Consider the following 72,089-nt stretch of genomic DNA (forward strand, 5'->3'; position numbering starts at 1 on the left):
TGCTGGGGTGAAACAACCAAAGACAGGTTGGAGAAATCTTCTACTGGAGGGGATGGGCAAGGAAGGCCCAGTATGTCCAGTCTTGTGAGGTGTGCCAAACAGTGGCAAAGCCTCAAATCTGGTCCGGGCCCTCTCCAGCCACCCCCCATCATTGAGGTCCCATTTCAGCAAGTAGCGTGGATATTCTGGGTCTTTCCGACAAAGACACCCAGGGAAAGCAGTACGTATGATTTCATGGACTTGGCTACCCGATGGCCAAGACAATGGCTCTAGTAACACACAGCTAAAGCAGTTACCAGGCCCTAACAGACATTTCGCCAGGTAGTGGGCCTTCTGATACTGGTCAGTCAGTGAAAGGATGCTATGCATTGTGTATGCCTGGAAAAGCTACGCCATACATTTGGAATGGCGGTTCCAGCTACAAATTGACCATGCTGCGCTAAAGTGGCTTCATACAGCCAAAAGAAACAACCAAAAATCTTCTTCGTGGAGTCTAGCTCTCCAAGGGTTGATTGTCAAATCACACATTTCAGGAGTTCCAAAAACACTGGTTAAACCTTGCTGAAGATGTTGAAGTCTGTACTGTGCATGCTTTATTTCTATGTGCAGTGTTGTATTCCTCTGTTGTTTTAGAGTTCTAGGTAGAACTCACCTAGAGTTCTAGTGAAACTTTCTACTGTCGGTGATTTGGGGGGGGGTCATAATAGATAGTAAGGTAGGGTTAAGTTTCTTTACCTGGAAAGGGTAACCAAACACCTGACCAGAGGACCAATCAGAGATTGGATTGTTTAAAGTCAGGGGCGGGAATTTGTATACTCGGGTCTTTTTGTTTTCTCGGGTGAGGAAACAAGGTTTCCTCCTAACTCCTTCTTATTTCAAATATTATACTAAACATCTGTGAGGACAAAGGAAAAGGGAAGCAATGCGGCTCATGAGGACTTGTGTGTACGAATGATGTGGATGGTGTGTCTTGTTGTTTCTCAGCTGTGATTAACAGCTTTCTCTAACTGCATCTATCTCACAGTTTCTCCTACACATCTGTGAAGTACAAAGAACCCCAAAGCAATTCGGCTTATGAGGCTTTGGGTTGTATTTACATGTATGTGGATTGTTGGACGTGTTTAATCGGCTATCTTTTTAAATCAGACTGTTTCTTCCTATTTCTTATAAGCAAGACTGTATTGAGTTCTTAATGCAAGATTATGTTTTATATTCTTCTTTTTTTCTATAAAGTTTTCTTTTAACCTTGTGAAAGTTTCTTTTTCTAATAGGCAGAGAAAGTGAAACCTCTGTATCAGTACCTGTCTCCCTCACGGGAAGGCAGGCACGGGAAAGGCAAAGCCAAGCTGTTGGTAATTTCTGCATCTCAATTGTCCTGAGGGCAGAGACGTTATCTCTTGGGAAGCAGAGAAACCGGTTTCTTGTACTGCAGGCCAGACAAGAGCAAGCCTGGGCAGGAGGGGGGAAGGGGTTTCTCTCCTGCTTTAGCATCAAGGATTTGGAATCTGGGTGTCCCACCCAGAGGAGGGTTGGGACACCAAGAGAGGAAAGGGGGGATCAGGCCCCTACAATTCCTGATCTGGTGGCAGCTCTATCAAGATCTAAGATGGAGATTAAAGCTTAGAGAACTTATGCTTCGTCACTTCATATTCTGAACGTCTATGTTCAAATTGAGGATTAATACTATGACAGCAACCCCTGAAAACATAACAGTCCCCTGCATCACTTGCAGCAGATATTATTTTTGAGTCACAGGATATTATGTTGATGCTCAGACATGACAGCGATTCTACTTTATAGGGATGTTGTAAGGATAAATACATCCAAGATTATGACGCACTAAGGTACGATCGCAATGGGGGCCATATAAGACTCTATATGCCTGCGTGCTTACACATTATTGCACCACATATCAGTTTTCCTACTACCAGCATAGGAATGACTTAATATAAGTGTGTTACTTCCTGTGCACCTCATTTATCTTCGGTATATTCCATATACTTCACTGTTTACCCATAGCGTGCCAATCAAAAATAAATTATTAGGATAAAATCAGATTTATTTCTCTCTATAATGCGAGTCCCCTACAGATATTTACCAATATAGACTGGGACTTTAATCTCTTCCAAAAGCAAATCTCTTGTGATGTCAGTTAGCTGTTTCCCTGTTAAAAAAGACAATCTGAGCATCTGGGTTCACTTTTCCTTTTAAAATTCAGTTGTTCAACAGAAACACCACCAAGAGCAGATTCATTTGAAGAAGAGAGAGAACAGATTTTAACCAGAGGAACCATGATCTTTGAAGATGACATTTGTATACCATATACTCATGTTTAACAAGGATAAAGGACAGACAATAAGGAAAGCTAAAGTGCAAATGTAGCGAGGATTATTATAATAAAGAGCTAGAACAACAGCATTAACCACTAGGTTTAAAAGAGCTACCCCTCTGCCACCACCATTAGAAAAGACAGCATGGGCTCAGATACCTCTGGTTGGATTCAACATATCAGTGAGCAATTATGTGTTAGAACAGAGCTTAAGAATGGTTCTAAATTAATCAATTGCTGACATAATTGATACAAATTAATCAATATATCAAAAGAAAATGGAGACAACTTTTGATGTTTAGTACCATCAATTCTTGAGCTATGAACTTACAAACACATGCTTTGCAAAGCCCAAATTGTCTTCATTAATTCTACCCAAGGAGCTCGTTGTTAGGCTACTAAAGAGTAAATTAAGGTGTAACTTAGACTGATCAAGTATATATATTCAAGCCAGCACTTTCACTCAAGTGGAATGCATTTTCACAGAAAATTTGAAAAACAAATGGAGTGGTAGCTATGGAAACTCTGACTAAACTCTCAAAAAAGCAGCTGTCTCTACATTCCACCTGAGCCACCACCACACAAAGTGTCTAAATGTCACTTTCTGCAGCACAAGTCTCAGGCATAGGAGTTCCTGAAATATCTTGGAGTGGTTCTGGATCATAGCTTCACATACCACCATCATTTGACAAGACCACTACCAAAATAAAGATGAGGAATAATATCACCCAAACACAAACTGAGAACAGTTGGGGAACAGACACTCACATCTTTCAGACAGCCATCTTGGCCCTCATCTTCTCAGCAACAGAATATCGTGTGCCAGTATGGGGAAGTAGTATACAAATGAAAATTTGTCAGGGTATAGTTGAATACTTCTATGAAAATTGTCATGGGAGTTTTGAAGTCAATACTGACTGCTTATTTTCCTATCCTCAGGCATCTGATCACCACCCCTCTGAAGACTGTTGGCATCCTTTCATCTGCGAGAGACAGTGGGAATTGCAGCCTATGATGTAGATGGTTTTCAATGTCTCATGTGACTGAGTAGTCCAATCTGAGACTTGCATGATCTTTGGCAGTTATTGCAAATAGTACATTGGTTGGGAGCTGCTTGTTTCCTATAGGGTTTTTTTCTCTTCAAGCTGTAGAAGGTGGCTTCTGTCATGGACTTTGATACCTGATGGAGACGATGGCGCCACTTGTTCTGAAGAGAAGAAGCAATAATATGAGAATATGACTCTATGATAAAAAACCCAGACTCGTCCATTTCTGAATATCTCTGACCCCACCTCCAAACAGCATTAGAACCTCAAACAGGTGTGGAGATTAACTACTACATACATGGAAAAATGAAGGATGGCCCAATATGTGAATATGGAGAGGACATCCAAATCAAGGAACATTTAGTGAACTGCTGCTTCTAATTGCACTAATCTTGATACACATGCTGGAATTAGTATGCTTAAAGCCATACTAAAAGACACTAATGCTTGCATAGATGGAGAGCAGTGTTTCTGACAACTAGGAAATAGCTACAACACCCTTAAATCAACAGAAAGCTATTAAAGTTGTACACAATATAGCAGAAGAGCTACTTCAGAGTTCTGCCTTAAAAGACCCTAACAGTAAACCATACCCACAACCCTGTGGGAGAGAAGTCAATCAATTACAAATCTCTGTGTTCCATAAAGGATTGTCAGGCTTATTCAAAGTCATCCTACTTTCCCTGAAACCAAGTGGTAAGTCTTTCAGTTGCAGTAATATGCCCAATGTCCTGGATCCCATATCCCTCTTTGGGAATCATTTCCAAAAATAAGTCTCTGTGTAGCATGCTGGCAAGTATCCGATGACTTGTCAAGCCTTTTTGATTTGAGAAAAGCAATCTATATGGCCAATAAACCCCTGCAAAAAAGCTCCTAGATCTGAAGGGAATGAACAGTTCAAAAAGTCTTGTAATTTTTGAAAATTTAAGTTCTCAAAAAAACCTCACAATTGTGCATGACCCATCCTGCCAGTTCTTTGCTGCTTTGAAAAGCTGAGACTTACTCCAATACAGAGAGTTGACTAAAAAGTCATATAAGTACATCTATAAAGCAAATCTCTTCTGCAATAACATATTGACACCAACCATGTCTTTTCCCAATTAAGTTTCCAATCTCACTTTGTAACAGAGGTATCCATTTCTACATTTCATTTAACTCTTACAATCTAATCTGCACTTTTGTCATTGAGGGAACCCTCCAAAAAACAATGGAATTAATTTATCCCAAAAATAAATATATGGTGGACTTTGCATGACATAATTTGTCCTGGTCTGTTGAGGCAAAATACACAGGACCATAGTAATCATTTTATGCTGTGGGTTAAACTGTCACTGCACTTTTTCAGGTATACAAGAAATAAGGAGGACTAATGTCCCTGCCCCCCACATTCAGATTGTGACACTGGTGACAGATGGGAGAGCAGGTGCTACTTCCCTGTTGTAAGTAAGCATGGAGAGGTGATGGTGGAGAAAAGCAGGAAGTGGAAAGAGCAATGATTCTGTTTTGCCCCCACCCCTACATGCAAGTGAAAGTATCCAAACAGGCATGGGAGGGAGGGAAAGGAGTAGACTGCGCCATTAAATGAGTAAAGTAATTTACTCCCCAGCATCCCCTCATTATCCAGAGTTAATTGGGAGCAAGGGAGGTATCATTCTCTGTTCTTCTGCATGATGCCCTGCACCTAGAGTAGATTATAAACTGACCATCTAGTCCTGTGTGACCTTGGACAAGTCATTTTGGCCTGATTTTCAGTGGTGCTAAGCTCCATAGTTCCTACAGACCTCAACACCACATTACCTCCATATGTCCATCTGCAAAAAGAGAGTAGTAAGGATTACCAACCCGTATAAGTTGCTTTAAATGAAAATCGCACCATAACTGTTAAGCAGCATTATACTTATGACTAAAGCAAGCAGAATTTGGCTCAAATTAGCATGTAGGAAGTTGTCAGAGATCAGAAGCAAATCACAAGATCACTGCACAAATTCAGCTGTCTTGGCCAGAGAGTAGGGCGCTGTGCAAGAGGTCAGACTATGATCAGGATGGTCCCTTCTGACAAAGTCTATGAGACCTACTTCAGAGGGGAATGGAGGCAGGATGTAGGCCTGCATCTACTTTTTCCTGCACATCAGGACCCCAGATCCTCTTTTCCAACACAGATACAGAGTAGTACAGCAGTGGTCAACCACTGCTACTCCAGTTTATGATCTGAGACAATGGCCATCTCATGGCCAATTTTGCCCTTTCCATCAGCCCATGTAATTTGCATTTTTCAGGCCAACCTTGAGCTTTAAGCAGTACACAGGACTGTGTGGGACTTACACACCAGAGATTTACCCTGAAGTATGTAAGAAAGATGAGACTCTTGTCAAACAAGAGGAGTTGCTGAATTGTCATTGCAAGCACTTGGAGCACCAAGAGACCTCTAAATTCCTAGCACAACTGCTGCTCACCTTCATATTAACTAATTAAATTCTGCACACTTCCATGGATGAATTTAACCTTTTTATTGATTTTCTTCCATTTCTTAATATGCATCTGCATAATATTTCCAGACTTAACTTTACAATTTAAATAGATTTATTACATTTAATTGAAATTATTTAAATTTGTTCTACCTCTTGCCTTTGCTTCCTACTTCAAATATAAAAGCCTGGTATCTGAACATTTACTTTACATTACAATAATTACAGACTATGCCATTGTAAAATAAATTGTTTCTGATTCTGACCCAATGTGTAACTTAGTGGTGTCTTCATTGTTGCCATGTTTATGTGGGTGGGAACAAATACTTCTATTTCAGCTGGCTGAAAATACTTACAGCCTTCAATTTAATGTAACAACAACCTCCAGAAATAGTGCTAAGTATTCAGCTTGGAAAGGTTTTATTGCTATTTCCTAAAGCTTTATTACAAGGTATGGTATTTTGATTTTTCTGCAAAACAATTCCTTGTTCACAGTTGGGTAAAAATTATTTTCTAATCTTTTTATCTCCAGAAGTACCAAAGCTGATTGGGATTTAAAGCTTAGCTTTTTAGATGATTGTTTTAATAGTATTTTCCTTTTATTACAGCTTTACTATGGGATTTGGGATGTGCCAAACCATCACAAAAAAAAATAGTATGGAAGTTGAAAGTGGGAGGCAGCACCTTGAGACAAATGTGATGGTATATTTTGCATTAAACCAACAAGCAATATATTTCTATACCTGTTACAAGTGGATAAGAGGCATTCACTAATGCCTTATCACTCTTGAACAATAAATGAACCCAGGGAAGCAGAGCTTAACTACTCTAGGTGCTTGTGCATTAGACTTTCTGCTTTGGCTAGTCTTTTTCTCTCCTAACTTTTTCTTTACTTTCATTGTTGGGAACATTTGGATGGCTATGATTTGAAACTTCTTGTTTAAGTAATTTTAATTAACAAATTATCCGACCATGTTTCTAATTCATTTGGTTAATTTGCATAAGAGCTGAGGAATATATTCAAGGCTTATAAATTCATATTAACCCATACAGATTTTAAGGACAGAAATTAGTGTTTAATAAAGCTTGTTCTGTGATACTGCTAATACATTTTAACTGACTCTAACATGGAATGTTAAAACTTGTAAAGCAATCAATGAAGTTACAACAAATCAAAGTTCAATTGCACAATAATAAACTTATTCCAATTCTGTCATTGTGTGGTGGTAATTTTGGTGCCAGTATGGAGTTATGCATCCTTAATAAAGGGCCTTGTTAATTTGCCTGACAAGCTGTAGACCAATTAGAGGTTATGGGACAGTTGGTGCCAACTCAGCCAAATTTAGAAATGCAACAGTTAACTGCTGAAATGTCAATTCAATTATAATTTGCATTACCAAGACAAATGAGAATTCAGAACAAATACAAATCACAATACACACTCTTCCCATATTAACCTCAAGTAAATATGAAGAACGATATGAACTTTACTGTCTAGGGCTAGCTCCCAGCCTGCTCCTTCCACCCAAAGCCCCGCCCCTTCCATGCCCCCCATCCCAGCCAAAAGCCTCCCCACAGCAACCAGCCTCCCCACCAGCCCCAGAGTGGTTGATGTTGCTCCAGCACGACAGGGGGGGGGCTGACACAGCCCCAGACTCCCCAGCCCTGGAAGGCAGGAAGCACAGCAGAAGTGGGGGGGAAAAGGGGGTGTACTGGGGGCAGAGCATGGGCAAGGTCATGCCTGGCTGTTTGGGGAGGCAAGCCTCTCCCTGCCTATGGTACTTGCTGCCCAGGGTGTGCTGTAACCTCATTATCTAATATTGTACAAACATGTTCCTTTGAACAATGCAGCATTTCTTCTCTGCAAAGCTCATTTTGAACATTTCTAGAGGTTATGTAAAGTTGTCATAAACAGATAGCTAAGGGTTAATGTTTCTTTTACCTGTAAAGGGTTAACAAAGGGAACCAAACACCTGACAAGAGGACCAATCAGGAAACCGGAGTTTTTCAAGTAAAGGAGGAATTTGGCGGTGTTTCTTGGTCTTGGGTCTTTGTCTGTTCTGTGCTCTCTCAGCTATGAGAGGATCTATTTCCAGCTCCTTCTAATTTCTGTTCAGATTGTAAGTACAAAGTTAGCAAAAGTATAGTCTTTTAAATTGTTTTGCTGTATTTGCATCTGTGTATCTGGCTGGTGGAGTCTTTATTGTGTATTTGGCTATAAGTACTTAAATTGTATTGTTTTTGGATAAGGCGTGTTTATTCCCTTTTCTATTGTTTATTCATTTTCTATAAGTTGAAAACCCTGTATCTTACCATCTAGATTAAGAGAACTGTTATTCTATTCTTTCTTTCTTTTTATTAAAAAGTTTTATTTTTTAAGACCTGTTGATTTTTTTTCTAGTTGAGCCACCAGGAATTGGTGAGAGAAAGGAAAGACAGGGGGAGGGGAAAAGCTGCTCTTCTGTGTTTAACTCTCCTAGTGTCCCAGGGCGGGAAGAAGCTAGGGGGGAAGAGAGATAGAATCTTTTCTGTTTCCTTGTCTTGGGTTTGTCTCTTTGGGAAGAAGAGAGAGACATACTTCTGGTATTGTGGATGTAAAGAGTTGCATCAGTAACTCTCAGGTTAGCCCAGAGAGGAAATTCTGGGTGGAGAGAGGTGGGGGGAATGGTTTTTTCCCTTTGTTGTAGACTCAGGAGCATCTGAGTCTTGGGGGTTCCCCAGGGAAGGTTTTGGGGAGACCAGAGTAAGCCAAACACTGGAAATTGGCTGGTGGCAGCCGATATCAGATCTAAGCTGGTAAAAGCTTAGAGGGTTCATGCTAGCTTCTCAGGTTATGAACGCTAAGGTTCAAATCTGAGTAGGAAAGCTATGACAAAAGGTCTCCCCATTCCTTGATGCTTTTAATAAAACTAGTTTGAAACAGTCCATTTAGAGCCATATAAAGTTGACTTGAGTAAATCTGCCTACAATAGTCTTGACTTCGTTACACATAAACAAGATGAGCCCCTGTATAAATATTTATTTGTAACCTTTAGTAGTAAGAGTTTATTTTCCTTATTTATTCTGATTTGATTTATATGTTGGAATCACTTAATCATGTAAAAGCAGCAGAGAATCCTATGGCACCTTATAGACTAACAGACGTTTTGGAGCGTGAGCTTTCGTGGGTGAATACCCACTTCGTCAGACGCAGTAGTGGAAATTTCCAGGGGCAGGTATATATAATGCTAGCAAGCAAGCTAGAGATAACGAGGTTAGTTCAAATCAGGGAGGGTGAGGCCCTGTTCTAGCAGTAGAGGTGTGAAAACCACAGGGAGGAGAAACTGTTCTGTAATTGGCAAGCCTTTCACAGTCCTTTATTTAGTCCAGAGCTGATGGGTGTCAATGTGATGTGATGGTCACATTAACACCACCCTATATCGAAAACCTACCGACCGCTACGCCTACCTCATGACTCCAGCTTCCATCCTAGGGCCACATCACACGACTCCATTGTCTACAGCCAAGCACTGAGGTACAACCGCATCTGCTCTAACTCCTCAGACGAGACCAACACCTACAAAATCTCCACCAAGCATTTTCAAAACTATAATACCCGTCACGAGGAAATTAGGAAACAGATCAACAGAGCCAGACGTGTACCCAGAAGCCTCCTACTGCAAGACCAAACCCAAGAAGAAACCAACAGGACTTCACTGGCCATCACATACAGCCCCATGGCTAAACCCTCCAATGCATCCATCAGGGATCTACACCCATCCTGGACATGATCCCAACACTTTCACTGGGTCTTGGTAGCAGGCCGATCCTTGCCCAACAGACAGGCCTGCCAACCTGAAACGTATTCTCACGCAAACACTGCACGCGTTACCCATAGTGAACTCTAGCTCAGGAACGCAATCATGCACAAACCTCGATGCACACTCTGCCACATGAAATCTCTTACACCAAGCCGGACAAACCACAAACAGGATGCGACTAACCAGATACCATACCATCACTGGTTTCATTCACGCTGCACGTCCACCAACATGTAATATACGCCTATCTATATGCCAGTCAATGCCCCTCTGCTATGTACATCGGCCAAACTGGACAGTCACTACCGGAAATAGGTAAATGGACACAAATGCAGATATCAGAGGGCTAATATACAAAAACCTGTAGAGAGCCATTCTAACCTCTCCTGGCCACACTATAGCAGACCTTAAGGTGGCCATCCTGCAACAAAAAACTTTAGGACCAGACTTCAAGAGAAACTGCTAGGCTTCAGTTCATCTGCAAATTGACACCATCAGCTCTGGACTAAACAAAGACTGTGAATGCTTGCCAATTACAGAACCAGTTTCTCCTCTCTTGGTTTCACACCTCTACTGCTAGAACAGGGCCTCAACCCTCCCTGATTGAACTACCCTCGTTATCTCTAGCTGCTTTGCTAGCATATATATACCTGCCCGCTGGAAAATTTCCACTACCGTGCGTCATGACGAGAGTGGGTATTCACCACGGATAAGCTCACGCTCCAAAACGTCTGTTAGTCTATAAGGTGCCACAGGATTCTCTGCTGCTTTTACAGATCCAGACTAACACGGCTACCCCTCTGATACTTGTCACTTAATCATGTAATTCTAATCAAGCAATTGAGCTGCACGGGCAGCTATTAAGCACCCTAAAACTTTTAGGTTGGGTTTGCTGGGAAGATATTAATTTCAAATTCATTTTTTAGCAAATAAATATTTTGCCTGTTCTTTGGTATAGCATGAAAATTTGTGATCCCTTTCTTTAGTAGTGCTTAGGTACATTAACAAACATTCATTTACTATTGTTTAACTTACTTGCTACTTAAAATTGACAGTCAAAGCTCATTTCTGGTTATGGCCTCATAAGAATTTCCTCATAAGCTGACCCTTGTCTTTCAAGGGACTCTATTACTATCACCTTACTTTTCTATGGAGTTACACTAAAACATGTGATCAATTCCTTTCTTTCCTATCAAAATTATATTTGCCTTCTCTCAGTAGGCTACTATTACATTTATAAAATTGTGCTTTATATTTTTATCTTTTTAGTATTAACATTTCAATGATCATTTAAACCAGTTCATGAAAAAGGGAAATTCCTTTTTCATGAATGCACCAGGAATCTTTAGTTTGACAAGCTATTTCTCAGGGAAAGTTTAGAAACCCACTATGAAGAAAACTAGCAAAAACTGACTTCCTGTAGGTTTGCTCTGCGCAAGTCTGGGCCTATATAACAAACCTTGTTTTATGAATTATGAATGTGACCCCCAGAGCTAAAAGGCTTAAAAAATGAAACCCCCAAATATCTCTCTGCTCTCCCATAAGAGAAAACAACAAGCTATCTCTGGCAGGCTTAGTTTACATACATTATTATTCTGCCCCAATGCATTTCTACAGCATTCTATCATCTTAGGAGTTTGTGTTCTGTTTTTGGAAATATTACATAGTGCATGTAAATACATTTAGGGAAGAGGGAGAAACTGTGAAAGGCATAGCCTGGGCAAAGTGGGTCATCCTGAGATGACCCATATCAGACTCTGGTTGGGTAGAAATTCAAATTCAACAAGCAGATAATCTGAGGCTCTAAGAGACCAGAGGCTCCAGGAAGGGGTCTTGCTTTGCTCTAGGCTTCTTACAGAGAGGTTTTGAACATTATAGAAAGCTGACTTTGCAGTACTGGACCACAGGTTAGAGCAGAACCAGGTATTGCAAGATTGTCTGAACCAGAGGAGAACCACCCCAATATCCACTTGACTTTTTGCATTTGACAGCGAGGGTTTAGGTGTACAGTGACTGTATTGTGGATAGGAGGTCCAGGCCTCAGTAAGCCCAGCAATTAATATTTGGAGCGTGGAGTCGGCCGTAGCCCCAATGCACTGTTTGAGTTTTGCTCATCTTTATTTTTTGTGTAAAAATAGGTATTGTGTTTTACCAGATAAAACTGTTTATGGTTTCATAGTCCCAAGGACACCTGTGTGCTTGCAAGTAGGGAAGAAGATACCAGTAAAGAGGACCAAGCAATGTACATTTTAAGTTCCTAAAGCGTAGGAGCTGATAAGATTTTGGGAGCTGGAGATACATGTTCTGTTTTAGAAAGGATCTCAAATCATGTTGGAGCTGGCCCTGGTTGCTCCCAGTGGCACAAGCCAGAAGCGTTATATTAGCCAAAAATACATGACTAATACTGTCAGTCACCTAAGTCCTGTCCCATGACCCATTTGTGGGAATTTCCAGTGTTTGTGTTTTTCCTAATGGCATTTTTTAATGGAAAATAGCAACATTCTTTGTGCAATTGTTTCCAACATAACTTTTGTATTCAAGTTAATTCTAAGACTAGGACAAATTCCTTAATTTTAAGAAATCCAGCATTACCTTGGAATTAAATAGAGGATTTTAAAATTTGCCAGCAATTTCAGCTAAAGTTATCTCTATATTTACAGCATTCACTATACTTGTTTATAAGTACTGGAAATTCTAATGTCATATTTAATGTATGTAAAGCAACTGGAAAGCTTTTAACTACAAAGTCTGTACGTACATAATGGCATAAGTCAATATGCATGCAAGCCACAATTTATTGCATTTTATGAATGGTATTGGAAAAAATATATAAATACCCGCAGTGAAAAGAGATAGATAATAATGTAAATTGGAGAAACTATGTGTTTGTACTGCAGTAGTTCTTCGGAGTCTGTCACTGTGATAGGTGCCGTACAAACACTGAATAAAGACTGTCCAAAAAGCTTAGTTTGGACCTCAGTTCTTCATGGAGAAAAGGTACTATTGGACCCTCACTGAATTCTGTGGTACTCTGGGCAAACAAAAGGGTCTGCCTTCATGGTTCTCAGTGAAGGATCAGAATCTTAGTGAGTCTAAAATTCTATGAATCTTGTAAGTTTCAACTTCCAGAGGTTGTAACTTTGGAACAGTAACAATCAGAACCAACAATTTACCATGCTGTATTTTGCATAGTTTTCACACCATTTTGATTCCTTAAAGTTGACTTAAGGATGTACATAAATAGGGATACAATTGCACAGGCACAAGTGCAGTTGGGTGTTACTGCTGAAAATTCAATCCTCAAAACTAAGTGCTGGTTTTGTATAACTCACTGAAATTTGTGTTTTGGCTTTATAACTTTAGGATAATAATAATTATTAACAAAGGGTAATCAATTGTTCACCCAGTACTGAATTTGAACAAGCACTGATTGTATTTAATCACCAAAATTATGAAGTGAAATCCAGGCAGTGTACCCAGTAGCCTTTTGATTAAGCCTGACTGTACATCCAAGTGCTTGATTTTGTTGTTACTCCAGAGTAATTTCCTTGACATCAGTGAAGTTACTCCTGATTTACACTATTAAGAGTAGAACCAAGCCCACAATGTGACGTAAAGCTAATAACATAGAGAAGAGTGTTGTAAATGATCTAACTACAACAAATACGACTTTTTATTCTACTTAACTCCCATCTCAGTCCACATTTGTAAGGTCAAAACATTACAAAAACCTAAAACAGACTGTGGCAATCTGAAACGAACCTCCTGTTAAGTGGGGACTACATTGAGGCATCATTCTGCGTAAAACTTAGAGTGGGTAATTGTATGTCCTGCTTCACAAAACAGGAAACCCTTCACTTTCAAAATTCATTCACCTTTTCTCTCTCAGTTTTTGTTACATGTGTGTAACATTAAAACTTTCTTAGGTGTCATCAGCTGGTTAAATTGTCTGACAGATCTCCACACTCCTCTTGAATCATAATGTTATAAAAAATGCCTTTAGGGCCCCTCATAAACTTCACCTAAAAATAAATCAATTACAATTGAGATTTTGATTGAGATTGCCTTTTCCAATAAAGTTTTTTAAAGCTGGAAAATATTTAGTGTTGGGTCCATCTGTAAAAAGTGAACTGATGAGACAGGATGCCCAAAGATCTGTGTTAAAGGGGTTGAGCGTGACAGTTCTCATGAAATGCATAGAGCATGTAAACTTTAAGGCATAATACAGTCTGGTGAGTAGAGCTCTCAGGAGACCTGGATTCTATTCCCAGTTTTGCCACTGAACTGCTGTGGCCTTGGAAAAGCCTCTTCCCCACACAGCTGTCTGGATTATTTAAACTGTATGCTTTCCAGGGCCAGGACTGTTTCTTACTATACATTTGTACAGCAGCTAGCATGAGACCCAGCTCATGAGTAGGGTCATTAAGTATTACTGTAATACAAATGATAAACAACAGTGGTATAGCTCTGCCACTAAACTTTACATCTCAGATATTTGCTGCAGGACATGATATTGTGCATTAGTTTATAGGAAGCTGAATTTGCCATGTGTTAAACTAGATCATGAGATTTGTGGGACTGATGCCTGTGGGACTGATTTGTGGGACTGATGCCTTATTCAGAAAATACGCACAATTTGTTAAAAGTGATTTACTGTGTGGAAACAAACACCTTGTACCAATTTCCCTCTTTGATGGTGTGGTCTATTGCAAATATTCCTGGACTTAACCACCAGACAAAATTATTTGTGTGGCTTTTTGCAGCACTGAAGCTTTATAAAGATCCATATTCTGCAACTATATCATCTTCATGTAGTTATCAGGTCACACAAGGCAGCTAGGATCGAGCTAGAGCATTATTGGAAAGTGAGACGTCAAGAGAAAACTTAAGAGCACTAGGAAATGGTGCTGATTGGCAGATAGTGCTGTTCTTCCATCTGAGTTTGTATTGAGTCACAGAACCAGCAGAATGCTGTGGGTCACAGGGGAACAGGGGATTATGTTTTTCAAACGGGATTTAAAACAAAGCTCCTCATTACTCAAAGACATTTAAGTTCACAGCTCTTTGAAGGAAGGAGGGAATCTGGCAAAATTCTAAGTTGTTCCTACCTGAATTCCTTCTCTTTTTTTAAAATCTGGATATGGTATTCTTTACTTCTTGCATTAAACCTGCTGCCTGGTGTTCTGTTAGGTCATTCCAGAGGAAGCTAGTCTTTGGAAGTATCTTTATATAGTTTATGCTTATCCACTTTGATACTGCACATGGTAGGAAACTGAATCCAGCAGATCTGCAGTGAATGATATGGAAGAGAGGGAAGCAGTGGATCTGTAGCACTCCCACCCCCACCCCTTTACCAAATCCTACAGGAAATCCTTCAGGAATCCACAGGTTTGAAGACTCAAGCCCAGGTCAGGAGAGGTTGGGCTGCATGACACCATCTCACTTCCGTCCTGTAGGGACTGTTAAGCATAGATTACTGCTAATATTGCTTATGCTTCCATGGGAGTAAGGCATGCTGTGAGGTGCTTTGTGGAAGCACTGTGACTTTGGATTGGATCTCTTCCATGGCATACTAGAATCCTCACAGGTCCTGGCACACCCCATAGGTTTAGAAAGCCCATTCCTATTCTGCAGGGACAAAGCCTACTTCTTTTGACAGAGTGATCAAGAGAGTTCTACAAGATGAAACTCATGAAGTCTCCTCCCTAGAAGTCAATCCTACATAGGAGGAAGCACTTGGCTCAGAGCTGGCAAACCTTGTGGTAAATTTTATCACACACATTGGTATTTTTCTTGATGATCTCTCCTATGAATGCAAGATCATTTAATACTTCTCTCCTTGATACATGTGTAACCCAAGTCATATCTTACTTGCTAAAGATCACTTGTGGTCAGTTAAATTGAGGGAAAGAGTTCTTACATATACTTTAAACCAAGGTTGCCAAGATTTAAATGTTGTTCTGCTATTAAAGTGGCATAAACTCCAGGAAGCTGCAATTCATTATGAGTGAAGGGAAACTAGCTTTCTTGTAATTAACAAACAATAATGCAAGTTGTATTTTTCATAACTATTGGTTGTGGGAAACAATTCAATAAAAGTGAGCACTCTAGTACTTTGATTCAGTGCCTATTAGTCTTTATAGTATTCTTATGCTATTGAATGAAAGAAGGCAATGCTACGGTCACACCATCTGGAGTGGCTTGTGACCATGGGTGCCTACCTTAGGACAGACTGTCAAAAACAGGGCTATGAAACTAGTGATATGTTCTATCGTTAGATTTGACCAACCCACTACCATGTGAACTCCTGGATCACTATATCTGTTTTACCTTGGAGTCATAGGCAGTTCCCTTAGGCTCTCCTGTCTATCTTGCCACCCAGGCAAGCTGGACTTAGTAATTAATGGTCACTTACACCAAAAATCACACCATATTCAGATTGCTTCTAGTCCCAAGAGATCAATAAGTTACTTACCACCGATCAGTTGGTACCCTAGATTATGCACCAAAGACAGCCTGTAGCCAATTCTGTAATAGACTATCTAAAGATGTATTAACTGAGGCTATGTCTATACTACTGCGGTAAGTCGACCTACTCTATGCGACTCCAGCTACTTAAATAAGATAGCTGGAGTCGATATACCTTAGGTTAAGTTACCACGGGGTCTACATCACGGGGTGGGGGGGGCAGCAGGAGAAAATCTCCTATCTACTTACCTTACACTCTTCTCATTGGAGGTGAAGTACAGGGGTCAATTCCAAAGCAATCTACAGTCGATTTGGTGGGTCTTTACTAGACCCGCTAAATTGACCACTGGTGGATCGATCTCAGGGCGTCAATCCCAGCTGTAGTGTAGACCTGCCCTAAGAAAGAGAAATGAGTTATTTACAGGTCAAAGCAAGTGAATATATACATGGGTTGTCATCTATGGTTCCTAAAGGTGACAGAGATGCAATAATCTGTCTGTTCAAAGTATCTTTCAGGATGGAGACAGCTTGACCCTGGGACTCTGCTTTAGTTCAGGGTCTCTGACCCTGTGAGAGTTCAAACAGAAAAGAGTTGAAAAATGTTCTTGTGACCCTATTTCATCTTTTACATTGGACCTTCCAGTCCATGAGAAGAATTCCCTTGCACATAGTATTTCCAAGATGTGATAGGGCCATTCACCAATCCTTTGTATTGTGATGTTTCTTAATGGCCCATTTAATCTTGATAGGCCTCATTAATGGGTGGGGACATGGGGACGATTCCTATACCTAGGTTCAAAAGTTCTGAGCAAACAAGTTATAAAGCAAAAAACTCTTATATTTCCTTATAATATGGAATACAGACAAGTGAGATTAAGGCAGGCATCAACTTACAAGCATTCCATACAGTCTAAACACTAAATACATTCTAATAAGACTAATACCCATTTTAAATAAAACTAACATACAGGTGAGCTGCTTTGGTTTCCAGCTATGAATTTGTCAGTTCTTAACTAATGCCTGTGGCCTTGGCCAGAGATGGCACTTGATTTACCAGCATCACAACAACTTTAAGAGCCAAATAAAACAAAATTAATCTTGCATTGTTTACAGATCCGTCATTTAGGGCTAAATTTCTTTGGATCACATCCTCAACAAGCATAAATTAGCACAGGTCCTGTGACTTTAAGCGAACTATCCCAACTGATATTAGCTACACATTTGGCTCTTTATCTTCACCTGTCTGTGTAAAATACAGCATGAATGAGAGTTCCTTGATGTTGCTTTGTATTTCAGTAATCACAAAGATATGATCCCAAGTAATGGTCCTTTTTCAAAGCTGATTTATCACAATTAAAAAAGGTATTGGAGTGTAAGAAGTCTCCAAAAGGGAAGTTTTCTTTCCCCAGTAATTCAAGGGGATTGTGTGTGGGGTTGAAATCAACATAGGAAAGATCTGGCAAATGCATTTCCCAGACAGAATAACAGTTTGAGCAATGGTGAAGATAAGCATCAAAGACAGAGAGAGGCTAAATCTGGCAAGTAGGTCTCCTTCTATCCATCAGCAAGAAGGGATCATCATAGAGATAAAGTCAGTGATTTTTTTAAAAGGTGTGTGTCAGTTTGCAAAAGGATCAATGCAGAGTCAGATTCCTGGGCTTTAAGCAGCATGAAGTGATAATTCTTGAGAAAGAAAAATGTAACATCTGTACAATCCTTAATAGAGCAAGGGAAGGAGAAGGAGAATCTGTTGAGAGGGTACATCAGGAAGCCAGTGTTTTTAGAACAGACACTCAGAAGTGAATGTAAGTGAGCCTAGGAAAATTCTGGAGGGAGCTGAAGGGAGTATGACTGATAACTTATTCTGACCCCCTCAATGTGCATTTTACATCAGCTGGGACTCTCCTTCAAGACTTCCTTCGACTCAACCATTTGCGAACATGCAACCTACACTGCGACCACTTACGTATCATTTCTGAAGTCCAACGGAATCTAAAATAGTTTAGCTCACAAGCCTAGGGCCTAGAAGATAGGATTATAGTAATAGAAGCGGCTAACAGAATGATAATTCAATATGTAAATTAAATTAGACCACACACTATTTTCACCTTCAAGCAAATCTGCTGATAAGTTACACCTAATTAAGACTCCTTTACATTCATTTTCCATTCAGTAACTGAGTGTTTGTTAAGTACATTAATGAAGCATATTGGAATTCGAGTTGGTGTGTTTATGTATCACATTATTTCTGAAATTGGCCCAAGTCAGAAGTGACATCAATTAATGACAAGGGAAAATGGGGCTTTCCACTTACAGGAGCTTTATGGACAGTGGGCTCTCTTAGCGGACATCAATCTTCAAGAGGTGACATGTTTCTCCCCGGCCTATCTTTTTTTTTCCCCAGAGGCTAAGAAGTAGACTTCAGTCCATAGTAGGGATCCATGTAGACAAAAGGGCAGGGGGAAATGGAGGGAACTACATGAAAGTAGGGGTGCATGTTGATTAAGATATGGAGAGAGAATAAGTAGCACAAGGCAGAGAATGAAGCCTCAAGAGAAGTGGAGGGTGGGTGCTTTAGGGATAGTAGGTAAATTAAGACAGGAAGGTCAGATAGGACCATTGTGATCATCTTTTCTGACCTCCTGCATATTGCAGTCCACAGAACCTCACCCACCCCCTCTGCTAATAGACCCCTAGTCTCTGGCTTTGTTACTGAAGTCCTCAAATCATGGTTCAAAGACTTCAAGTTACAGAGAATTCACCATTTGCACTAGTCTAAACCTGTAAGTGACCTGTGCCCCATGCTGCAGAGCAAGGCAACCCCCACCCCCAGAGTCTCTGCCAGTTCCTTCCTGACCCCAGATATGATGATCAGTTAGACCCTGAGCATGTGGGCATGACTCACCAGGCAGATACCTGGGAAAGAATTTTCTGTAGTAACTTAAGTGGCAATGTAGAAAAGTCGCTGTCAGGTATGTCAGTCAGGGATGTGACCCCCTCCCCAAATGTAGTAACTTGCATCAACTTAAAGTGGTGTCTACACCTCATTATGCTGGAAGGAGATGCTCTCCCACTGACATAGCTTCCAGTTCTCATTGGAGGTCGAGTAGTTGGGAGAGCATTCTCCCATTGATACAGTGCAACTTCACCAGACGCATTACATCACACTGCTGCCAAGAGCAAATTGAACAGCTCAAGAATGCCCCAAAAGAAAATCAAGCTAGATTGTCAGTCAATCTTCCGTGGTTCTAGAATACATTCTCTTAATGTTCCATATGATTTCAATTTTATGCATACATGTTCGGTAACTACCTTGAACAGTAATGGATACTGTCCAGCATGATATATTAGCAAGGAAGTGTGTTTAAGGTACCAGGCTGGTACCAGAGACATGGATTTAGTTCCCATTTCTGCCAGACTTTCAGCATGACCTTCATGTTTCTCTCTGCCTTAGTTCTGTAAAATATTTCACTTCTACCCTTCTATTGTCCACCGGGATTGTAAGCAAACTCTTTGGGACCCCAATAGGTCCCTGGTCTCAGGAGGGACTTCTAAACATTATTTTATTATAATTAACAGTATTAGCACAGCAGTGAATTGGTGCAATGTTTTCATGAAACTTTCAGCCGGGTCAGTTATGCATCTACAAGTGGTAGGGTTAAAGTTTGAGGAAGTGTCTGACCTTGTGTGAACCATATTGAACCTCCACAGTTTGAGCTTCACCCATTATTGCTCTTAGGCAAGAGACTTTGTAATGGACTTAGAAAATGATAGTCCCATTGTATTAGGATTGGGTCCTGACTAAAGTCTCCCAATAGTTCTTTCACCATGTGAGTAATTCTGTCCCCAAAACAAGTGTTACTCCTGCCAACACCCCTTTATTTTCCCACCTAAATCCTGTTGAGTTTGCATTTTGTTCAGTGAATTTTTGTAGTGCCAGAAATGATGCTTCATATATGTGGCTGCTAATTGCACATGTAGAGCAGAAAGTTGAACTAGCAATAAGAAGAGATCTTGACCTGAACTCCTTCTTTTCATCAATGTATCTTATAACAGTATATTAATCTAAGAATCGATAGAAAGGGACACTGCAACGTTTTCAAAAGCTGAATGCAACAAAGTGGCATTATTGCATCATCTTATTCAAACTTGCTGCATTAATACATGGGAATTTTACTGTTCTCTTGTTTAAATAGGCCACTGTGTGGAACTGCTCTGTAATAATTTATGAATACAATTTGTTGACCTTGTTACTGGGATGTTAACGTATGACGATATTGGTTTAGCTTAAGAGGGAGCTGTCAGGAAAAATGTGCAGGAAGTGAAAGAACGGCTCAAGATGAATTAATCCTCAGCCAACACTTGAGGTTTGTTAAGGGAGTGTTAGCTTTGAAATTTACCTCTTCCACAGCTAACCTGCAAATCTAATTTTGTCCAGCAGTGCAAAAGCCTGGGAACACAAAGAACAAAAGGAAACTTGGCAGCTGATAAAGTATCTCTCAGAAGGTGTGTGGGGATTGTTCTTGGGAGAACCAGACTAAAGTGCTGGGTGAGGAATTTAGACCTGACTAGGTTACCATCAGCGCACAGCAAGACTTAGCCAAGAATGAGATGCATATAGGCTATTGCTTTTAAATCCTCTCTAAATGCTTTGTTCCTATTTTTAAAATAAAACACCACGTTTGTTGTAAGAAGGCTGTGTTGTCCTATTCATATAGCACTGGATCATAGACTCCTGAAGGGAAGAACTGCAGGTACCAGAACTCAGACTGGGTGGGTAAGAATGGATGATACGTAGGCTACTGTAATACAGGGCTCAGTCTAAAAGTGAGAGAATTGCAGATTTCCACTGGCGGAGAGATAAAGGCGGGGAAGAGTTCCAGCTAGCCCAGTAAGCATGAAAGCGCCTTTCCTGTGGACACATACATAAAGTGTTTGAGTGTTCTCAGTTTCGCATACATAAATACTGAAACAAGAAAAGCATGAATCATCCATCTTTGATAAAAGGACATCAAAGGTGTTTCAAAGCAACATTGGTTTGTCATATTGATATTATAGGACAGCAAGTTTTTGTGTAAGGTCTTTTGCATAAAGGAGACTTAAGCTAGAAGAGCCATCCCTGTATTTCTCCATTAGTCCTTATCTATGTTTATTTCAGTTTGTTGGTGATGGGAGGTAATGGGTTTCAAACAGGCAGTAGATTTCCAAGCCCTAGCCCTATGAGCCTTTCATCATATCATTACAATGGTATTGGGTGAAACATGGGTCACAAGGGAAAAATCTTGATAAAAGAGTCACTCTGTTTCATTTCTTCCTTGCTGTATTATTGAGTTATCATCCTTTGAGCTGCTCACTATTTATGATATGCACAAAATACATAATTAATTGTCCAATTCAACAATACTAGCCCTGTGGCCTTTGACACACTTTCATTTATCTAAATTGAGTTGTTCTTTCTTTGGATTTATGGTGTTGCTTAAGAAATTAATTTGGTCAAATCCCCCCAGATGCTGAAGGGAGCAAGTCACTCTTTCATTTTCACTGAAGCCATTGTTAGTGAATTTAAAATTTTCTTTTTAAAAAAGAATTAATTTACATACATTAGCAGTTAGCAAATTCTAAAACTAGGAAGCCAGGAAAAATTCATGGTAATGTATTTCTACATTTCACAGCCTTTTTAACAAGTGCATCATGCCCACTACCTAACCCCCAATTTGTTATTCCTCCTATCCTGCAAAGGACCTTATCAACATGTTTTCCAGTCCTTTTCACTCCAACAGTGTTTCCAGCCTTGTCTGCTCCTTTGTCAGCCTCTCAATCACTGTACCTTTTACCATACAGCCCTACATGTATAGTGCAACCTCCCAGAACTCAACTGCAAGGCCCCTCCTTTCCATATTAGAGTCCCTCAGAGATGCCTACACTTTAGCTGGGGGGGGGTGTAATTCCCAGTTTGATGAGTTATACACTCACTACCTCTGAATGAGCTATTGTCCTAAACATAATATAGCTGGAATGGTACAAAGAGCTAGCTGTCCCAGGTACGTACCTGTCCGGGATGCTAGGCATGTACTCAGGCAGCTAGGCTCTCCTGCCGTTTGCCCCACTGTAGTTACACACTATATTAAGTACATGTGGGGAATGTCTCCTGAAGCTGGGAATCACACTCCTAGCTCAAAGTGTAGACATACTCCAGACCCACTTGTTATGCAAGTCAACTTAATTCACTATCTGCACATAAGTACCTGTTATTCCCCTTCCTCCTATCTCTGCCTACTTGTTTGTCTGTCCTTGGATAGCAAGCTCCTCAGAGCCAGGATCAGCCCTCTTGGGTATTTGGAAAGCACTTAGTACATCATAGGTGTTACTGTAAACAAAATAGTAAGTAATAATAACTGATATATTAGAGGGGTTGATTTGACAAAGTCAAAGTCGGATTTTAAGCTTTGGAAGGCAGCATAAAAGGAAAGGTGGATGAAAAGGTTTTGGGTACTTAGTACTGAAAACTATTGCCCACACCATGGAAGTCTCACTAAGCTGAATGGCATTAGAGTTTGTAGTACCAGACATCATACTGTGAAGAGTACAGAGCAGAGAGATAGGTTTAATATATGGAACACAATACATAGAAGGATGTACTTTCCACTGATCGTTCCTAGAGTGCTTGCTATCAATGGAAAGTACATCCTATGTGTTGTAACGGTTGAAATATTATGTCATGTGAGGAACAGAAAATAGTATGAGATTATCTAAATTTGATTTTTGGTATTTATTCTATAAATAGCCAACATGAAGCAGTTCTTACAAATTTTGTGGCAGTAATGAAAAATGCTGCAAATATCACATTGTTAACAGCTATGTTTGCGCAAGGTAGGAGAGGGATCAGGGAGGTTCCTTTATAAAGAACTAGGGGAGCTTTGGCAGTTCAGAAGACTGGATCTCTTTTTGTACATGGGGAGGACGGGCCAGGTAAGTTTATTTTTTGGGGGACAGGATGGATCAAAAAGCCAAGAACGCAGGAAGGCACATGAGACTACAAAACAATAGAAAACAGAGGTGTACAGAGACCAGTTACAGCTGTGGCAATAGTTCAAATGTTTCTGCTTATATTCAGTTCAATGATTCCCCTTTAACTGTGTTCATGATCCGTCTGATAATTGCTTTCTTGTATATTCTCATGAAACCAACCCCACTCAGAATTTGAATTTCATATGTCAAATGGTTCCAAATGCTTTAGAGACCATGAACTATGTGTTGAAATAGTAAATTTTGACTAATAATAAATTTTAAAAAATTATATGCCGCTTTCAGACAGACAATAGAAAGCAGTTACATTTGCTCCAACTGATTCTCCTGGATCTAATGAATGCCAAAGTTTCTTAACATCTGGTACTTTGTATCAGAACCCAAGTGTCGCGGACAAGTAAAGGTCATATTTGCCAGTAAAGGTGTTTAGAAAGTAGCAAATCTTAAGGGAAAGCGTGTGGTTACAGCTGATAGTGGGATTATAGTTAGCCAATCCAATCCAAAGGAAAAAGGAGCTTGTACCGACTGTGAGATGTCAACTTTTACTCTATTAGGCTGGGAGAGTGGCAAAGAGGTATTTCATGTGCAAATGATATGCTTGTTTTTTTTCCTAAGTGGCCAATTGATATTTGGACTACAGAGACATCTACATGTGTTTTTTGTCTTGGGCAGCTACTGAAAGCTGAACAGAGCAGGTAGTTGAAAGAGATGCAACAGAAAAGCTAGAGAGAGTTCCTGAGGAGAAGGAGCACTGACTACTGCTGTGCTCACTGCAGGAAGGGTTGTAGTGTGCTGACTATCTGCTAAAGGTACATTTCGCCCTGCTGTAAATCCGACCATCAGCCTTGATACAGCCAATGCAAACTTGTATTCCCCACAGGTAGTATAATATTAACTGAAGCATACCGTACTGCCCTATTAAACGGTTCTTTGTTGTTTTGTTCTATGATTTATATATTTAAATGGCAGTCAAAGCAGAATCCTAATATAAGAATCTGTACATATCCTTACGAGGCAGGACACAGAGTAGCACCAGTGAGGGCTCATTTCTGCTCCCACTGAAGCTAATGACAAACTAGATTCAGGAGAAACAATAAGATATATCCCCAAAACTTCCATATCACTACGAGTGTACCATCTACTTATCTCCCAAGGGCCTAGTAATGAGATACATGGAAGTTACCCACTGGTGAGTGTGACAACATTGGGGGAGTAATTCAACCTGTTCTGACACACTCTTCCTCTCTAGGAGCTGCTCTTGCTCTCTAGGATTCACAGTGCTTTCTCTTTGAGCATTGGCTCTTCCTCTTCATGATTTGGCCATCCATTAAGGCCACTATACAGTTCTCTCCTTCGGGGAAGAAAAGTCTCCCTGAACCAGCTGTCTGGGTGTCATTCCAGGCATTTTTCTTATCCAAAATTGTGCCACTTTCCTAGTGGCTATCAGGAGAATCCAGGTGTCCACTACTCTGGATTCCAGCCCAGGGACCCTACAATCAGCAGCCAAGGTCTGCACAGTCTCAATGATGGCTCCTGTTCCCCTGGGCTTATTCCTACTCTGCCCTCTTCTGGCTGTCTTCTCCACCACCTCTCTGGGGAGCCCCTTTCTCTCAGGGTCAGAATCCCAGGGCTTCTGCTCCTTCTCTGGGTTTCTTCCTTCTCCTCAGTAAGCCCAGAGAAGGGCTGAAGCCCCCTTCTGCTCTCCCTTTCTGGCTTTATACAAGCCCTGCCTACTCCTGCCCACATGGACTCCATCTTCAAGGCGTGTGTCATAGGTCTCACCCCCACTCTGAACTTTAGGGTACAGATGTGGGGACCTGCATAGACACTTCTAAGGTTAATTAACAGCTTAGATCTGGTCTCGCTGCCACCATCCAGATTTCTGAGTACCTGGAACACTCTCTTTCCCCCCAAAACCTTCCCCTCCCTGGGTAGCCTTGAGAGACTCCTCCACCAATTCCCCGATGAGTCCAGATCCAATTCCCTTGGATCTCAAAAACATGGAAGAATTACTCCTCCCTCCTCCCTTTTTTCTCCCCACCAATCCCTGGTGAGTCCAGATCCAATGCCCTTGGATCTAAAAAACAGGGAAAAAATAAATCAGGTTCTTAAAAAGAAGGCTTTTAATTAAAGAAAAGAAAAATAAAAGAGAGAGAGAGAAAAAAAAACAACCTGGAAACAGCATACCAGCTAATCTCACAGACAATAGATAGAAAAGACAGGATGTTCCCCTGGGCAAAACCTTAATACACACAAGAATACCTAATTTGATAATTCCTCTAATTGCACCAGGACAAGTTACAAAAGAAAATAAACATAAACCCTTTTATTCCTTTCTAAAACTTACTACTCTGATAAGAGGCTGGTTTCTTGATCTTTTTCACTCTGGTTGAAACTGAAACTGACTAAACAAAGGAAACTTTCCTCCTTCCTTTTGAAACATCTTGTTCTCCCATTGGTTCCTCTGGTCAGGTGTCAGCTAGGCCAGGTGAACTTCTTAACCCTTTACAGGTAAAAGAGGCTTTAACCCTTAACTATCTGTTTATGACAGCGTGCTTATTAGTCAAGCCTACATTTCCCTCCAGTGCAGCCTGTTAGGTTAGTTAGCCCCTTATTAGACATCTTCACCTCACACCACCCCAAACAGATTAATGCCCCATCACAGACCTGTTCTAATATTTCAGCCCTGGTTACTGTTAAACAGGTACCGTTAAAAAAATAAATAAATCAGCCTGCCTGAGAAATGGTTTCTCCTTTCTCCCACCTACTACCAATTTTATCCTTAAATTACATTTGCCTGAAGCCCAGGACAGACAAGATTCTCTCATTTCCTACATTGTACAGGAAGTGTTTGCTTCCAAAACATAAATCTGATGTTATATTCTTTCCAAGTATCACTTTCTGAGCAAGCTGACGCTTTGTGATTCTAACCTTACTTACGTGACATCATCAGAGTGGTAGCCTTGATGTATAACTGTAACAAACAATAGTAGTTCAGAATGGTGTTAATATTATGTTGCTTTCAAAAGAGAGAATTGTGTGCAAAAAAGGAGTCCAAGAAATGGTTCTTTCACTATATTCAGTAGAGGGGTCAAGAGCTCTTCAACAGAAACCTAAATGGATAATTCATTCCAAATTCTGTTTCCATTTAAGTTGATGATACTTTTGACAATAAACTCAGTGGGTAAAGAGGTACTTAGCAGGAAAGTAGTTAATTTTGCAAGACATTATGCACATTCTTCCAAAATGCTCAAGAACTTTAGGTTTTAGCTGGCAAATTTTGCAATTGATCCAATCAAAAAGAGCTCTCATCAGAGCCAATGGACCTTTCTTCCACTAAAGACAACAGAATTTTGGTCATCGACTTCAGTAGGAGCAGAGTTCTCATTACCTTAGAGGTTTGAACACTAAAGGTCTGATCCAAAGCCTACTGAAACATATGGGATTTTTTTCACTAACTTTAATGGACTTTGGATCAGGTCCTGTGGGAGGGAAGTGATTTTTCCGCAATGTATTTTATTAAAGAGTGGCACAGCTAGAATACACTATGACCTTGCACTTCAGCCAGGCTGATAGAGGACTTTAGGATCCTCAAACTCATTTTTATTACATCCTTAATATAGAAGTGGCTATCTGAAAGTAATTGCCAAATTTGTCTTGTTGATGCAAATACAAATGACAAGGACTGACTCATGCCACCTGCCATAGAAATGGTGAAATGTTCAAATTTTAAGTTTCATTTGCGTTATTCAGAAGCCTTTCAATATATTCACATTTCCACATTTGAATAGATCTCTGTTTACCAAAGCAATGAAATAAACATTTGGTTTAAAAATGCAGTTCTCACTTGATTTATTGTATTCATTAAGTTTTGTCTGCCTCAACAACAAAGCCAGCACACATCATTATTGTTTTTTCTCTGTTGGTAGAATTCAACCACTGTCAATTAATCTGAAATTGAATAGGTTTACTCAAATTGGTCTGTAAACCTGTGTAACCTTCCTATGTAATTCAGGAAGTTGTCTACCTGGCTATGCAGAAAAGGCAGATTTTTATGAATTATATTGTTTAAAGTACTAAACCCACTTTAGATTAAAAAGGCAAACAATGAGAAGTTCTTTGTCTTATTTAACAGTATCCTTAATGTTCACTGACGGTGAATACATGCTTTATCTGTAATGTTCTATAATGCCTAAAATATGGTAAACACAACCCAGAACATCATATTGACTGCTTTTCACATTTTACCCCGCTTGCACATTTATGTTTGGGTACCCCTCTTTTTTTAGAAGAAAACAGACAAAGTTGAAGGCTCTTTGAGGCCTGTTTTGCTGTTTTCTTGTATTTTTACTAACTGTTTCATTTTAAACTGTGAAAGTTAGCCACCCCCAAAATAATAAAAATATAAATACCTTAAGCAGTCCATTCCCAACTTTGTGTCAAATTAACAGTCCATGAAATTAGCGTGGATGCATCTGATTTTAAAGCAGAAGGCCCAAAGAAGCTTGACTTGATGTCCAGAATAGTGAGATTTTCAGCAAGTAATTAATATGTTGGTGGAATCAGACTGGCTCTAGCTGTTGGGTGAGAGTATGCAGACATGTAAGTTTGCCTTCCAATGGGTGGACTACATTGAGTATCTGATACTCTGATTGATGAAGTTACTCCTTTAGCTTATAAAGCACAGAGCTTTTGTTTGGTATTGAACGTCTCAGGGCCTGACATATGCTATTTGGCCATGGATTCATTATAACAGGAGGAACCTAAGGACTAGCCATATTCATTCTGTGGAAACTGACAAGAGTACTCAAGGAATGGACCTAAAAAGTCTCAGAGATAAACTACTCAAGAGACCTGAAAAGCTAGCTGTGTGCAGCAGAATATCAAAGTCCCGGGGAACAGACAAAAAGAATAGCAGAGAAACTGAGCAGACAACTGTGCACTGGAGAAAACTCTGTTGCAGAGGAGAAAATGTGAAGACTGCAAGGACTGTTCTAAATCAGAATATATTGCTGGCCAGGCCAGCAGCTAATATGCAGAAAAGAACCAAAACAAAACAGGGACTTGTGAGAGGAGAAAAGGTAGGAGAAAAATAGTTCTAAAGTATCCTTTCCATCCCAGAACTAATTTTTTCCTATAGAAGAGTGGCCAGTGGGAACGGAGAGAGACAGCCATTTTTTATTCTGTATATCCTTATATATGGAGAAACAAATATTCTTTCCTATAACAAAGTTAAACTTCTGGGAAACTGAGCTAGCAAAAAAAATGAAGCAGCGGGGGACCAAATAATACTGGGGAAAAAAAAGTAGACCCTAGTAAGTTTAACCTTCAGAAATCTCTATCTGGTCTAGACCAGGATAGACTTTCAGCTAAAAAGTAAGTTACTTTTCATGGTGTGGAAGCAGAATTAAAAGCAGAGTAAATGTTTTAGTCAATTTAAGGGTAGAATGAAATGTAGGCCTAATCCTAATCCTAACAATGCCAGAGTTGTAAGAGGTGTTGTTTCTCGCTTTTCTCGCCTCGCTTCTCTGCCTCGCTTTTAGTTAATAAGGATGGAATGCTGATTTAAGCAGAAACCTTGAGATAAGATAGTGTCTGAAGGGAGTTTGTATAAACAAAGGATAACTGTTAGACGTTGATGTATGTTATGGGAAGATATAAATATTTGTCTTATACTGCTTGTGGGGGTGGGGGAAGATCTGTCTAAGGTCGGGAGTAGGGGGCTGTCTGACTGCAGTCTTCCCTTGCAATTGCTCATAATAAACTGTCTCTGACTTGTTGCTAACAAACACAGAATGAGGACTTGTTTTCTTCCACAATGTTGAAATATACTATAGAAAAACCAAGTAAAGAGGATCTGGATTTTTGTTTCTATAAGTCATTCTGCCTATCCACTATATGTAGAACATATTATTAGGTTTGGTTTTGGTGAGGGAAAGGGCTCCATTTTGGATGAGTTTGAAGAGCATAGTACTTGAAGTTTGTGTTGCTAAACGTTCTGGAGAAATTCAGCTACAAATTGGCAAATAAAAGCTGGCCTCAGATAATTAAATAAAAGCAAATGAGAACACTGGAAAATTTTATAGGGTAGAAATCTGACCTTCATTAATTGTATGCTGGTGACAAACCGAAAGGTGAAAAAAATATTTGAACCAGATCTTTGTTCTAATGCCATTCGGTCATTAAAGAAAGGTTGCCCCCTGAATATTTAACAAATAAGAATAGATAAAGAATATTAAAGATGCACTACACCCTTCTTCTCTGGCAAACAAGAGTCTCAAAGCTCACAAGATGGCTTCCATTTGTTCGAGAGGTTCATTTTTTTATTGCAAGCATGAATGCACACATTAGACTACAGGAAAAAAAATCCTCAAAAACAATGTTACGACCTAGCAGAGAATTCAAAACTTCACAAGCACAAAGAAATTCAACATTTAGAACAAGTCTTGTGAATCAGAACCACATATCCACAGGGTGATGGATAATTCTCAAAGAGTTCAGAGCAGGGACTCAGATTCAGTATCGAAAAGTTCTGAAGAGGTATGAATTATCCAGGCCTGTAGAATCTTCCAAAAAAAAACAACAACTACTGTCTGGCAATGGCATAAAAAAAGGTTTTATTTCAAGTTTATGCAAGTGAGGGTTTGGCGGAGAGCTTTGACAGGGATTGCCTTCAATTAAGCCTAATGTGGGCATGAGAAGGAGGAATAATATGGGAAGTAAGGCCCTAACTCTTATGGGCCACAACAATTAAGTATGTGCTTTAAGACATAGATTCTCAAAAGGTATTTAGACTCCTAACTTTCATTAAAAAAAATACCTGAGAGGATTTGGGCCAAAGAGCTTTTTCTGAATTGGGGCCATAGTGACTATTTGCGAGCTACATGGCAAACTGCATTTTCTAACAGTTGATGCTTGTAGTGGTGTAGGGAGGATTTTTGCTTATAGGGAAATAGCAGGATCTTATTTTCCATGGTTGGCAGTGCCAAGGTTACATTTGTGGTGATTTTCATTCATGTATAAGCATCTATGAAGTGGATATTCACCCACGAAAGCTCATGCTCCAATTTGTCTGTTAGTCTATAAGGTGCCACAGGACTCTTTGCTGCCTCACCAAATAAAACCACTCTGCTATTTGATGGTGCTAAGTGCACTGATCACAGTGGCCCAGGTTCTTTAATAAAAAAAAGTTATTGGTTTTGGAGTCCTGAGTTTTAGGTCCCCAGCCTGAGACATGTAGGATCCTAATTTTTCAGATGTGTTAAATACCCAACTTTAGTTGGAGTTGAGAGAGTTGGGTATTCAGCACCTCAGGAAGTTGGGCACTCAAAATGAGTAGCTACTTTTGAAATAGACAAAGAACAAAAATTTCAAAATTTCAGTGGAATATTGAGACACCTGATTAAAGCATAAATTATAAAATAGCTTTAATAATTCCATATACATAAATTAAAACAGCTTGATATTGCCTTTGAGACATACAAACAAGTCTTCATTGGAGACCATTGTCCAGATGCCAACATACTAGTAAGTATCTAGTGAAGGTCATTGGCTAGTGACAGATGGAGATTTGGAAGATTTGAAATGTCATCTCAAGGAGGGCTGATCAAAAGATGTAATAAATAAGGGGCAGGAGGGTAGCTCCCTTTTATGGACACCCAGCTAGCCATTAGCTATAAAATCCCTCTTAGTAGCTGTTCTTGAATTGCTCTACCTGTAAAGGGTTAAAAAGTCTCACTGCTATGCATAGGTAAAAGGAAGTGAGTGGGCACCTGGCCAAAAGAGCCAATGGGAAAGCTAAAACTTTAAAAAATTGAAACAGACTCCCTTTTTGTCTGTCTGTTGTGGTTCTCCAGGGGAGAGGGGACAGGGCAACAGCTATGCTGTAAGAAGTTTTGGGCCACGTATGACAAATCCTTGGTATCATATCTAAAAACTACTAATTTGAAACCCCAGATATGTAAGTAGATCAGGAAATGTCTAGAAAGACGTGATTAGGTTTAGCTCTTTTTATTTCTTTATGGTTTGTGGACTCCTCTGGGCTAACCCCGGGTGCTCTTGTTTTGCTTGTAACCTTTAAGCTGGACCTCAAGAAAGCTATTCTTCATGCTTAATTCTTGTATTTTTTTTAAATCTATCAATAGCCTGAGTTCCCAGGTGTATTTTCTTTCTCCTTTTTTTATTAACACAATTTACCTTTTTTAAGTACAAAACTGAATTTTTTTGTGTCTTAAGAGGTTTGTGCACACGATATTTAATTAACTGGTGGCAACAGCTAATTTCCTTTTTATTTTTTTTTCTTTCTCAGCTCTTCCCTGGTGAGGGGTGGGGGAGGGGGTGAAAGGGCTTGAGGGTACTCCAGAGGAAGGAATTCCCAAGTGCGCCTTCCTGGGCTCTCAAAGGGGTTCTGCACTTGGGTGGTGGCAGCATCTACCAATCCAAGATAAAAAAAAAAATAGCTGTGACCTTGGGAGTTTAATACAAGCCTGGAGTGGCCAGTATTAATTTTTAGAATCCTTGTGGGCCCCCACCTTCTGCACTCAAAGTGCCAGAGTGGGGAATCAGCCTTAACAAAATGGAATAAATGTTTTTAAAATTCCTGTATGCACTACTATTGTAACTATGTTGGTCCCAGAATATTAGAGACAAGGCAGACGTGGTAGTATCTTTTACTGCCCCAACCTCTGGTGGTGAGAAAGACAAGCTTTGGAGTCTACACAGAGCTCTTCTTGAGATCTGAGCTCTGTGCAAGCTCAAAAGCTTGTCTCTCTCGCCCCAGAAGTTGGGCCAATAAAAGATAGTACCTCACCCACCTTGTCTCTCTGGAGAATTTTTGTATCTCTTTGTTCTGAAGTTTCTTATGTAAATTGTTTGATTTGGTTGGATAGTTACTTTTTTTTCTGTACAGCCTGTCTCCCTTAGATATTTATATATGGCAATTGAGGAGAACTCAGACCCTCCCATTTTCTTTTCCATAGTAGTTACTGCAAGCCATGCAACTTGTTTATTGGCTTTCCCAAGGCTGGGGAGACTACAAAAGCAGTACAGTTGAAGTCAAGGGCTTGAATAATCCTTTTTTAAAAGATGTAAGATTCAGCCATAAACACACAGCTTACTTGTAATATCTTGCTGTGATCTGTAGTCTAGCTACAGCTTGTCAACAGGCTGTACATAAGACAGAACTCTGTATCAATTTGTGTGTGACAGCTGTGAAAAGATGATTACAAAACTTTGCTGAGCTGTCAACTTTCTTGTAGGGAAAAGTTTTAAATGATGCAGTAGATAAACAAATACACAAACACTAAATGAAGATTTGTGTATCAGTCCTATTCCTTTGTCCAATTTCTGGTATAAATGACATATGTTGCCTTGAAACTTTTCAAATGTTGACATCTTTATGACTTCAGGTTCCTGTCTAGATTAAGTCTAATCGCTATCCCCTACATTTAAAGTGGGATGTAGGGATTTAGCAGCATGCCTCCCATTGATGTTAATGGGAGTCACCAGGCTAAATCCTCACGTAAAACACTTTGACGATTTTCTCCTTGTGTGTTCAAAGCCTCTAAAGTAAATAAATGGATTTCAACCTAGTACACAGATGAATTAACACTATCCATAAGATTAAACACTTGACTATTTTTGCCAATAAACTAGATTTTCTGTGACTTGTGATGAGATTTATGATAATTGCCTAAAATAGATCAGTTTTTAAAAGAAACAATTCTACAGTCCCAGGACTACTTTTTTTTTTAGCAATAAACAGAACCATTTTCATAGGTGCAGTCATCAATTTAAATACACTGCAATGTTCCAACATTTAGTTAAGGATTTTCCGAGTTCCTGGGAGATCCACAAATCTAGACAGTTAACCTCCTTCACTCTTTGGCACCCAGCCTGAAGTCTCTGGATTGTGTTTTGGCAATAATTCTCCTTCCTAGCTATTGTGCTGTAACAGCTGCTCTGCAGCTGCTACTCCTGCCTAATACGTAGAGTAATAGATTATAAGGGGAGAAGGGACCATTGTGATCATCTAGTCTGACCTCCTGCATAATACAGGCCATTGGAATTCTCTGAATTAACTCCAATTTGAACTAGAGCATATCTTTTAGAAAAATATCCAACCCTGATTTAAAAATATTCACTGATGAAGAATCCAACACAACTCTTATTTCTATTCTGACTTTGTCTAGCTTCAATTTCCACTCATTGGATCTTGTTAAACCTTCACCTGCTAGACTGAAGATCCCTCTACAACCAAATTTCTGTTCCCCATGTAGATACTATAGACTGTGATCAAGTACTCCAGGACCTAAAGCTAAGCTAAACAGATAGAGATCCTTTAGTCTTTCACCATAAGGCACATTTTCCAATCCTTTAATCATTCTTGTGGCTCTTGTCCAAACCCTCTCAAATTTTTCGACATTCTTCTTGAATTGTTGATGGCAGAACTGGACACAGTATTCCAGTAGCAGATGCATCAGTGCCAAATACACAAGTAATATAACATCCCTATTCCTACTTGGTATCTCTGTTTATGCATTCAAGAATCACATTAGCTCTTTTGGCTACCACATAACACTGGAAGCTTATGTTCAGATGAATATCATCGACCACGATCCCTAAATCTTTTTCGGAATCACTGCTTCCCAGGTAGTAATCCAGTAAATATCATCTATGTTCTTTGTTCCTAAGAATTTACATTTGGCCGTATTAAAAACATATATTGTTTGCTTGCATCCAGTTTACCAAGTGACACAGATCACTCTGCGTCAGTGACCTGTTCTATCCATTATTTACCACTCTGTCAATCTATGTCTCAGGTGCAATTTTTGTCAATGATTATTTTATGTTTGCATACAGGTCATTAATAAAAGGATTAAGTACCATAGGGTCAAGAACAGATTCCTCTCGGATTCCACTTGAAATATACCCATTTTGTATTTTGAGACCTGGAAATTTGCTAGTTTTTAATCAAATTAATGTGTGCTGTTGACTTTGTATTATTCTAATTTCAAATCAAAATCAAAGTGCCGTGCAGCACCAAATTAAATTACTCAGAGAAGTCTAAATATATTACATTGCCACTATTACCTTTATCACCCAAAGTTGTAATCTCATAAAAAAAACACCTCAAGTTAGTTTGCCAGGATTTATTTTGCATAAACCCATGTTGTCTAGCATTTCTTATACTACCTGCCTTTAATTAAAAAAATTAATAAATAAAGTTCTGTATCAGCTACTTCATTATTATGCCTGAGATCAATGTAAGGCTGACAGGACTATAATTACCTGGGTTGCTGTTTGCATCACATCAGATTTCTTCTAGTCTTCTGTAACTTCCTTAAGTTTTCCAAGATTTATTGAAAATCAACATTAATGGTTCAGAGTACTTCTCAGCCTACTCATTTAAAAGTCTTGGACACAAGTTGTCTGGTGCTGATGATTTAGAAGTGTCTAACTTCAGTAGATGCTATTTAACATCCTGCTTAGTTGCTGATGCAATGGAAATTTTCATAATCATCAGCCGACTTTTCCCAAATACAGAGCAGAAATGCTATTGAGCACTTTTGCCTTTTCTACATTATTTTTGACAGTTATACCTTTTTATATCTAGTAGTAGATCAATGCCATCATTAGAATTCTTTTTGTTTCTCATATACTTTTAAAACACCCTTACTTTTATAGCATCATTGGAATTCTCCTTGCATCCTTTTGCGTCCCTTATCAATTTTATGCAATTCCTAGCTTCTGATTTATATTCATTATCATTAACTTTCCCTTTGTTACAAATGGTTTTCCATAGCTGCTTTCATTTCCAGTCTAAGCCAGTTTTTTTCTTTAAACACAAAACAAACAAAAAAACAACAACTATGAGCCTTCTGTCTTGATTGCGAGATGCCCCAAAAGCCACAAAGTGTTCTTAAAGAGTTCCCAATAAGCATTCACATATTTCTGTTTAAATTCTCTCTCACAACAGATTTGTCTCATAGTTATTGCAAGTGTTGTGAAACCTTTTTAAAGCTATATATTTCTATTATTGGCTTGGGTTTTATACTATTTGCAAGTCATGATCACTTGTACCTAAGTTAGCACTAATTTTTAATTTTGTGATTAATTTCTTTTGTATCTGTCAAAACTCTAAGACAGAGTTGGCCCCAGAACGAGTGCAACTCTGAGAATTAGGAAGTTGTCTAAAGACTGCGGTAGTGTCCACAGGAAAGAAAAACTAGTGCATTTGCTCAGCAGTTGCTCTTAATCCTTTCCCTAATTTTCCCTTGCCTGACTCCCATCTCCCTGTGAGGCAGCAGTCAAGAATCTGCACAGAAATGGGCCTCACTCATTTGCAGAAGCGCATAAACAGGACACAATTGACACAGCCTTTCCAGGTCTTGCCTCTCATTTGGAAATCAGAATGGGCTTTTGTGGTAACATGCCTATTTAAATTGCAACAGGTTTTGTAGAACTAATTGAGTTTGATAAACTTTGACAAGCAACAGGCGGGATTCCAACAGAACCCTGATCAGTTTCCTGTGAGCTCACCTGGAGACTTCAGGAGCCCAGTCTCCACGTCTCTGGGATGCAGCCTCATCAGCTGAATATCTTGGAGCCAGAACACCAGGGCTGCCAGACTCCTGGGCTAGCTGGCTCCCTGGGCTGCACAACTCCCACAGCCTGGAGATCCAGGTGCTCAGTGAGTCAGACAACCTGTGTTGAATAGAGGATTGCAGGGCTTCCAAGCTTCCTGTAACGTTGCTGGGAGCCTAGACCCTAAGACGCTGACTTGAGCCAGTCTTTCTAGGTTTTCCAGGTTCTCAACTCTGTGGCAGGGAGCTTGGAAGACGTGGCAGCCCTGGACTCCAAGCCCGGCTGCTCAGTTTCACTGCAGCTATTCAATGGTGTGCAGAAGTGAAACTGCCAAGAATCACATCAATTTCAGTCACCAGGTGGTGGTTCCTGGGAGTATATTTCCTTTCAGAAACATGAATCAGTGTTTCTAAAAAGGAAAAAAATGTTATGAATCTCTGTTTCAGGGAAAGCTTGAAGAATTTGTCCAAAAAAAAAAAATTTTCCCCTGAAACAAAAATGCTGAGTTCTGGCCAAATCTAAGAACCACATCAGTTTCACTTGTTCAAAGGTCCTCTCCAACCACTGAGGAGTAGGCAAGATTTGCCTCTTCTTGAGGAGGAAGATCCAGCATGAGTTTTCAGAGCCTCTAAAGTCTTTATTTTCCTTTGCACAAGCATATTTAAATAGTGAGTCTGATATCCCTCTCTTGGAAGTTGGTGACAAAAGTTCAGTGTTAGTCAATGGTATCAGGACTGGACATACTATGTACATTCACCTTTCTTGGCAACACTGAAGCAGTGTTTCTCGCACTGTGGGTCAGGACCCCAAAGTGGGTTGTGACCCCTTTTGAATGGGGTCACTAGGGCTGATGTTAGACTTGCTGGGACCTGGGGCTGAAGACCAAGCCCCACCGCCAAGGGCCGAAGCAGGGTGGTCGGGCTCAGGTTACAGGTCTCCAACTGGGGCTGAAGCCCTTGGGCCTTGGCTTTGGCTCTCCTGCCCCGGGTGGTATGCCTCAGACTTATGCTCTGGCCCTCCGACCTGGGGCTGTGGGGCTTGGGTGGGCTCAGGCTTCGGTCTCCCCTCCTGTGGTCGTGTAGTAATTTTTGTTGTCAGAAGGGGGTCGTGGTGCAATATAGTTTTAAGATGCTACAGGAGGGGTTCTCAAATTTGGCTGGGAAAAGCTAGGAAAGAGTGAGACAATATTAGTTAGCAATGATAAGCAGTGGTGTAATTGCACCATGGTCCTAGTAGAAGTCAAGGATCTACCTGTTCAAAGCCCTTGATCAAGGTAGCAGAAAGCAGCAGTTTGGGGCCCAGTCTTCCAGAAGCTGAACATTCTCTGCTGAATGCCTTCAACTTCCATTGACTAGACCAGGCCCAGGGAAACTAATGGCCCAATCCTGGATGCCATACTGAAGCTTAGTGAGATTGTTTAATAAATTACTTACAATACTTCACACTTACGTCTTCCACATGACAATCTCAAGCATTAGTGTGATGAGCTTTTTATCTGAATGAATTTACCAGTATCTAATTTCTATAGCCAATAGTTACTTTGAAGTGTCCTTCTAAACATGGACCAAGTTCAATTCTGCCATCATTCCATTCACTTTAATGAAGCAACATCAGGGAGACATGTGAGGACAGCATTTTTAGTGATGATTCAAATTCCAGTTAGAATATTCTTCAGTGCTAATGTTACAGTCTGAAAGAGTTGGACCCAGTTCCTAACATGCCCAACTCTGAGAGGTTCAGAATAGAGATACAAACCATCATTCTGAGGGGCAGAGTGAAACCCAGCTCCCACACCCTAAGTGTTGCAAGCTTTAATTCATATTAGATTGAAAGCTCTTTGGGGCAGGGAACATCTCCTTATCTGCATTGCACTGAACACTTCAGCTGTTCAGTAAATAATAATTCATGTTCCTTCTTCAAAGTAACACACTCAGCAAAACAACAACAACAAACCCCCACCCCCTAAATATTGAGAAATAAAACCGTTATCTAAGAAGCATCCTGGAAGTCTAGGGGAGAAAAAAAAAGCCTACGTACAAATATGGAATAGTAAAAAGGCAATCCAGAGAGAGACTGATATATCTGATTAAGACTTCCTGAAAACCAACACAGACAGTGAGATGAATAATAAAATATTCAGAAGAAAAGAACTTAAGCAAATTATTTCTATTTATGGCAACAGGGATGTGTTATAAGATACAAAGTCAGAAAAATCCTGGCATATGGGATGAAGCAATTAGATGCTGACAGATTTATTCTTGCCGTTTACAAACAGAATGGGAATGTTACTTCTAAACCCAAATAAACTGTGCAGTTTCTCCTCCTGTATAAATGACAGATGTTTATAAATCATATTTTAGGGTGCCACGCACTGGAGTATGACTTAAATAGGAACCAATATCCTTAACACTTGAAAAAAAAGAGTGAGGAATCAATGGAAATTAATGGTTATGACTCAGACCATCAGGCAGTATAACTGGCATAGCTCTATTGACTTCAATGGAGCTATGCTGATTTAGACCCTCTGAGGATTTGATCCTTATTTTCCTGCTGCCTTTGATAAAACAGGGCTTTTAAAAATGCAGTATCTATGAACTCTTATCTAATGTACAAACAGACTGGCTGCTAGCAAATTTAACATGTTGTTCCTTCATCTGAAGAAAACTGGTGCAATTTGATACAGAAGTCTCTGCTCTTTGTAAATTTGTCCCCAAACCACCATTTGAACTATCATTATTTTTCAGTATTTCTTTCAAACACCTGGACAAAGGAAATATTTGAGATTACTGGTACTGGTAAATTTTTAAAATCTAACCTCTTGAATGGGAAAAAAAACCCATACTGAATTAGAAAGAAATTGGTTAAACTGAAGCTGTGGAGCCATTCTAAGTTTATTTTTCAAATAAAACCCCTTCCATTTTCTAAATAAATACTCAACTGTTTGTAGTAGGAAGCACCTATTTAACCATGGCAGCCTCAGACCAGTAATTAATTACAATTATAAGGTAATGTTGAGGTGTCAACATTTTTCTGCAACCCGAAAATCTAGGATTGGGAGATTGCCCAAAATCCCAGCCAACAAGCCAAATTGTGCAGGGGCGGCACAGTTTCTGAAGGATTTTATTGGACAATAGAATCTGTGGTTGATGGCACTGTCAGAACTAATACTGGTTCTAGTGGGAACTCACTGAATAGTCATCGCGAATAATGTGAGGACCAGAGGCTCAGTGCTGCTTCCATTGAAGACAATAGCTCAATTAACATTGATTTCAAGTGGTGAAGGACCAATGGTATCTTTTAAAAGAAACACTTAAAATGAAGTCCTCTTAATGTACATAACTAAAAAGTGTTCTATAAAAATTGACATGTTTTTTAAATCATAAAAATAAGTTATTTCTATTATGGTAATTTTAAATTTTAGTCCATGATATATGTACACTTGCTGCTTTTAATCCAGTCACTGCTGCTGATTAGGGAACTGTAGTATCTTCATCCTGTACTGCTACCAAAACTACCATATAGGAAGTCTAGGGAAACTCCAGAATAAAAATTTAGCAGCACACTTCAGAAAGTCAGAGGAAGGACAATCTCATGGTTAACGCACAGGAATGGCACTTGGGAATTCCTGGCTCTACCACCAGTTTTCTGTGCCACATCACTTACTCACTCCAGGCCTCAGTTTCCCATCTGTAAAATGGGGATAGTAATAATTTCTCCCAGCCTTTATCCATCTTGTTGATTTATAATGTGCGCTCTTTGGGGCAGGGGCTACCCACCTTTCAAATGTCTCTGAACAGTAATGTATAACAGTGTAGAGGGCACGATCCTGAAGAGTGCCGATTACCCCTCAATTCCCAGAGACTTTAACGAGAGCGGAAAACACGTATTGCTTACAAGAATTTAAGAGAAGAATATTTTCAAGTTATTCTTGTACGTATCTGCCATCACTAAGTAAGTTTTGTCCTTTTTATACGTTGAACATCCACTTCATGACACAGCACATATAGCCCAAACTACATGCAATAATCCATACAGGTGGAGATTTGAGATCTCTTATGAAATTATAAAGTCTCAATAGCTAGATTTGTTTGAAAAATTGAATGTCATTCCTGTGGGAAATGCAAATTTCAAAACTTGGTTTCATCCTGAATCAGTATACACACTAAACAACCTCAAAACTTTTTCCAAGATGAAATATTCTGAAAACTTTTCATTTCAATGAAGTCAAAAAGTCATTTAGATTTGACTTTTAGATTATACATTTTAATCTACATAAATCAAAATTATAAAGTGAAAGTGAAATGTTTTGACCGTATCAAAACAATTAAATAATATCCTGCCAAAGTTTATGTGAACTCAATAACTTCCTGTGAAAGGTTTAGATTTCATGGAATCAACATTTATTGATGGAATACTGTTTTGATCAACTCTGCTGCAAATTCCCTCCCCATTTGAAAAAAAAATCCTGCTACTACAATCATTACCTCGGCTTAAACGTCATGAGGGTTTTCTTTTTTAAATCACTTCAGTCTTTGTTTTCTGTGCCTTTAGGACACATTACCTTCATGGTGCCCATTGCCTTTAATGGGAATTCTTCCTGAGTAAGGAATTCAGGATTGGAATCAAGAACATTCCTTTAAAAAATAGTAAGTGCATTGATGGGAAATACTTTGCCTTTCTGAAATGATCCCTCATTATCCTCCAACTCTCATAGTTTATTGCCTTCTAATGGTACTTTTTAATAGATTTTTAGTGAATGCCATATAATTAGTATATGTAATAATTAAGATGGGGCCAGATCTTGAGCTAATGTTAGTCAGATGAGCTCAAAGAAACAATGTCAATTTACTCCATATTAAACTGAGATCACATATACTCTAGCTCAGGAGTCGGCAAACTTTTTGGCCCGAGGGCCACGCCAATGGAAATTGTATGGCGGGCCATGAATGCTTACAAAGTTGGGGTTAGGGGTGTGGGAGAGGGTGAGAGTTCTGGCTGGGGGTGCAGGCTCTGGGATGGGTCCAGAAATAAGGAGTTCAGGGTGCAGGAGTGGGCTCCGGATTGAGGTGAGGGCTCTGGGGTGGGGCTGGGTGTAAGAGTTTGGGGTGCAGGAGGGTGCTCTGGGTTGGAACCAATGGGTTTGGAGGGTGGGAGGGGGATCAGGGATTGGACAGGCTGTTGGGGAACAGGGTGGGTGAGGATTCTGGTTGGGAGTGCAGGCTCTGAGGTGGGGCTGGAGATGAGGGGCTTGGAGTACAAGAGGGGGCTCTGGGCTGGAGTTAAGGGGTTCAGAGGGCAGGAGGAAGATCAGGGCTGTGGCAGGGGATTTGAGGCTTGGGAGGGAGCTCAGGGGTGCATTCTTTGGGTGGTGCTTACAGCATGTAGCTCCTGGAAGCATGTCCCCCCTGTGGCTCCAAGGCATGGCCAGGCGGCTCTGTGCACTGCCTGTCCACCGGTGACACTCCTGCAGCTCCCTTTGGCTGGGAACTGTGGCCAATGGGAGCTTTGGGGGTGGTGTCTGCTAAAAGGGCAATGTCTATGGATAGGACAGTGCACAGAGCCGCCTGACCACGACTCCGCATACTACATAGGAGCCGGAGGGGGGTTTAGCCAGAGGTGGGGTCATGCTGGCTGCTTCCTGGGAGCCGTGTCGAGAGGAACAAGCCCCTGACCCAGCTCGTCATCTGGAACGGGGGAACCCCCCAACCTTTCTTCCTGGCAGGAGCTGAGGAACAGATTAAGTGGTCTGATGGGCCGGATCTGGACTGCGGGCCATAGTTTGCCCACCCCTGGTGTAAGTGAAACCATGGAAACACAGTTTTTGATACAGTCTCCATTTCTTGCAATAGTCACCTATCACAGTCACTTTTCAAATTCTCTTCAGTCTTTCGGGAATCATGGTCCCTTCAGGCTGCGCAGATATTTTTGGTGCACATAAATCACACGGCGCTGATGCTTGATGTGTCACCATCAGACAGGAGAGAGTTCCAAGCCCTGGAGTGACATTGCTGAGCAGACTGATTTACTGTGTCTCCTGTGGGGATTATATACCCGATCTGGGACTCACGTGACCAGTTCCTGGAGCGTGGATTGGCTGGAGCCTAGCACGAGACTTTTCATCTCACACTGTGTAAAGGTCTTGTAGAAAGTGCTAATAACTTAGGCTCTGTCTACATGGGAAAGTTTTATCAATTATACTAGTATAATTACATAGGTTTAGCCCCCTGTGAGGACACTTTGCTATAAGCACCTTTTTATTTCTGTTTACCTTAAATCTCTGACCAAAAACCAAAGCAAATCCAAAAGTCTCTTACCAGAATAAGGAAGTCCACTGTTACAAACTGATTTAAATTCACACCTGAGGCAATGCCAAAAAAATAATTTCCAGTTTCAGCAAGACCTTGTAGAAGTGAAAACTTGTAACCCAGAAAAGCAAAAGATATTGACAAGGTGCAAGACTTTAAAGGTTTCCCATCCTCAGTTGGAAATGCCATTCCAGTATATGTTACAAAAAAGAAAAGACGCTTCTGGCAGTGAAATTCTGAGTAAATCTTTGCCTCTTTCTTTCTGCTATCCCTCCCTAACAGCCATCATGTTTTCTTATCACTTGGGTATGTCTGATTTCTGACATTTCCCATGAATAGATGTTGATTTGCCATTGTGAGTCTTGAGACTGGTTCTCTTCCAGCAAGTATGCACCTTCTTTCCTAAACCAACCACACACACTTGTTCAGCTCCTGCTGCCTCTATCACCAACCTTGTTAACGACATATAATACATAAAAATGATAGCATATCAATTCATTAGACAAACTAACTGACATTCTGATCAGTTTTTTTTTTCTTTCATTTCTGACTTTGGCACCAAAAGTGGAAATGTGCTAATAAAGTTTGCGGGTGATATAAAGATGGGAGGTATTGCCAATACAGAGAAGGATCAGGATATCCTACAGGAAGATCTGGATAACCTGGTAAACTGGAGTAATAGTAATAGGATGAAATTTAAGAGTGAAAATTGCAAACTCATGCATTTAGGGATTAATAACAAGAATTATTGTTATAAGCTGGGGTTGCATCAGTTGGAAGTAACAGAGGAGGAGAAGAACCTTGGAGTATTGGTTGATCACAGGATGACTATGAGCCGCCGATGTGATATAGCTGTGAAAAAAGCTAATGCGATCTTGGGATGCATCAGAAGTATTTCCAGTAGAGATAAGGAGGTGTTAGTACTGTTATACAAGGCACTGGTGAGAACAGGTACAGAGAAGGGCTACTAGGATGATATGAGGAACGGAAAACCTGTCTCATGAAAGGAGACTCAAAGAGCTTGGCTTTTTTAGCCTAACCAAAAGAAGGCTGAGGGGAGATATGATTGCTCTCTACAAATATATCAGAGGAATAAATACCCATGTCATAAACAGATGGTTAAGGGTTAATGTTTCTTTTACCTGTAAAGGGTTAAGAAGCTCAATAAACCTGGCTGACACCTGACCAGAGGACCAATAGGGGGACAAGATACTTTCAAATCCTGGTGGAGGGAAGCCTTTGTTTGTACTTTTTGTTTGGTTCGTTGTTCGCTCTCGGGACTGAGAGGGGCGAGATGTCAATCCAGGCTTTCCCATCTTCTGAATCAGTCTTTCATGTTTCAAACTAGTAATAATAGCCAGGCAGGCGGATTATTCTTTATGTTTGTTTCTTAACTTGTAAATGTGTCTTTTGCTGGAAGGATTTTACCTCTGTTTGCTTTAACTTTGAATCTCAGGCTAGGGGCGGAGGGGTCCCTCTAGTCTATATGACTCTGAGTACCAGTAAAGCCTTCCATCCTGATTTTACAGAGATAATTTTTACCTTTTCTTTCTTTAATTAAAAGCTTTCTTTTTAAGAACCTGATTGATTTTTCCTTGTTTTAAAATCCAAGGGATTGAGTTTGAACTCACCAGGGATTGGTGGGGGGGAAAGGCGGGGGGATGGTTAATTCCTCTTTGGTTTAAGATCCAAGGAGTTTGGATCTAGGTAAGCCTCTCAAGGGAACCCAGGGAGGGGAGAGTCTGGGGAGAAAAGGAGGGGGATGGTTAATTTCTCCTTGTTTTAAGATCCAAGGGGTTTGGGTCTTGGGTTGCCCAGGGAAGGTTTTGGGGGAACAGTAAGTGTGCCAGACACAGACTTCTGGCTAGTGGCAGCGTACCAGATTTAAGCTAGGAATTAAGCTTAGAAGGGTCCATGCAGGTCCCCCACATTTGTACTCTAAAGTTTAAAGTGGGGGAAAAAACTTTGACAACCCAGGAGGGAGAGGAATTATTTAAGCTCAATACCAATGTTGACACAAGAAGAAATTGATATAAACTGGCCATCAGGAAGTGTAGACTTGAAATTAGATGAAGATTTCTAACCATCAGAGGAGTGAAGTTCTGGAACAGCCTTTGAAGGTAAGCAATGGGGGCAAAGGACATATTTGGCTTCCAGACTAAGCTTGAGAAGTTCATGGAGGGAATCTTTGACTATTAGGGATAAATATGCCCAATGGCCTGTGATTGGGTGTTAGATGGGGTGGTATCTGAATTACTACAGAGAATTCTTTCCTGGGTGTCTGGCTGGTAAGTCTTGCCCACATGCTCAGGGTTTAGCTGATCACCATATTTGGGATCGGAAAGGAATTTTCTTCCAGGGCAGATTGGCAGAGGCCCTGGGAGTTTTTCACCTTTTTCTGCAGCGTGGGGCACAGCTCACTTGCTGGAGGATTCTTTGCACCTTGAAGTCTTTAAACCAAGATTTGAGGACTTCAATAGCTTAGACATAGATTAGGGGTTTGATACAGGAGTGGGTGGGTGAGATTCTGTGGTCTGCGTTGTGTAGGAGGTCAGACTAGATGATCATAATGGTCTCTTCTGAGCTTAAAGTCTATGATTCTATGATAAGGAATAGTCAAGTTGGAAACTTCTTAATTCCAGGACTGCTGGTAGAGTTTACGTGACACCTTGTACATCTGAGAAGAAAATATGATTGAAACTGTGATGTAATTGGAAGGAGATGCCATTGTTTTTTCCTGTATTGATTCTTTAAATTAAAAAGGTATCTCCCTGTCTCCCACAGAAGCAGTGAAAGGCAGCTGCTCTTATGTGTTTCAGTTTAGATATAGAAAGTTAGTGAATCATGGTGTTTTCTCAAGCAGAGCCTTTATATTTGTTCTTTATTTCAGATTAGGAAAACAAAAATAAAGAGCATAACCTAGGCGGAGAAATCCAGTTCTATTTGTCACCCCACCACAAACACATATTTACCGATATTAAGGCTAGAAGGGGCTATTAGATCATCTAGTCTGACCTGTATATCATCACAGGCCATTATATTTCACTCAGTTACCCCATCACTGAGCCCAATAACTTGTGTTTGACTAAACCATATCCTCCAAAAAGGCATATCACCTTGAAGACAACAGGAAATGGAGAATCCACCTAGTTTGTTCTAATGGTTTATTATCCTCACTGTTAAAAATGTATGCCTGATTTCTAATCTGAACTTGTCCGGCTTCCACTTCGAGCCATGGGATCTTGTCATCACTTTCTCCACTAGATTAAAGAGCCCTTTAGTTCCTGATGTTTTCTCTTTGTGATGGTACCTATAGACACTGTAATCAAGTCACCTCACAATCTTCTTTTTGACAAACCAAATAGACTGAGCTCTTTAAGGAGATGTCTGCACTAGGAGCTAGGGGTGGGATTCCCAGTTCACATACACACACTCATGCCAGCTCAATAATGACCCTAATATCAGTCATCGCTCTTGCACAATTATCAGAACTCCATGAGCACTGTAAGTGGAATCACACAGAGAACGGTAATTCTGTTTCATGGAGGATTTTGAGTGTTTGAAATCTCATTTCATTCCAATTCAGAACAGAAACAAACAAACAAAAAGTTCTCTGCAAAATGAAATCATTTTCTGCCCAGATTTACTAGGAGCCAGGGCTCTAAGGGTATGTCTACATAGCCAAGAAAAACTAGTGGATGGCTCATGCCGGCTGACTCGGGTTTTCTGGGACTCAGGCTGTATGGCTGTTTCATTGTTATGGAGATTTACGGGCTTAGGTTGGAGCCTGAGCTCTGAGACCCTTCCATCTCCCAAGGTCCTAGTCCTGAGCTCCAGCCCAGGGCCAGAAGTCTACACAGCAATGAAACAGCCTTGCAGCCCAAACTCTGAAAGTCCAAGTCGACTGGCACAGGCCAACCACGTGGTTTTCTTTTCTGTGTAGACACACACTTGGGCTCTCAGCTCCCTGTCACCCTGCAGAGTGGGCTGTCAAAGATCTGGGCAAACTAGTGGAACCCTACCTTCTGGGATTCCAGAAGAATGTTGTCAAAATTGACATGACCCCACAGAACGTTTCAATGTCACCGAATCAGCAAATTCCAACAAAAAATATTTTGTCGAAATACTTCCAACCAGCTCTAAGTATCTGCATGTTTAAATTACATGCATTTTCTGTGCAATTCTAAAATTCTGGGCTTCAAAGACAGTGTTAACAAGGAGCAATCTTAATAAAAGCATATAATTTTGCACTTAGTTTAGAGAAAATAAAAATGATTTAAGTGTAAAGACTACAAAAATGTTTTTTGAATATTTATGGATCATGTTTTTGAAGTTAAAATATCATCTTGTATCACATAGTTACTTTAATCCATGCAAATAAACAAAGAAAATACGAAAAGATGGCTTTAAAAAAAATCTTTTCTGAAAAGATATGCTTGCAAGTCATCTTTACAGGAGGATATCTTTAAAACAAATGTAAAAGCTACTAATTGCTGTCATGTTTGGGTCGGATTGTCACATCTCTTAATACCATGCAAGCTGCTTTTTTCACACTTCATTACAGCTATGTTGGTTAAGAGAACAACATTTTAACACATTGAGGACAACTTCTTCAGAAACTTTACTCATTGTTTCCCATGTTTTATTAAACCACAAAGTACAATAGAGTGATTAAACTACAGGTTCATTATACATGAACAAATAAATATGGGATAATTAAAAATACAGATAGTAAGAAGTCAGTATTCATAGCAGACTGGGTCAAATTCATCACTGGAATAAGGAGTGTAACTCTGTCTAGAAGAATTGCAGTGTGATTGATTACAGTGGAACTTTACCCAATCATAACACAACAGAATTTGTCCTTTCCTCTGTTTTCTAAGGCTCAGATTATTATAAAATAGTACCATCTGCAGAGATTTAAAGTAATCATATCTGTGGTCTTAAAGTATTTGATTTATATTAAAACCTAAACAATTTAAGCTAATTCCCTCTCCATTTTGCTAGGGAGCATTATCCGTGCAATTTGGGCCTGATCCAACTCCAGTGAAATGAATTCCCATTGACTTCAGTGCCACTACGTCAGTCCTCTTGAGATCAAGAGACACAGCATGAATTGAAAATGACAACTTGAAAAAAAGACAACTCAGCAGCTCTTCAGAATCATTAACGGTCCTCTCCCCCCACCCTTTCTTGGGGGCTGGGGGTTTTTATATTCTGAGTGAATGAAAGCATCCAGGATTGGTACTAAGAAGGAATGCTTGATATAGTCAGAAAAAAGGAAGTGGAAAATACTAAACATGGTTGAGACAATAAAGAAAACTGAGTGCAGTTTAAGAAACTGGAAGCACAAAGAACATGACTGTTCTCTGTCTTGATTTGACTTCAGGGACTCAATTAAGGGCTGGTTCTTTCCAGAGTCAGAGACAGGAATGGATGGACTGGTGTATTTATCAACCGAGGGAATTCATATCTGCACAAGAACTGCCATAATCAAAGAAAATATTTTTGCTATTTAAAACTAAAGTGAAAGCAAAATGTCCAATTATACTTAGCAAATACTATTTTGGAGAATTAAGTCAGATTTAACTGGTGCACAGGACTTGTGCTGGCCTCCTGGCCACAGATGAATTTCTCCCATTATCCATAAGAGTGCTTTAAGAGAGTTTTATCCCCCCCCCCAAAAAAAAAATTGAGAAAAGACTGAACTGTTTGGCAAAGAATTTCTGCAATCCACTCAATGAATGAAAATATGGATATGCAGTATAGTTATAGCCGTGTTGGTCCCAGGATATTAGAGAGACAAGGTGGGTGAGATATTATCTTTTATTAGACTATCTGCTGTTGGTGAGAGAGACAAGCTTTTGAGCCACACAGGGCACTTCTTCAAGTCTCAAGAAGGTTCTCAGAGTATCATTGCTGAATGCAAAGTGAGACAGATTGTCTGGCATAAATAGTTATCACATATTTTAATTTAAGGAACCATTCCAGGTAGAGTGGCCCATTCACATATCTGCAATCATAGGACAAAAAGAGGATTTAGTGACTTACAGATTGTTGTAATGAACCATAAATCTAGTACCTCTGTTCAGTCAATGATTTTTGGTGACAACGAGAGGTGCGTGGTCAATACAGAAATAAAACCAGCTCTGATCACACACTCCTAATTGTCACCTACCTCCCCACACTGAGTGTCATCAAAAAACTACAACCCATACTCTAAGGGGACTCCATCCTGAAAGAAATCTTTCCTAAACCCCACTCTGGCCTTCAAACAACACTCCAACCTTGTCAACGTCATCATCAGATGGAAGCGCCCCGCAGACCAGGACACCGTCAACTCAAATTGGCACCCAAACAACAGATGCAAAACCTCAAATTGGCTTCCAGAACAACAGATGCAAAACCTCCAAATGTATCTCCACTGCTACAGTGATCAACATTCCCCCTCTTGACAACACACCTTTTAAGATTCATGGATCCTCACATACCTATCACATATGGTGTACCTCATCCAGTGCACTAAATGACCCCATAACAGCTATGTGCGTGAAACCAGACAATCACTATGCTAATGAATGAACTCACACAGGAAAAAAAGAAAAGACAAAAACATCCTATCACCTGGGGGTGAACACTTTTCACAAAGTGATCACTGTATATCTGGCCTCTCAGTCCTCAAAGGAAACCTGCACAAAACGTTTGAAAGATGAGCTTGGGAACTTAAGTTCATTACTTGGCTAGATACCGAACATCACTCTCTACACCGATTTGCTCCTTTATGTACTGACAGCATAGGGAGTTTCCATCTTCCCTGAGGGCAGCTTGGCTTTACTCCCATTGGGGAAAAATAGCATGGTCAGAGTCTTCCCCAGGAATTGAAATTAGAGGGAGTGTTTGAATTTATGGGGAGGGGGGATGTTGGAAAATGACTAAATTGGCAATACTGCATGTATATATTTGACCACTGGAGGGGGAATGGGGATGATTTGGGGGGTGGGGCAGGGATGCTGATGAGGCCATTTTGAAAGAGCAATTTTTCAAGATATTTGTGTCAGCCACTGCTTTTCAAAAGCCACCTTTTCAGCCCGCCCTACTGAACAGAGAGAGGGAAGGCATGAAGGGAAATCTTGTATGGGCATGCATACAGAGCAACGTGGAGCATGCAGGAGGGAGTGGAAAAATGATGTACTCTCTAGTTGCTTTGCACAGCTTCGTAGTAATCCTTTTTGACTGACGTCATTTGCTCTTCTCTCCATTCAGGTTTGTTTTTCTTTGCATTCATAAAAAAATCATTTACTCTTTGTTCTAGTTGATCCATTGCATTCTGCACCTGCACAGCTCTGGTGGTGCAAAGCGACTATAAAAAACTTAATTGGTTGCTACAATCTGGTTCCTTTCCACTGCTCCAGTGAGGCGAGTCAGTACCTAAAATGTTAAAACAGAGGAGGGAAGATCTTCAAGGTGGATACTACATAACCTTCGAATCATTAGAAATGTGGTAACGTTTTCTTTCAGTTCCTTGTTTAGTGTTCATTTATAAACTTAATATTTTAAGAAATCCAAATGTTCAGACTAACTACTGAGTTCAGAGTTAAGGATCTTTTTGTGCTTTAGCTGTGCATTTCCAGACTTTAATATGCTTGCATTTCTTTAAAGTCAACTTAATTCTGAATTTCCTTGGTTTATAATGCTGGTTTTGAGGAAATTACAGCTTGCCTGTAATGTATTTTAAATGTACTCTCAATCTTAACTCTATAATGTATTTCTTTACTTTAAGAATCAATCAAAATGTTCACGTTTTTTGGATTTAAAGACTATTTGTTCAAGATCTATTGGTGCACCTAGCAGAATTTCCTGTGTGTTTGCTCAGTGGAATGAATGCTCAGTGGGATGAACAGTGTTGTTTGGAGCAAAGAGAAAAGTTGCATTACCCTAGATACCTTCAAAAATGTTCTCAGAATAAATGTTAACAACCCTTGTTCCATGGGTATATAGTCAAAGTTATATATGTGCACTACATGGTGGAGCAGTTTAAGATATGGTAACTGTTTTATTTTGAATTAAGCTTGGAACACAGAAAGTAGTTGTTTATAGATTTGTTAGTTATATAACTTGATGCTCATCTATGATTAGACAACTATATTTAGCTTTATAAGAAAGAAAGGCTGAGAGTTAGATTTCTGGCTTCACTGAGTTTATGCCTGGCAAATGAAAGAAGGGAAAAGCAGTCAAGGAGCCCTGTGAAGGCCTCTTAATTCTCCACAGCCCATGGCCCTGGCCAATATTAGAGAAGTCTGTGGGCTGCTCTAACCTGTGCCTGTTGCCTGTGGTCTTCAAGTGACCAACCACTATCTAAGCATAACTGGAGCATAACATAACTAGTGAGTGCAGAAAAGATAGCACAGCTGGATCATACACCATCTCTACCCCTTCTGGAGACTCCCCTATTCTAGGAAATCCCCAAGTAGGAGGGATATGTAGCCATTCTCCACTCCCACTGTGTCCCCTAAACTGTGGGAAAAAATGGAGGGACATGTGGTGTTAGGTGTGAACATTCTAGAGATTTTCTAGTGGGCATAATATTTCATGTGCAAACTGACCACAAACCATTGGTCTCTTTTCTACATTCAAAAGAACCAAAACAAAATGTCACCTACAATACAAAGTTTTCAAAAGAGATTGATAAGGTTTCAGTTCTCAGTTGCTCATGCACCTGGGAAACATTTCTTCAGAGCTGCTACGCTCCCCAGTCTCAGACTCATCATAGCAAGAATGCAGACAGGAGCAGCTGCCTCTATAATGTTTCATTGATCAAGTAGTAAGTACTGTATTTATCACAGAAAAATGTCTGCAATAACTGAAAAAACCCCCCAGCAAGAACGGATAAATTACTGAGCCAAGTCATGACTCACTGCAAAGAAGGCTTGACAAAACAAAGAAGCCTCTATTATCTTACCATAAACCAAGGCCTGTTATTGAAGGGATCCAAGCTGCTTATCCCTACATCATTGCAACAGGAAATCTTTGAGAGACTGCATGAGGTACCCCAAGGCATTACAAAATGCAGGGCAAGAGATAAACAGTCTGTTTGGTGGCCTGGCCTGAGCAAACATCTACAGCAGAGAGTTGAGAAACATGATATTTGTGCTCACACGAGAACGAACCCACATCGACCCTTGCTACCCTCTGTTCTACCAACAGGCCATGGAAAAAAGTCAGGACCAACTCCCCCTGTCTGGATAATACAGCCTATCTTTTGATTGATTATTTTTCAATTAAATCATTATTCCTCATTGACATTTCCAGGTTAATCAACACCCCATCAAGTTGTACAGAAGATAAAACCATCCCCCTCCGCCTGTTGGGATTCCAGAGTAAGTTATCTTTGACAATGGACCTCAGTTTTCATCTGAAACCTTTAAGAAGTTTGCAGATACATATGGTTTCATTCCAGCCTATAGTTTACCCAGAGTAATTGTCAAGGTTCCTCCCCCACTCTGAACTTCAGGGTACAGATGTGGGGACCTGCATGGACACTTCTAAGCTTAATTACTAGCTTAGATCTGGTACCACTGCCACCACCCCCAAGGACCACCTTTTTCCCTAGGTAGTCTTGAGGGACTTCACCAGTTCCCTGGTGAACACAGATCCTAACCCCTTGGATCTTAAAACAAGGAGAAATTAACCATCCCCTCTCCTTTCCCCCCACCAATCCCTGGTGAGTCCAGATCCAATCCCTTTGGCTCTAAAAAACAAGGAAAAATCAATCAGGTATTAAGAAAAAAGGCTTTTAATTAAAGAAAAGAAAGGTAAAAGAAAACCCTCTGGGAGAGATTAGCATACCAGCTACTCTCACAGACAACAGATTCAAAACACAGAGGATGTTCCCCTGGGCACAAATTTAGTTACACAAAAAAATACCCAATTAGATTCTACCTCTAATTACATAAGACAGGTTACAAAGAAATAAACATAAACCTATTTATTCCTTTCTAAAACTTACTACTCTGATAAGAGGCTGGTTCCTTGATCTTTTTCACTCCGGCTGAAACTGAAACTCTAAACAAAGGAAAAACTTCCCTCCTTCCTTTTGAAACATCTTGTTCCCCCATTGGTTCCTCTGGTCAGGTGTTAGCTAGGCTAGGTGAACTTTTTAACCCTTTACAGGTAAAAGAGGCATTAACCCTTAACCATCTGTTTATGACAGTAATAGTGAAGAAGAACATGCAGCAAAGCATACCAGTCTGCTAGACACCCATATATAGTGAATTACAGGTAGAAATTGGGATGCAAGAGCACAAACAAAATGATGAACAGAAAAAAGGGAAATGATCGTAGTCTCACATACCTCCTTGATATCACTTTAAAAGTCCCAAGCTGTTTTCCTTTCATTAATTTACTTTTTAAAATTAAATAAAAAAGGTCAGTCAAACAGTTTGGCAAAGTTATCAGTTTTTCATTAGATCTTTCAAATAATGAAAAACAGGCATAACACTATTCTGGCATTTCGCTACCTAGCACTGCCTTCCAACTTAACTGTTTTACTACCAACAGAGACAGTGCAATTATGTTTTGTAAACAATGTAGCTGTAGACATTAGCCCTTTCTCTTGCCTATGAAAATGCATAAACAGATCATGATATTTTATGAATTTATCCATTATTTGAAATTATTTTTGGACAAACATTTCACTTAATGATTGTTCTCAAGCCATTCACTTATCTGAGTATTTGGAATTCACTGTTGAACTGGGTGACTAGTCACCTAGTTTATCTGTTGTCTTTTTTAATTAGCATGTTTCTGTTCTGAGCGATTGCCTAACATTTCTAGGCAAGAAGGAATGCATGAAGAAATCTTGGGCCTTTGATTTTTTCCTTAGGATAAATGTGGTTTAGGGAGGGATTATTTTACAGAGAGAGAAATAGTAGGTGAGAACAGGTCTAACTAATTTTAAGACATTTAAAAATGTCATCTTCTGAGATCTTGGTATGTATATTGGGCTAGATTTACAAAGGGACTTTTAGGTGCCTTGGTACACAGTGGAATCCACAGCCCCAAGTTAGGCACCCATGCTCCCTATACACTGCATCAGGAGAGTTAGGAACTTAGAAGTGGGATCCAGGACAGCCATCACACTGAGCAGCCTAAGCTAGGCAGGAGGAAATGCCAAAGAGGAGGGGGCTTGAGAGAAGTGCCTATCTCCAGTGGGATTCACAGCCATTAATCCTCTCCTGGAATCAGGCACCTAAGCCCTTTCTTGCACAAGACACAGGCTGAGAGAGAAGTGGAGATGATGCTGTCCCGACCTTATAACTTTTAGCCCAGTGATTAGAGTAATCATCAAAGATGCTGGAGATGTTGGTTCAGTTCCTTCCTCTGTCACCTAGTGAATGGATTTTAACTTGGGTTTTCCACTTCGGGAGAGTGCCTAACCACTGGGATATAAAGTATTCTGGGGCAGGTCTCTTCTATTGAAGCTGTTCCTCTGTGTATAAATAATTAGTCATTAGAGTAGGAAGACTGAATCTAGAAGCTGGATCTCCCACCTCCCAGATGAGTAATGTAACCATTGGGGTATACAGTCCCTCATTCTTGCTCTGGCCAATTAATATTAATACAGCCAGGGCCAGTTTTAGCAAATGCTCACCCAGCAGTGCTCCAAGTCGTACTCACCTGGTGGCCCCCCGGGTCTTCTGCGGCACTTCATCAGCGGGTCCTTCACTTGCTCCAGGTCTTCCATGGCACTCAAAGACCCACCACGGAAATGCCACCAAAGAGCTGGAGCAACTGAAGGGCCCCCTGCTGAAATGCCGCTGAAGACCCCCCGGAGTGCCGCCGGGTGAGTAAAAATTAAAAAGGCTCTGGTGCAGGGCCCTCTTAGGCACGGGGCCCAATTCTGGGGAATCAGGCTGATTGGCCTAAAGCCGGCCCTGAATACAGCATGGAACTGCTTCAAGAGGAGAGATGAGAGACAGCTGCTCCAGGATGCCTTCTATCCCAGTGGTTAGGACAAACTCTTTCTCCATGTTAGGCAGAAAGGGGAATTTAACCCAGGTCTCCTACTTCCTGCGTGAGAACCTGAACCACTGTTCTCACAGTGCTTCTCCCCACCTCTACCTCCTGCAACTGTTTGGTGTAGGTCTAGGCATGCTCTGAGAATGCCTACTAGATTGGGGCACGGTGGTACGATAGGCAGAGAGACTCATTGTTTTAGGCTTCCACTGGTGCTCAGGCATGAAGTAGGCAGCAAGGTATTTAGACTGAGGAGGTTGTATATATGCACAGGGCAGAGTGTGAGCCACCCTTGGGAACTTTAACAGCATAAATGTAGGTGCCTAGGAATTTTAGGCTTACAGCGTTAGATGACATCTGAGGAGGGATTTTGAGGATCTCAGTAGTGTCTAAATCTTTGATGCAAGTGGTATTGGGCACTAGCTCTTAATTTATGAACTTAAAAATACCTTGTCTCTTTACTGACTGAGGGTGAAACACATACCACATTAGTCATTTGCACTGGGAATTGGACGAAACAAGGTACCATACCTGCATTTGCATTTACACATGCAGAACGATAGGTGAAAGGTCACTTTCCCTTCTCCATTTTGATGAATTGCCTGAGTTTCAGGAAGGCTCAGTGAACTGCTGTTCCTTTCATGCCATATTCAATAGGCTGTATTGTATATCGGCCACATGTATTGTTTGAATCCATGGGTCTTGCACAAATAAAAGCTCCTTCTCAAACAGCCACATTAGCAAAAGAGTCTACAGCAATGTTTGCAAAAGCAAAAAAAAAGAAAAAAAAAAGTGCTAACATGTCCAATGCAATTCAGAATTCAGCATGTTCTTGTCATTATTTCAATTATTCACCTACCTCCACTTAAAGTATACACAGGAATTTGACACACATTTTATCAAGACAGCCATTAATATATGGAATACTACAGAGTATGTCTTATTTCAAGAGCAACTTGCATAGACATTATTTTTAGTCCTTCTAAAGGCTTTTCTTAAAAACCTTCCAATGTTTCCTTCACTTGATCAGCTTTTCCAACCCACAGAGGCCTGTATTTAACAACGTATTAAAGCACATGGCTAACTTTAAGTACATGTGTAGCCCCACTAAGTTTAATGAACATGGTTCCTTACTGAACTGGGGTTCCTTACTGAACTGGGGTTGTAAACACAGTTCTTCTTAATCACTTCAATAATCCTATCTCCAGTAAAGAGTAATAGTGACAAGCAGACTCGTCAAATTGATAGTAATGTCCATACCTACAGACTGTTCATAAAGAGATATGTGAGTGGCATACGCCCCCATTGACAAATTATGGCTTTTCTGTGATGTATCCCTTTTCTAGTGGTGCAAGGACTGGGATGTAAAACATTCATTTTAAACTTCTTTTTTTACCTGACAGTCATGAGCCACTACCATGCACCCAGTTATTTCAATCTATAATGTAAACATATTAAGGTCTATTCACCCTTCCAGGCATACATATAACAGACTTATGAACATTCATGGATGGGAGAACAGATTTAGTTTATTAAAACTCATAATACAATAGAATAGAATCATCAAGTTGTATTGATATGTGCTCTATATGAGATCATAAATCTGCTGCTAGGAGCTTCCTAATGCTTTAGTTGAAAGCAGCTGAGATAACAGCTGTGCTTGCTGGATGGAAACAGTATTCTGGTAGTTTGACAAATGGTTGCATTCTCTTGCATGTTGCCTGCATTAATGTACTACACTTGAAGGAAAACCCAGGATGCCATACTATAGTGAAGGATATGAACATTCAGAGTTGGAGATTTAGAGCTATGCTGTGATTTACAAGAGCCAAATAGTCTATTGACTCAATTAGACCTGTGCCAAATCACAAAAATTGAAAATTTTAAACAATATTTTTTCTGTTTATCTAGTCTACCTTTAAATCAAAGTTTTTAAAGAGTTTTGTATAAAATTTGTATTCTTATGACTGAGCTTTGTAGTCTATTAATGACAACAGTTAGTAAGTGAAAGCAGATGTGTGGTCCTCATTAGCAGTTCCCAAAATTTTTTAGAATGACTCTACAACAGGGGTGGGCAAACTATGGCCTGTGGGCTGGATCCAGCCCATCAGAGATTAGAATCTGGCCCACAGGATTGCTGCCCCCGTGACACCACAGGCCCTGCGCCACTCCTGGAAGCAGTCGGCATCACGTCCCTGTGGCCCCTGCAGGAGAGGGGGACAGAGGGGTCCATGCACTGCCCTCACCTGCAAGCACCGCCCCATGCAGCTGCCATTGGCTGGGAATGGAGAACTGTGCCAATGGGAGCTTTGAGGGAGGTACCCACAGGCGAGGGCAGTGCACGTAGCCCTCTGCCCCCTCTCATCCAAGGATCACAGGGACGTGGTGCCAGCCACTTCTCGGAGCAGCACGGTGTGGTGTGGGGACAGGATAGGGAAGCAGGGAGCCTGCCCTGGCCATGATGCATGCCGCTGCCACCCTGGAGCCACTCCAGCCTGCATCCCAGCCCCCTTCCCTGAGTCCCTTTGTATACCCTGCACCCCTCCTCTACCTCAACCCCTTGCCCTGAGCTCCTTCCTGCACACCACACCCCCTCCCACACCCCACACACCAATCCCCTGCCCCAGCCCTACATTCATGGCCCTGTATGCAATTTCCCCACCCAGATGTCGCCCTCAGGCCAAAAAAGTTTACTCACCCCTGCTCTACAACTTCAAGTTGAGTATTTTCATTTTTTTGTTTGTTTTCCTTTTCGGAATTTCTGATTTACAAGTAGTGTATTAAAGAGACAAGGTTGGTGAGATAACATCTTTTCTTGGACCAACTTCTATTGGTGGAAGGAACTAGCTTTTGAGCTACATAGAGCTCTTCTTCAGGTCTGGGGAAGGAGATCACAGTCTCTGAACTAAATACAAGTTGGAACACATTGTTAAACAGAAGGGGTAACACATGTTGGAGGCAGTCACTTAACAAGAAGTGCGCAATTGAGGGTTAGATTGGCATTAGTGATAGACATCTATAAGGAACCAGAGCTGGCTGCATACTGCACAAAAATGTTCATTAACACTTTTGAATTGTCAGTAGGTATTGATTTGATCCTGTTCATACTCTTTATCAGTTGCTATTCACAAACATGCATGCAAATGGTTCCTCCCTCCAACAATGGTTGGTCAAATATCTTCAATCATAACTATACTTTGAGGAAAATTAGGGTTTCTACTCAAATGTTCTTTCACAATACGTATCTGCCTTTTATGGAAACAAACAAAATATTTAATCAAAACGTCTAAATATTTCAATTTGACTATGCAGCTGTGGTGTCCCTTGGGAGTTGTAGTTTAGTTTTCTAAGGTCCATATTCTCTATGGGCCAGACTCTCCAACCAACATCACCCATAATGCAACATTTCCACTCAGCAAGAGGAAAGACCAGAGTAAAGCAAGGAAAATATAATCTGAATAAGGAGCCTTGTCTATAGCATGGAGCACATGAACACATTTCATGAAGCACCACTGTAGTATTCTGTTTCTTTGGCAGAAGTATTTTGGTTTTTCTCTGAAAAGTTTAATGGGAGTGGGGAGGGACAAAAAACAAGTTTTCTAAACAACTCTACACCATTTTTTGCACTGTTCTGATTTTGTTTCATGTAAAATGAAATATTGTACATTATAAAAGTATGGGGTAAATATTCATCACTGAACTGGATTATCACTATTTTTTTCTAAATTAAATGTCTAGATCAATAAAGTTCATAGCTTTTTAACCCTCTAACGCCTCTTTAGGACCAAAATTTGTGTTAAATTTGCATATGTAAATAAACATTGTGCATGCATATTAAAAACAAATATGGATTTATTTTTGCATCCAATTAGTCACTAGCATCAATCCCCCTAATTGACTTTACATAAATGTCAGTAGGTGTTTATTATTCCTTGACAGATTTTGCAGTGATAGGCACATCACTCAGACACCATTTACTTAAGAACAACACAGGTGAATACTTGGTTATTTTCACAAAGAGGGAAAAAGCAGAGATGATTATCATTCTCTATTTGACTCATTTGTGGCGGCTGGATCCTGGCTTCTGGAAATTTTCTTAAAGGATAAATTTGGTTGCAGGACAAATTTTCAGATATCAAGGACAAGAAGACAGTGTACAGTTTCTCTAGTGAGGTGTTCTAGTTCAGGTTAGACAAGAATGTGAGAAGTGTATTATAGTTCTTGTTTGATGCATTGGGTGAGATGACCCAAAAGATCCCTACTGACTCAGTTATCCACTGTATGACAAAGTTGAATTTCTTCACATCTTCCCTTTAACTTCTTGGCTTTTGCATTGTACCATGCATACAAATCACCATCAGCAAATTCATGTGCTTTGTTCAACAAAAGAAAACTAGATGTGAGGTACTCAAGTAGCCATCTCTTCCATTGTTATTTATTATTCGTATTACCATAATGCCTGGAGGCCCCAGTCATAAAATCAGGGTCCCATCGTGTTAGGCACTTACAAACACATAAGAACACTCTCCCTGCCTTGAAAAGCATAGAATCCAATTAGTAGGGCTTTTGATTAATCACAGTTAACACACACGATTAACAAAAAAATAATCGTGATTAATCACACGGTTAAACAATAGAATACCAACTGAAATGTATTATATTTGTGGATGTTTTTCTACATTTTCAAATATGTTGATTTCAATTCCAACACAGAATACAAAGTGTATAGTGCTCACCTTATATTATTACTTTTATTACATATATTTGCACTGTAAAAATGATAAACAAAGAAATAGAATTTTTCAGTTCACCTCACACAAGTATTTAATGCAATCTCTTTATCATGAAAGTGCAACTTACAAATGTAGATTTTTTTGTTACATAACTATTTCATTTTTTGAGTGCAATGTAAAACTTCAGAGCCTACAAGTCCACTCAGTCCTACTTCTTGTTCAGCCAATTGTTAAGAAAAATAAGTTTGTTTACATTTACAGGACATAATGCTTCCCACTTCTTATTTACAATGTCACCTAAAAGTGAGAACAGGCATTTACATGGCACTTTTTTAGCCATCACTGCAAGGAATTTAAGTGGCAGATATGCTAAACATTCATATGCCCCTTCATGCTTTGGCCATCATTCTAAAGGACATGCTTCTATCCTGCTGACACTTGTTAAAACAATAGTGCATTAATTAAATTTATGAGTGAACTCTTTTGGGGAGAACTGTATGTCTCCTGCTCTGTTTTATCCACATTCTGCCATATATTTCATGTTATAGCAACCTCAGATGATGACCCAACACATGTTGTTCGTTTTAAGAACACTTTCACTGCAGATTTGACAAAACTCAAAAAAGATACCAATGTGAGATTTCTAAACATAGCTATAGCATTCGACACAATATTTAAGAATCTGAAGTGCCTTCCAAAATCTGAGAGGGATGAGATGTGGAGCACAATCCAGGAAACTACAGACCAGTTAGTTTAACTTCTGTGCCAGGGAAGATAATGGAGCAAGTAATTAAGGAAATCATCTGCAAACACTTGGATGGTGGTAAGGTGATAGGGAATAGTCAGCATGGATTTGTAAAACAATATATGTAATACAAATTGATAGTTCTTTGATTAGATAAGGTCTTGGTGGATAAGGGGAAATGGGGATGTTGTATACCTAGACTTTAGTAAGGCATTTGCTACTCTTGCGTGATATTCTTATCAATAACTAGGCAATACAATTAGTTGGCTAACTAAGGTGGGTTTCATAATGGCTGGATAATCGTATCAGAGAGTAGTTATTAACGGTCCAATCTGCTGGGAAGGTATAGAAGAATGGGTTCGCAGGGGTCTGTTTTGGGACCGGCTTGTTATTCATCAATGATTAGATTATTGGTATACAAAAGTATGAGTTATTAAATTTGCAGATGATACCAAATGGGCGGAACTGCATGTTTGGAGGATAGGGTCATAATTCAAAATGATCTGGACAATGGAGAAATGGTCTGAGTAGGATGAAGTTTAGCAAAGACAATGCAAAGTGGTCCGACTTAGAGGAATATTTCCACAATAGAAGGGAGAGCTGGTCTAGGAAGGAGGTTCGGCAGAAGGGCTTAGGAGTTACAGTGGAACACAAGATAATTGCGTCAACAGTGTGTGCTGTGGACAAAAGCAAAATAAATTCTGGATGCATTACAGGTGTTGTTGTGAGCAGAGAAAGAGAATATTCTGTCATGTATCCTGCACTGTTGTTAACTGGAGTATTGTGTTAGTTCTGGGACTGCCTTTCCAGAAAGAGTATGGAGATTGGGAGAGGTTCAGAGAAGAGCACGAGAATGTTCAATGGTTTGAGAAATGACTATGAAGGAAGGCTGAAAGAATTGGGTTTCTTTAGTTTTGGAAAGAGAAGACTGAGGGAAGACACGCTAGCAGTTTTTCAGGTTCTAAAAGGGTGTATAAGGAGGAGGGAGAAAATTGTTCATTAGCTCTAAGATAGAACAGCAGAATGGGCTTAAACTGCAGCAAGGAGGTTTGGTTGACATTAGGAAAAAGTTCCTAACTCTCAGGATGGTTAAACACTGGAATAAATTGCTTAGGGAGGCTGTAGAATCTCCATCTCTGGAGATATTTAAGAGTAGGTTAGATAAATATCTATCAGGGATGGTCTAGACAGTATTTGGTCCTGCCATGAGGGCAGGGGACTGGACTTGATGACCTCTCGAGGTCCCTTCCAGTCCCAGAATCTATGAATTTATGTTTTCAGAAGTTTTGAAATAGCAACACTCTGATGTAGAAACTACAGAGCTGAACCATCAAAAAAGAAAATCAGCCTTCTGCTGGTGTCATTTGATTCAGATGATGAAAATGAATATGCATCAGTCCGCACTGCTTTGGATCGCTATTGAGCAAAACCCATTGCTGGCATGGACGCATGTCCTCTGGAAGGGTGATTGAAGCATGAAGGAACATATGAATCTTTAGTACATTTGGCACATAAATATCTTGCGATACCAGCTACAACAGTGCCATGCGAACACCTGTTGTCACTTTCAGGTGACACTATAAACAAGAAGCAGGTAGCATTATATCCTGCAAATATAAACAAACTCGTTTGTCTGAGTGATTGGCTGAACAAGAAGTGCGACTGAGTGGACTTGTAGGCTGTAAAGTTTTGCAATGTTTTATCTTTGAGTACAGTTATATTTTGGTACATAATTCTACATTTGTAAGTTCAACTTTCATGTTAAAGAGATTGCACTACATTATTTGTATTAGGTGAATTGAGAAATACCTTTCCTTTTGGTTTTTTACTGTGCAAATATTTGTAATAAAAAATAATATAAAGTGAGCACTGTACCCTTTGTATTCTATATGGTAGTGAGAATCAGTATATTGGAAAATGTAAAAAACATCCAAAAACATTTCAATAAATGGTATTCTATTATTCTTTAACAGTGTGATTAATCATAATGAATTTTTTTAATTGCTTGACATTCCTACTAATTAGATGTTCCCAAATTGTGTTCTTCCAACACAATTAAGACTGACTAATAACTTTCTCTCCTGAGGTTCTGTCTGGATTGGCTCAGAAGCAGGGGATCCTGTCTACTGAACTCTTCTTGCTGCCTTCATGGCCAGTTAATCTATGATCTTTTGACCACCCCTTTTACTAGCTGTTCTTCTATGGCAGTGATTGGCAATCTTCGGCATGTGGCCTACCAGGGTTAGCTCCCTAGCAGGCTGGCCAGTTTGTTTACCTGCTGTGTTCGCAGGTTCGGCCAATCGTGGCTCCCACTGGCCGCGGTTCACCGCTCCAGGCCAATAGGGGCTGCGGAAAGTGGCGGCCAGCATATCCCTCATCCTGCCCACTTTCCGCAGCCCCCATTGGCCTGGAGCAGAGAACTGCGGCCAGTGGGAGCCGTGATTGGCCAAACCTGTGGACACGGCAGGTAAACAAACTGGCCTGGACCGCCAGGGGGCTTAACCTGTTAGGCTGCATGCCAAAGGTTGCCGATCCCTGTTTTATGGTGCTTATTCCTTTCCCACTTCTTGGGATGGCTGGGCTTAGCTTTAAAGCAGTTCTAATTAATACACCAGCCTAGATTTCTGGAGAATGGTGCTATAGAAATGAATAAATAGCTAAAACCAACAAGACAGAGCTCCTTCTAAGCTATGACCAGAAGTGGGTGAGGGAAAATGTAACTGTCCCTGTGCTATTAAAAGTTAGGAAGATGGAGCACAGCTTTTGCCTTCCTAGCAGCTAGGAGTAAATTATAAATAGACCAGGTGAGGTTCAGAGCAGAGTCATGGTGAAAATCCCAGTAAGCCATCTCCTCTTATCCTTCTATAAGCTTCTGTAAGTGAGGTTGATATAGGTATGCCGTGCTCCACTCTGAGACCTTCAGTTGGTGTCCAGAAACAGTGTCTATCTCAATAGCAACCACCTGGGATAGTTGCTGTCATACAGAACCCTAAATACATGTGTATTTAGTAAGCACAAAGAGACTGGAAGAAGGGAGCAGCACAACTACTTGTCCAGGGTCAGAGGACCTAGGACATCCTGTACCAGGAATCCCACCCCTGTAACTCCCAGCCACTACATAACTACTCTCTGTACCACTGAGCCCTTCTACACCCATACTGTACCCTCATTCCTATGGGATTGAAGTGGGCATGTACTCTCCATACCATTGGAATGCCAACCTTATCTGCCTGCTAGATTCTCACATAAATGCCTCTATGGCTTCTTCTGTGATGTCTCATGCCTGAGATGCTTCTCCTGAACTGATTCAGAAAGCCTCTGGTCTTTCAAAGACACCTATTGCACAATATCTACAAGAAATGAACTGGTTAATGACAGCCAGGTAGCAGGGCAGATGGGGATAATTATTATTATAAGAAAAAATCTTCAAGTGAACACACACATTGTGTTTATTTCTTTGTATCCTTGACAGACATGAAAATTATTGAGCATAGATTAATGAAGGCAAAGCTTGTTGGGGAGGACTAAGATTACTTCAGTTTTTGCCTGGCTGCAAGACAGTAACCTTAGGAATAGCCTGTGTGATGCTTTCAACCTCTAGACCAGCCAATATAGAACTTCTGAGACAATATATTTATATTAACATGTCAATGAACTAACAATCTTAATCTAGCGGTAAAAGACATAATTAGAAACAATGACTGGAAATTGAAACTAGACTAATTGTGACTAGAAATTAAGGCACACATTTAACAGTGAAGGCAATTAACCCCTGAAACAAGTCACCAAGGGTTGTAGTGGATTCTCTTATTACCTGAAGTCTTTAAGACAAGACTGGATATCTTTCTGAAAGACAAGTTATAGATGAAACCAAGCTCTAATGTGGGTTTGATGCAGAACTTAACTGGGTGAGGTTCTTTGACCTCTGTTATGCAAGAGGTCAGACTAGATGATCGTAATGGTTCCTTTGGGGGCTACAGTTTATGAATCTATGAAATGCTGACTATACATTTTTAAAGGGGCTCTACAACAAAGGGGAAAAAAAGCTTGCTTAAGATTTTAAATATGTATCAATATCTTAAAGGCAAACAGTTCTAGTAGATCGTTATAATAAAAATGCACCCATGTATGAAATGCAAAGTTCAAGTTACATTTAATAAAAATTTAAATACTGAAAGGTAAAGAAATGAACAAAAAAAAGTCTGTTTATAACTGGTTTAACCATTATGAAAAAGCAAGGTAAACCTGACAATCCATACTGCTACAGCTACCAAGCAGATTTTGCCTCAGTAGCTTTGGCAAAGGGGTGTGAACTCTTCATTGCAGTGTATTGGTTTTACTGAAAGTGCCACAGGAAGGCAAATTAATTTTATCCACTTATTGGTACATCTGGAGCACTGACAATGCACACACTGAATGCTACACTACACTGTAGTATATTAACTTACAAATGTATGCACCACTCATCAGCTAAGTTTGAGCCTCCTTGCTTGACCAACAACTGGCCTCCAAAAATCACCCTGTCCTGACAAGAGAGCACCCCTGATATCTTGCCTGTGGGGGAAGACAGGAATTTCTTGTGGTTAAACCACACAACTAGGGAATCCAACTAGGGAATCCAACTTGAGTTCCTGGTGATGTGACCTTAACTTAAAAGAAATAGTGTCATGAATTCAAACTGATTTTGTGAATGCAATTTGGGGAGACTTGAAAAAACCCTCAGTCCTTTCAGGCCTTAATCATAGACCACAACTCCTGTAAGGGCTTGTCTTCAATACCTGGGTAAGTCGACCTAAGTTATGCTACTCCAGCTATGTGAATAACATAGCTGGAGTCAGTGTAGCTTAAGTCAACATACCCCCGTGTCTTCACCACCCTGTGTCGATGGGAGACACTCTCCAGTTGACTTCCCTTACTCTTCTTGGGGAGGTGGAGTACTGGGGTTGACCGGAGAGCGCTCTGCCGTTGATTTAGCGGGTCCTCCAGCTAAATCGATCGCTTCTGCATCGATCACAGCAGCATCCATCTTCCGGGCAGTGAAGACCAGCCCAAAGTCTCCTTCACCACCACTGTGCTTCATTATATTCTTTCAGAAGTCTTATTTACATGTATTTATGTTCCGTAGCCAGATTCCCCACTTGCCTCTGGGAAAGGGACCAGTACCAGTAGCAGCTAGTCTTGCCTATCATTGCCTCCTTCAGTCTCCCTGCTCTTCCCCACACTTCCTTCCTCTCTGCCTGTAGAATCCCATCTTCTGGGGTTATTCCCCCGTCAACGAGCCTTCAGTTCTAACTCTACTCAGTTAATTGACACCTTCTGTCAGATACCTATCTTCCAATTAGTTCCCAACTAATATATACTGGTGGGTATCAGAGTAACAAGGTGTTGAGTTAGCTCCTGACTCAGCAATTTCTGTTATACACCTCTCCCTCTTTTTCCCAGCTGAGGTCTCCATTTCCCAGTACTCTATTTTCTCTTGGCTCAAGCTCTGCCGTTGTTAACATCCTGGACCTTTTGCAGGACCCCACGTTTGGGTCTCTTTCCAGCCCCTTAATGGATGTTCTCTCTTTCCCTTCCACAGAAAGAACAATCTATGGGCAGAGTTCACTCCCACAGTTTGATCTGTACCCACATATTCTCACATCAAGGACATTCAGAAGGATCTTTTATTATCTGACCCTCCCTCTTTTATCTGTCACTGCTCAGCCACTGGTTCTGCTTTCCTTTCACCCTCCATGCCATCATATTCTGTCCCTTGTTTGTCTAAAGACTGCCTCTCCTGGTGGTTTTTTATCTGGGGCTACATAGGAGACACTTTCTCCAGTGGCTAAATCCATACAGGCCTTGGTCACCAGCCCGTTTTACCTCTTTTTTCCTTTCTTTTCTACCATATTTCTCTCTCTCCCGGACTCTTTTTCCTCTTGCTGATTGTCCTGGCTTGTATTTTCTTGTCTAGATTATTTTATTGTTTTCTGATCACCTCTGCCTTCAGCTTCTTTTTCCATACTCTATAATTGATTCCAGGGTCTCCAGGAGTTTCCATCTTGTCTCATGAGGAAGGGTTTCCAGTTAAATCCCAACACAACCGGGTGGGGCAAAGCTTTTACCACTCCCACATGCTTCCATTTAGACACTTCCTTGACATCAAAGGGGACTTTTGCTAACTGGCAGTGTCTCCTTTGCCTATGTATGCATTCCAACTTCAATATCTTCCAGTGGAGTTTCAAAAAGTCCCCCTGGACAAGGAAACACCTGGATGCCAAATCCCTTAACCCTTCACCTGCTTCCTGGCAACCTTGACAATAAGCATAGGCATTTGTTTTCCCTGGGTGTCCTAGTCCATCCACAGAATTCTGTAAACCTGCAATCCATACATGGACAGTCTCATTTTATATGTCCTGACAACCTAAATTAGTAACAAGCCACCCCACTGCTTACAGAGTAGGACGACCCCCTTAGGCTCTTCCTATCTTTTTGTGGAGGCTCTTTCCACCTGGGCATCTACAGTCTTCTTGTCCATCTCCTGTCCCCACAAGGGATGCATTGTTCTGCTGGGTAAGTCGGCCTGTAAGAACTCTTCTGTGAGTTTCACTGCACTGTCCAAAGTCAAGGGTTTGGTGATGGCACACTGACACACTTGGCACCTTAGAGAGACTTTGCAAGAACTGTTCTAAAAAAAAAAAAATCACATCATTAATCACTTCCTCCAGCCCTGGCTTTACGGCCTCAGCCAGTGACTAGCCCAGTTTCTCAGGATCTGGACAAAAACTCTATGCTTTATTGCCTCTGTCCATTTTGAAGCCCTACATTTCAGTCTGTGTTTTTCCAATGACAGACCCATTCTATCTGTGACAGCTGCCTTGACTGTATCATAGTCTCTAGCCTGTTTTTCATTTAGGGACATGTGGGCTTATTGGGCTTCGCTTATGAGAAAAGAAGCTACTTGCAAAGGCCATGATGCCTTATCCCACTCGGAACAATCACCACCCTCTCAAAAGTTCAGAGAAAGGCCTCAGGGTCCCGGGGCTTTATGCCACCTCCAGTCACAGGACTCACCAGATTATGCAGCATTCTAGTGATGTACCACTGTCTGTTCCTTGAAAAATTCTTGAGGATCTTTCTGTTGTTCTGCCTACCACATCATCCAGGCCTGCTGCTCTGCTTGCTAGGACTATTGGAAGAGCTGCATGGACTGTTGCACCTCCTTTGGTTGTTCTATCAGACATTCCAGGACTTCTTCCATTTCTCCCAGATCACTAACCCTCATCCAGGTTCCCTCTTTGGCTTCCCACGCAGAAGAGGAACACTGATCCCAGACAAGCACCCAAGTGGTTGGGGGCGGGGCGGTGGGAGGAGGGAATGGCTGAGAGTCCTTCCAGGCCTTAACCATAGACCCTCATCCACTCCAGGTCTCCTTCCATATATATTTACATTCCAAACAGCAGCCACTCCTATCTACCTCTGCCTCCTTCAGGCTCCCTGCTTTCCCCCCAGTACTTCCTTCTTCTCTGCTTATATAATCCTAGTTACTGGAGTTGCTTTCCTCCTCAGTTAACCCTTCAGCTCTAGCTCTGCTCAGTTAATTGATACCCTCTGCCAAATACCTGTCTTCCAGTTAGATCCCAATTAGTATATACTGGTGGACATTAGAGTGGCAGGATGTTGAGGTGACTCAGCACACCCTGTTACACACCCTAAGGTCCACCAATCTCTAATTAGAAATAGCATTAAAAAGGATGAGAAAGTAGGTTCTTAAATCTCTTCTTCCCCAAACACAGAAAGGGGTAAGCTTTGGGGAGAATGCAGGTACCAGGATCTCCACATCTGTCAGATCAACAGTTGGGATAGGAATGTAGGTCTGCAAGATGATGCTGCCATATAGGTCTAGAACTCTCAGCATCTCTCACAGTGATGTCAAGGGGAACCAGAAGGTAAACTTGGCTTTGATCATATTGAACTTATGTAAGACATGCCATAAAAGGCATGGAAATGTATGAAGGGCATGATCCATTTTCATAACCTATTTTTGCAGCTGAGTAGAAAGGTTTAACCATATATTTGCTAGCAAATAAGAAATGTGTCTATTAGATAAAATGTGAATGTTCTTGCTACTTGAATAACAAGTTATGAAATTGTAACCAAAACCACAAGCAAGGACTAAGTAGGTGGACATGTTGTGAACTAGCAAAATTGGAGGAACTGAGGACTAACCTTCACTACAAGAAGATCAACACAGCTGAAATCAATGCAGCAGGGATCAATTTAGTGGGTCTAGTGAAGATCTGCTGACTTGATAGCAGAGCACTCCACCTCACTGAGAAGAGCAAGGGAAGTCGATCAGAAAGCATCTCCAGTCAACACAGTGCAGTGAAGATACCAGAGTAAATCAATCTAATCTACGTCAACTCCAGCTATGTTATTTACATAGCTGGAATAGTGTAACTGATGTTGACTTACCCTGGTAGGGAAGACAAGCCCTGAGTTAAGTACCAATTCTGAACCAGACTCCCATAAACACTTTCAAAATTAAGCTAAAAAAATCTCTTGCAGATGAGTTTGGTATTGTGCATAGAATAGGAAATGTATGGGGACATAGATCTTGCAGGTAAATAGAAAATGTTAACCTCAAATGTGATGATAACATCTGATTGGACAATGTAAGTATGTAATCAACTGCAAGATGTAACAGGAAAGTAAAATATTGTAAACTACCAGGAAATAAAAACCCAGGATCAAGAGAGAGAAAGCTGGAACAGAAACAAAGATGCAACTTGTTTCCCTAGATTGGTGATATGTTAACCCTTACCTTTCTGATTGTGCTTAGTCTTTGACTAATAAACACCAATTGAGGTTGGTTATCTAATGACCCTGTAACCATGCCTTAGTGGGTCATAACTGAGGATGCCAAATTCAGGACAAACTGCTGAGAAAAATCCAAACATAACCCAGAACGGTCGTTATTCTTTTATAAAATATACCAAACCAGCCACAAAAGTAAACTCCTGTTTCATCACACTGGCTATCAAGAAAACATAAAAGCAGTTTCCTCAGGCATTCCAGTTCTTATATCAACACCTAAAACACTGGATTCAGAGATGAGTGGTCCTTTACAATGAGTCTCATCAAATAATAGGTTCTTCTGATCCCAAAGGATCAGCCACTCATCCAGGTCAATATATAACTTCGATCTTACCCAAAAATCAAGCTGGTGCCAAAGAAAAGAAAAAGAAAGAAAGTCAAAATTGGTTACAGTAATCAAATACAATAACTGCAAAATTCTTGGTTCAGGCTTGTAACAGTGATGTAATAAACTGCTGGCTTAAGTAAAGTCTTTGGAATATATCCACAATTTGGATGAGTCATTCAGTCCTTTGTTCAGAGCTTCAGTTTGTAGCAAAGTTCCTCCAGAAGTAAGAAGCAGGACTGAAAACAAAATGGAGGTGTTTACAGGGCCTTTTATAGCTTTTGTCATGTGATGGGCATCCCATTGTTCTTACTGTGGAAAATTACAGCAACAAGATGGAGTTTGGGGCCAAGTCCCATGTCCATGCATTTCGTCTAGTCACAGCAGGAAATTCTGTTAAGTGTAGATAGGCATCTCCCATGGTCCGTTGTCAGTTAGCCAGTAAGATGTGCTGGCTAACTACCTTGTGGGCATTTTCCCAGGAGCAAACATTTGAAATCTAGGTATAGAGCCAATAATTATAACTTCAAATACAAAAATGATACATGCATACAGATAGCATAATCATGACCTTTTCATAGACACCTCACTTGACAACCTTTATACAATATTTGCTGCAGATATAGAACAGTGGTTGCAACAATGATCAACAATGAATCAGATAACGTCAGAGACCGATTGAATACAAATAATGTGTAGCTTTTCTTTTAGTTTGTGGAGGAAGAGGAAGGTTCTAGGTGAGGACTCTGCAGTGAAGCAGGGTACAAGAGACTGAATTGTTTTAGGGATAATAGTGTTTTCCTTATTCTAATGAAGTTCCTTGTTTTGTAGTTATAGAAAATGACTTTGTGGTTCTTTATCAGAGTAACAGGCCTTCTCATTTCCACCCACGGTAGAAGCATTGTCAAGAGGTCAGAGCTACAGAGCTCTATGTGTCTCTGAAATAGGGAGGGCTCTAGCCTCATGCTTCTCATTGGAGCAATTTTGCTACTGTTGTCATCAGCCAAAAAAAAAAAAAAAAAAAAAAAAAAAGCAGGAGAGACTGAATACTGGCTTCTTTGAGATGCCAGCACCAGTTCATAACAAACACTGTCTCCTTTGAACTGCCAGCCCCAGCTTTCTCTGCCACTGATATCAATTGTAGAGTAATTTCTTCTTTGCTGGACTATTACCAGCTTGGAAGATAATTATATAATATGATTTGTGTTGATACTGTACACATGTCACTTTAAAAAGTGAATCACAATGTATTACATGTTTAAAAGATTGTGGAATAAATGGGAGAATTAAAGTACAATTTCAGGTAATAACATTTTGTAAATGTTTCATTAAATTGCATGCGTAGATATATTATTCAAATGTGTTAAGGTTCTAGAAAATGTTGATGAAAGAAATAGAAAGATTATTGTTTGAGGACAAACTAAAAGAAGATGGGGAGGAATGATCGAAATTAAACTAATATAGATTTAGAAGAAACTCAATTAGTAATTAGGAACATCATTTGCAAGATAAAAACGTGCTCAGCTGAAAGGTAGCAATGTTTTATAATTCAATTTCAATATGAAAATGTGTCAAGTAAGTGCAAAGAACAGTTACTGTTTAAAGAATTGAACATTTTCAGGACTTTTCAGCCTCCTAATATTGCATTCATCATTTAACGTTCACTCATCTCCATCTAATCTTATAAGGCATTTGCATCTTTGCATGATGCATCAAGAGCACATGGCTTCTTTTCAGCCAGTTAAGATGTCCTATGCTATTGTTGGAAATACTTGTAATCAGCTTAGATAAATGAACTGAATAAATAACTTGAGATACTTGGTGATTGGTTTGGCTTTTTCTTCCCAAGCCAAAGTTTTTCATTTTGCATGGCAATGGGAAATTATTAATTGCTATAAAAAAAACTGTCTGGATTTCAAAGTCCTCTAAAAAGAAAAGAGCAGCCCCAGTTTCTATAGAAAATGCTGTAGGTTGATCAGACATTTACAGACACAATGATTTCTATGTCCACAAGACAGTAACATATTGTGATGAGAAAACCTGTACCAGCATCAAATTACCACTCCCTCTTTCATGCTGGCCAGCAAAGAGATTGGGTTGAATCAAGATTCCTCCAACTCCCTGCACTTCTCCTCCTTGCCTATTGTACTGGGGCACTAGGAGTAAAACAATAAAGGGGCAATAAAACCCTTGGCAAGCAACTATGCGTAGAATAAGTCACATTCTTTCCAGTCACATGCATTATCTATGAAAATGACAGCTACATTAATATTTACATTATTTTTATTGTTCATGATGATGGAAATCAGCAGAAAGAAAACAGTTGCATTTTCCCTTCTCACTTTGAGCAGACAGTGCATGTGTGATGGGTTGGACCACAGAAACTCCCATTGGGACTGCCACCTGATGTGCTTCGACTACCCCGAGCTGGTTTCCCTGACAGCTTAGGACTTCAGTGCCCTGTCAGGTTTGAGCCAGACACATTTGCCTGTTACAGACCCAGACCCAAGTCAGAACCACATTCCCTAAATGTTGCAGGTTTAACTGAAAACAGCTTGAGAAGTGTTCTTGTCTCCAACATTTGGATGTCCAGCTCCCAATGGGGTCCAAACCCTAAATAAAAATCAATTTTACCCTGTATAAAGCTCACACAGGGTAAACTCATAAATTGTCTGCCCACTGTAACACTGATAGAGAGATATGCACAGCTGTTTGCCCTCCCCATGCATACTCTGGGTTAATTAACAAATAAAAAGTGATTTTATTAAATACAAAAAGTAGGATTTAAGTGGTTTCAAGTAATAATAGAGAGAACAAAGTGAATTACCAAGCAAAATAAAATAAACCATGCAAGTCTAAACCTAATACAGTAAGAAAGTGATTACAGATGAAATCTCACCCTCAGAGATGTTCCAGGAAGCTTCTTTTACAGATTAGTCTCCTTCTAGTCTGAGTCCAGCAATCACTCAGACCCCTGTGGTTACTATCCTTTGTTCCAGGTTCTTTCAGGTATCCTTTGATGGTGGAGAGGCTATCTCTTGAGCCAGATGAAGACCAAATGGAGAGGTCTCCCAGGGGCTTAAATAGACTGTCTCTTGTGGGTGGAGACCCTTCCTCTTTCTTATCCAGAATTCAGCTCCAAGATGGTTTTGGAGTCACATGGGCAAGTCACATGTCCATGCATAACTGAGTTCCTTACCAGCCAGGCCACATTCCTGGGAAAGCTCAGATGTGGATTGGCATCTCCAAGTTCATTGTTAGCTTATGTGTTTCTTGATTGGGCACTTACTGAGAATAGTCTTTTCTCAGGAAGCTGACCAACTGCTTCACTGAGGCTATTTAAAATTAAACAAGGATATAGCCAATATTCATAACTTTGAATACAAAA

The sequence above is a fragment of the Chelonoidis abingdonii genome, chromosome 1, assembly GCF_003597395.2.
Source record: "Chelonoidis abingdonii isolate Lonesome George chromosome 1, CheloAbing_2.0, whole genome shotgun sequence".
Taxonomy (NCBI): domain Eukaryota; kingdom Metazoa; phylum Chordata; order Testudines; family Testudinidae; genus Chelonoidis; species Chelonoidis abingdonii.